The sequence below is a fragment of the Phoenix dactylifera genome, chromosome 13 (assembly GCF_051530095.1).
Source record: "Phoenix dactylifera cultivar Ajwa chromosome 13, Ajwa_hap1_PhDact_Kaust_v1.1, whole genome shotgun sequence".
In the NCBI taxonomy this organism is placed as follows: Eukaryota; Viridiplantae; Streptophyta; class Magnoliopsida; order Arecales; family Arecaceae; genus Phoenix; species Phoenix dactylifera.
In genome coordinates, this window is record NC_143202.1 from 4,148,196 (window position 1) to 4,220,284 (window position 72,089).

Here is a 72,089-nt window from a genome sequence, read left to right on the forward strand (position 1 = left end):
GACCCACAAAAGAGATAGGTGAGCACATAAAAGCCTTGTGTATTGATATGCATATGTTTCTTAGGCTGATCAGATAGATACTTGTGGATAATGGGGTGGTTGTCAATAAAATACTAGCTTTAGTCATCAGGAAGCTTGGCAAAAATGAGGATGATCTATTGGCAATAGATGTGCTAGTTTCTAATTTTTGGAAGACTTTACAAGTCCAAAGGAGTGCTGCTAGTTCATCTAGAGGTATATCCAAGGTTTCCATGATCGCTTTCTTCATTATTGAAGGGTTATGTTCTTATAATGCATTGGTTGGAAGAGATTAAAACTATACCAATTACTGCGTTCAATCCTCTCTGCATCAATTCTTGGCATTATGGAATATGGATGCCAAGGACGAAGTGGAGATTGTCTCTGCTAATAGCAAACCTTTCTTGGTGAATGCTAATATATCCAAGGCATGACTATACTATTTTAAACTCGGCTTGATCGGATTCTTTGGGTAAAATAAGTATGAGAGGCCGACAAGCCTTACAGCCTTAAATGCAATAAGGACAAGCTCTTGGGATTGGCCTACATCCTGAAGATGTCATGGCTGGTGGGAATGGAAAGGCCATACACCCAAAGGGAGATCGATGGATGTGGCTTCAGAGGCAAGATCATAAAAAAACACTTGCAAAGATAGTAACCTATAGGAGTAGAACAACTAAGCTCAAATTCAATTATGTAGCCAAATATATTTATGAAGATGAGAGTTCTAATAAAATTCAGATGAAACAACTTGGCCATGCACCACCTAAATTAGAGGACACTAAGGCCAAAGTGTAGGAACACCTAGTGGAGGTTGACTTGGGCATCGACTGCCAATAATGACCCGTATTCATTAATGGACTAGTAATGTAAAAGATAAAGAGAGAATAGTGGATATGCTCAAAAGGTACCATTATTATCTTATATGGGATTATGCGGAGATGCCTGATATAGATTGAAGATTGGTTGAGCATAGATTGCCAATCAAGGAAGGGTTCAAACCATACAAGTAGCCTAAGAGAAGAAATTGAGAGGTTACTAAAAGTGAAGGAAGAAATTGAGAGGTTATGTAAGGTTAAATTCATAAGAATGGCTAGAAATATTAAATAGTTGACAAACATTGTACCAATCATTTAGAAAAATAGAAAGATTCAAATGTGCATTGACTTTTAGGATTTAAATAAGGCCACTCCAAAAGATGAATATGCAAGATCGATCTTGGATATATTGATCGATGTAACAAGCCAACATGGAGTATTATCATTTATGAATGGCCATTCTAGTTACAACCAAATCTTCATAGCAGAAAAAGATTTATATAATATTATTTTCCAATGCTTAGGGTTAGTTGGGATCTTCGAATGGTTGGCGATAAGTTTCAGCTTAAAAAAATGCTGGAGCTACTTATTAGAGAGCTATGAATGTAGTCTTTTACAACATACTAGGCCGAAATCTATATAAATGATATAGTGGTGAAGTTGCATAGCATGCTTGAGTTGCTGGTTTGTCTAGAAAGGTTATATCAGAGGATAAGGGCCCACTAATTGAAGATGAAATCACCAAAATATGCCTTTGAAGTTACTCCGAGTAACTTCTTAGGATTTTTTGTCCACTAGAGGGGAACCGAAGTAGATAAGAATATAACGAGGGCAATAATCTAAGCTCAGCTACTATGAAATAAGAAATAATTATAGAGGGTACTCAGTTAGATAAATTTTCTATGTTTATATCTAACTCTGCTAGAAAGATTTGGTCCTTTCTATTACTATTGAAGTTATGGGATGAAGACAAATTTAACATCAGTGGGCTTTTGAGGAGATTAGGGGCTCTTTTTTTAATCCTCCTATTTAGTCCATCCAAAGATTTGTCTCATTGAAGTTGTACATCTTTGTGGCCCAAAACTCTATTGAGAGCCTCCTGCCTCAAGATAATAAGTTGGAACATAAATAGGTCGCATATTTCTTAAGCATGATATTAATAAAAACCAAGCGATGATATACACTAGTCGAAAAACTTTATCTAGCTTTATATGATACTTGTACAGAGCTGAGATATTATATGCTTATGGTCCTTGTTCACCTGATTTGTACAACTAATATGATCAAATATATGCTAACTTGACCGATCATACATGGAAGGATCGGCAAATTGATAATAGCTCTATCTGAGTTTGCCTTTTAGTATATTTCTTAGAAGGTTGTGAAGGGACAAAACCTGGCCGAGTTCTTAGCTGATCAACTATGTATTGATGTTGTTGAGCAGATCATTAGTGGAGGAAGATCATAGGGATCACTCTATGTCCTTGGAAGTTATCATTTAATGGCTCAAAGACTAAAGGAGTTGCTGGAGAGGGGATAGTTATTGATTATCTCACTAGAAAAAGGACAATATTTTCATTCCAGTTGGATTTTCCCTGCTTGAATAATCATGCCAAGTATGAAGTGTTGATTATCGGCCTAGAGATATTGCTAGACATAGGAGTTCCAATAGTAAAAGTGGTGGTTGACTCTCAAGTAGTAATTAAGCAACTCTATTGGGAGTATAAGTGCGACGGTGAGGCACTTGTACGATATTACATGAAGGTGATGATGTTGATTGCGATCTTTGTTGAGGTCATTTTAAAGTATTTTCCTCTGATTGAAAACTAGAAAGTTAATGAATTAGCATACATGGCTTCAAAATCAAAATACGTATAGAGAAAAGATATGTTCGAGGAGCAGGCTGATATACAAACACCATGTGAGGTATATGCCCTGAAAGTTGGCTAAGGAGATTGGAGGTGCTTTATCATCTGATTTTTGATAGATCCTTCAGCCAAGAATGAGAGAAAGGTGAAGTCGAGGGCCATCAATTACGTGTTGATGAGTGACGAGCTATACAGGAATCAACTAGATGGACTATTGCTGAGGTGCCTTAGTGAGGAAGTGTTCATGTTAGTGATGGGTGAAGTTCATGAAGGAATTTGTGGAACCCATTTAGTAGGCCTGAAAATATGATGATTGATCACTGGGCATGGATTTTATTGGCTGAAGATGTTGGAAGATTGTATGAAATATGTGACAAATTGTCAAGTTGTTGGAGATATGGACCTATACAAAAGGTCTTAGTAGTGGAATTATACTAGGTTGTCAAACCATGGCCATTCAAGGGTTGGGCCCTCTATCTAATCAGCCAGATTTATCTATCTTTATTCACGGGTCACGAGTTTATTATTGTGGCTATGAATTATTTTACTAAATAGGTGCAAGCAGTGCCTATGAGGTCAGTTAATTAAGATATAATTACTAACTTTATCAGGTACCACATAATTCATAGATTTAGTCTACTAAAAACCATTATAATGGATCAGGGGACCATCATTATTGGTCAAGATACCTTGGTATTTGTGGAGGAGACATGCTTTCGTATCATCTACTCCATACCATATCACACTCAAGGAAACGAACAAGCCGAGCTAATTAATAAAATCCTAGCGGCCAATATCCATAAGTTTGTTAGACATAGGTCAAGAGTGAGGTATGAAGACTTATCAGAGGTATTATGGAGATATAGAACTTCGAAAAGGTCCGACACTAGAGTGACTTCCTATTCCTTAATCTTTGGTCATGATGCAATGTTACTGTTGGAGATGACCGTTAAATCATATAGAGTAATCCATTAATTTGAGTTGACAAGCCAAGATTGCACCCAAGCCATGATGGCTGAGTTGGGGGAATTGGATGAGTTAAGATTAGGAATGTTGGATTGCACAAAAGCTCAAAGTCGCTTGCTCTTAGTTTGGCCAAAGTCTTTTGGCATTACAAGCTTGGTTTGGAAAATACTGCTTTCCATCACACAATGAGATTCAAGATTTGGAAAGTGTTCTCCAAATTGGGAAGGTTCTTACATTGTCCATCAAGTTCAATTGAGAGGAATCTACAAGCTAAAAGGCATCGATTTAGAAATTCATGACTGATCTATCAATGAAAAATACTTAAATAAATATTATTTAACACTTTGGGATTTATGAGAAAATTTATAAAATTAAAGTTTTGCCATTTCATAGTTAAAAGCTTTTGGTTGATCCAATTGTACACAAGAAAGTAAAATATAAAGCCGATTGAACTAGTCATGCTCCTAATACTACATTTGCCTCATCTTTCACCCTACTATTTGGTTGAAATTACTTGTTGATTGTTCTTTAGTGTTGTTCTGAGATATTGTAGGTTACAAATTACCTGGTCGATCGGATATTCTACTTACTATAGTGGCCCATGCTGCATCAATTGCAGTGGTTGTAAGTTTATGTCAGTGGCAAAGAAGCTCAAAATATGAAGGTTTTTCACAGACTCAATCACCAAATATTGAAATGAAAAGGAACATTTGCGAACTGACTTGAGAATGATAAATATGAAGACATCAACTAGCTGATCAAGAAGCCCGAGCTAGTAAGATGGGATGATGCTAATATCCCATCAACGATCTTGCTAGAAGCAAGTTGATCAAAGTGATCAGATTGCTCTGACCAATGCTCAATCTGACTCACCATGGCTTCTAGATCGAAGATGATGTGAGACATGGGTATGGTTAGGCTTAGGAGAAAGTGGTGAAGGATGAACATGAAGAAGGGCATATAGGACTAGTTTGTAGAGGTTGAGTGTGCTATACCAAAAAGTATAGATAAGATCCCTATTAATACCAGGATCTCTTGGAAAGTGCACAAGTTGTCTAATCTATAGGGTTGTTCATTGATAACTTATGGCACTATTGAATTTGAATCAGGAGATCGGAAAAATGCATGGATAGAGCATCCAGGAAAGAATAATGATGTTACCTCGACAAATATGAAGGGAATTAGTGACCAGATCAAGGCCGTAATTGCATGTTTCTAGTAGAAGCTCTAGATGATTGGCAACAACTTATGGGATTGCCTTGGATAGATGCCATATGAATAAACTTGATGGACAAAATAACTTTAGACAGGTTTGTTAGCATCCCTCATATGCCATGAAAATTTCGAAATAATTTTCAGATTGCAGCGGAAAAACATATGCGGGATCCGTTCATCGCATGAACGTGTTTTAAAACCTTTCATTTGTAGATAGATTAGAATTAAATTATTTTAAACCATTTTAAAATCATTAAGAAGATCAGATCTTCACCTTGTGCGGGTAGATGGTCTCCGCAAATCTGATTCACGTGGTATTTGATCAAGGCTCAGTGGAAGCCGCACACGCGTCCGGCCTCTACAGGTATCCACACGAAGTACTGACTCGATCGAAGCCTTTGGATCTCACCGGGATGCTAGCTTCCTTGCAGAGATGACTATGGATGGCTGATATCCTCCCTTTACAATCAACTCTTGAATGCCAAAAGGGAGGAGGTAGAAGAAGGATGGATCAAGGAACAAAAAATAAAGCCCTTGCAGCCTTTTTCTTTTCTCATGCGCTAGACCCAAGGAAGAGGAAGAAGAAGGCGCCACCACCCTTTCTTTTTCTCCCTTTTCTCTTGCGGCTGGAAGGAGGAATGAAGGGAAGAGAGGTGTTGCCAAAATGCCCAAGAAAAACATAAAAAATGCTGGCCGAAATCACCTCTCCCTTTTGAAATGCAAAGGGATAAAGATGAGCTCCTATTTTTTAGGAGCTCATCCTTATCTCTATTTCATGCCACCTAGGAGGGGCGTGCGCCCCTCCTTTTTCTCCCATGCATGGCTCAAAGAGAGGGGCATATTCCCCTCCCTCTTATCCATTTAAATCTGCCACTTAATCAAATTAATGGGTGATTTAATTTGGGTATAATGCATGAGTCCAATCCTAGTCAAAATAGGACTTGTATGAACCCATTTCAATTTCCTTCTTATCCTAATCTAATTAGGATTTAATTGAACCATGACTCTATTGAACTCTTGAATCCTAATCCAATTAGGAGTCATTTAATTAATTAGATTAAAATTAAAATTAATTAGAATTTGAGAAAATCCCAATCTAATCAGGACTTGTTTAAATTTCAGCCCTAAGATAATTAGGACTTTAGAAATCCTATTCCAAGTAGGACTCTAATTTAATTTGAAATCCTAATCCAATTAGGACTTCATGAATTCCATTCCAAGTAGGATTCATAATCAAGTCTATTTAATTAAATCCAATTAATTAAATTAAATTAAATTGCAATCCGATTACAATTATTTCTTTTTCTAACCACTAACTCTTAGCGGGTTAATCATTTATCAATCTAATTGATCACATGTGATTTTTAATCACAATTCAACCATCGAATCGGTCAATACTTCTAATATGTATGACCTCATAGGTTCTATTCTGACTGATAGTGAGAAATATTGCAATCTCTATTACAATATCATTGAAAAGTCCTTTCAATGGGTTGAAACAATTCCAACTCAACTCACTAGGGATTATCGACCATCAAGATGATCCCTGTGAGTCTCACCATCCACCAGTGACACCTAGCAGTATGTAGTAGCCACCCAGCAAAATAGAATGATTAACCTCTAGGTGCAGTTATCGTATGATACAGTCCTTCTATCGTGGATCCCTACAGACCGGAGGTCATGGATAACTCGTCAAACCCCGTCGTCTGTCATATGTCTAGATTTATTCGACTTAAGTTCGAGAGTAGAAAACTCTTTTCCACTATATATTCTGCCATGGCCAAGGTCTTAGAATTCAGTCTAATAAATCACATAGAATCACTCCTCTTCTATCAAGGTCGATAGATTCCATGTAAGTGCATACCCTACTCCTACAGTGAACCTACTGCAGCCAATCTACACAACAAGGACCCATATGACTAGAGACCATGTATATGTGCAGTCAAACTACAATAGCCTCACTGTGAATAACCAAAGCACCGCAGGTCAAAGGACCAGTCACACTACTGCAACATCAAGCAAGTCACTGACGAGTGGATAGACATCCAAGTGACTTTTTGTCTTGGTCACGCTCAGTACTCTTGTTCTCTAACAAGCACCTGCACTATCACTTCAGTGTCCCTACACTATGGACTCGAGTCTCGTCCATCCATAAGAAAAGCGATCTATGCACTGATCGGATCGATCACCGTCCTCGTGATGATCCATTGATCACGAGCATTTAGAAATTAATCACCAATGATACATGGCTCAAATTTTCAACTCTTGAGAATATGTATCATCATCTTATTAATTCCTTGGACGATTCATAGACACATAAACAATATGAATGAAAACATGCCCATTTATTATTCAATAATAATAAAGTTAAGTATAAATTTATGTCCCAGAATTAATAATGTGTCCACCAGATTGGCTTCTAGGGCATACATCTAACAATCTCCCACTTGCACTAAAGCCAATCAGACATATATCTAAGTTCCATCTTCTCAATGTGGGCTTCAGTCTTCTGCTGATTTAACTGCTTAGTGAGCGGGTCCGCCACGTTATCCGTGGAGTCTACTCTCTGCACTTCGACATATTTCTTTTCGAGGTAGTCGCGTATGAGGTGAAAGCGCCGCTCTATGTGCTTGGACTTCTGATGAGACCTAGGCTCCTTAGCAAGAGCTATGGCGCCATTATTATCGCAGTAGAGTGTGATGGCATCTGATGGCATTACATCTAGCTCTGCAATGAATTTCTTGAACCAGAAGGCTTCCTTTGCAGCTTTAGAGGCGGCGATATACTCAGCTTCCATGGTAGAATCAGCAATGATCGGTTGTTTGGAACTCTTCCAATTTACCGTACCACCATTGCACAAGAACACATATCCAGACGTAGACTTTCTATCATCAATATCAGTCATAAAGTCTGAATCTGTGTATCCTTCTATCTTTAACTCTGATGCTCCTCCAACGACCAAGAACAAATCTTTAGTTCTTCTTAAGTATTTAAGAATGTTCTTCACAGCTGTCTAGTGCTCTTCGCCTGGATTCGACTGATATCTGCTAGTGACACTCACAGCAAGGGCTATATTAGGTCGTGTACATAGCATGGCATACATGAGGCTCCCTATTGCAGAAGCATAAGGGATCCTGCTCATGCGTTGAATCTCTTCAGATGTGTTGGGGCACATTTTCTTGGAGAGATGAATCCCATGCCTAAGGGGTAATAGACCCCTTTTGGAGTTTTCCATGCTGAACCTTTTCAGCACCTCCTCTATGTATATCTTCTGTGATAGGCCAAGCAACCTCTTAGATCTATCTCTATAGACCTTAATCTCCAAAATATAGGATGCTTCCCCAAGGTCTTTCATGGAGAACTCTTTTGACAACCAGACCTTGATCGCGGTTAGCATGGGAACATCATTCCCAATCAAGAGGATGTCATCCATGTACAGTACGAGGAACACGACAGCACTCCCACTAACCTTCTTGTAAACATACGGTTCCTCTTCGTTCTTGATGAAATCAAACGATTTGATCGCATCATTGAAACGAGTGTTCCAACTCTGAGATGCTTGCTTTAATCCATAGATGGACCTTTGCAGCTTGCAGACCTTGTGATCACCATCACTGGAAGTGAAACCCAAAGGCTGTTCCATATAAATATCTTCATCAAGATATTCATTCAGGAAAGCAGTTTTTACATCCATCTGCCAAATTTTATAATCATGAAATGCTGCAATGGCAAGCAATGTTCGAATGGATTTTAGCATGGCTACAGGTGAAAAGGTCTCCTGATAGTCAATATCTTCGCGCTGACTATACCCTTTCGCCACTAGCCTTGCCTTATAGGTCTCTACCTTTCCATCCGAACCTATCTTTCTTTTATAGATCCATTTGCATCCAATAGGTACTATACCTTCTGGTGGATCTACTAAAGTCCAGACTTGGTTGGAATACATGGAGTCTATCTCTGACTTCATGGCTTCCAGCCATTTCTCGGAATCGATATCAGATATCGCCTCGTTGTAGGTATTGGGATCCTGTATATGTTCCCTATCTCCCATGAGAAACATTTCCTTGGTGTCCTCTACTAGTATACCTAAGTATCTATCGGGAGGATGGGAGACCCTACTAGATCTACAAGTTGGAGGAGGTACTATGTGTACTGGCTCTGTGTGAATAGGTTCTATAGGATCCATTACTCGTTACTTTTCAGAGACTTTCTCTTCAAGCTCAATTTTCCTCCCACTGCCTCTATCAAGGATAAACTATTTTTCCAGGAAGACGGCATGTCGGCTCCCAAACACATTGTGATCATCTGAGACGTAAAAATTGTATCCTAATGACTCTTTAGGATATCCAATGAAACGAGCACTTATGGTCCTAGGCTCTAACTTATCCGCCTGTTGTCGTTTGACGTGGGCCGGACATCCCCAAATCTTGAGATGACCAAGACTCGGCTTCTTACCATGCCATATCTTATACGGTGTGGTAGGAACGGATTTAGAGGGAACTCTATTCAATAAGTAAATTGCGGATAATAAGGCATCTCCCCAAAGAAACATAGGTAAATCAGTGAAGCTTATCATGGATCGGACCATATCCAATAGAGTCTGATTCCTCCTTTCTGAAACCCCGTTGAGTTGAGATGTACCTGGAGGCGTCCATTGTGAGATTATGCCATTCTCTTTGAGAGTCCCGGAATTCCCCACTAAGGTATTCTCCTCCTCGATCTGATCGAAGAACCTTAAGAATTTTTCGGGTCTGTTTTTCTACTTCATTTCTGAACTTTTTGAACTTTTCAAAAGACTCAGATTTGTATCTCATAAGATACACATACCCATATCGTGAATAGTCATCGGTAAAAGTAATGAAGTACGAATAACGACCCCTGGCTGACACATCAAATGGGCCACACACATCAGTGTGTACCAGGGTAAGTATTTCAGTGGTCCTCTCCCCATGTCCTACAAAGGGCAATCTAGCCATTTTTTCTTGAAGACAAGACTCACAAACTGGATATGACTCGGAAGTCAATGGGCCGAGAAGCCCATCTTTCTCCATTTTGTTCATTCTGTCTTCTCCAATATGGCCAAGCCTGAGGTGCCACAAATACTTCTGGTTTATCTTATCTCTGGATCTTTTAGATCCTATGGCACTCGCTACTTGCTCTGACACATTCACAGACACATTGACATGTAAGCGATAGAGACTGTCAATCATGAAACCACGTGCAACTAATTTATTTCTAAAATAAATAGAACAGCAGTCATTGTCAAAGGTCAAAACATGACCATCCTGTGCTAAACATGAAACAGAAATCAAATTCCTGCTAGCAGCAGGGACATAATAACAGTCTCTAAGCAATAAACTAAATCTAGACGGTAATTGCAGAGGATAGGTGCCCACAGCTACAGCAGCAACTCTTACCCTGTTGCCGACCCGAAGGGTTACTGCACCTTCCGCCAGCCTTCTACTTTCGTTTAGACCCTACATAGTAGTGCACAAATGAGCACTAGAACCAGAATCTATAACCCAACTAAAAGTAGAAGAAACCGTAAGGTTAGTTTCAATTACGAGCAAGTCTAACATACCTTCAGAAGGTGAGTCTGCCTTTTTGTTCTTCAGGCTCTCGAGGTATGAATGGCAGTTTCTTTTCTAATGGCCGTCGACATTGCAGTGAAAACATTTTTCCTTGTCACTAGCCTTTTTCTTATGAACTTCCTTCTTAGGCTTCTTGTCTTTCTTCTGCTTCTTTACAGGCTTCTTTTTCTTCCAAGTAGACTTTTTGTTGAAACCAGAATTTAGCTCAGCAGCTAGAACAGAGCCCCTTGAACCTTTCAAGGCTCCCTCAGCAGTTACCAACATGTTCAACAATTCGGTCTTAGTGCATTCAATCTTATTCAAATGGTAGTTTACAATAAACTGTCCAAATGAATCAGGAAGGGATTGCAGGATCAGATCTATCTGCAGTTCCTTATGCATGGTCATACCGAGCTTCTCAAGCTTCTCTAGATCCTTGATCATAGTCAAACAGTGATCATGGACAGACTGCCCCTCGCGCATCTTTGCCTTGAAGAGTCTCTTGGACACTTCAAAGCGTGCAGTGCGGCTCTGCTCACCATACAACTCTTGTAGGTGTGCCAGTATTTTCCTAGCAGTCTTCATATTCTCATGCTGGCATTGAAGTTCATTAGTCATGGATGCCATAATGTAGCATTTGACCCTAATATCGTCATCTGTCCACTTTTGATGCGTCTCACGCTGATCATTAGTAGGACATGCTGGTAACCTAGGGATATCGTTCTCGAGCACATACCCTAGTTTCTCACAATTCAGAATAATTTTCAGGTTTTTAAGCCAGTCTTTGTAGTTGGTTCCGGTCAGTCGGTTGGTCTCAAGAATACGGATCAAAGGGTTTGAAGCTGACATTGTGATCTGTAGCGAGTAAAGATTCTAGTTAGACTTTGTACTTGAACTCTATTTGTTTTAGGATCTTTTAAAACAAATATGCTCCCACTATTTTCTCGAATCTCTCATACTTTCCTGATAGAGAAACGAAAATCCTACGCGACTAGAATTTCTAGTGGGTACTGCGGTCTCACCGATTTACATGCCGCCTCACTTAACAGTTATTGGTGACATATAAATGGATGAGTGTATAACTCTTGTACAATGCTTCTCAAGCAAATTGCAGTGGTACTTAGTCTCTAAGTTATGAAGACCTCACCTAACAGTTATTGGCCTCATTACTTAGTTAAGTCAGACCCACCGTATAACCGCAGAAATAAAGTCGTCATTGGGTCCTCACCTAATAGTTATTGGTGCCTAACCCCACCTTTACCCCACAACATCTCATGTCTAATAGAGAGGTCCAGTCCTCCGATGTAACTTGCCCACTGTATCCAGCCGAGACAAATCAACACCGAAAAGACCTTAGCAGCTCTACTACGGTGGAAGACCTATTGATTTAATATTGCATAATCAAGTCTTAGTGTTTGCAACTTGAGTTCTTCATAAGAGGTAATCGAACAATTGGCCAGGTAAGCAGGTGGGAGGCTCCCCTTACTCAGAGAGTAAGGTCCTAATTAAGTAACCACCTTTTAGGCTTGCCTAGACACTAATTAGATCAATTAATCTAATATGACTAACTCATGTTGGTTCACCCTCGACTGATTAGGGAGGTTTTGATTTAGGTTTCACTCGATCGCGTTTTCACATCTAATGCAAATATAAATCTACACGCATAAACATAAACATTAAACATCCAGGCATTTATCAAAAATAAAATTAAATGGTGATGATCATGGATCCAGGATGGGGTCATTTTACAAGCACATGCACGTCAATTGGTTTGATCGTCTTCAATTCTTGACTCGATCTTGATCCTCTAGGTCCAATTGTGATCAACTCCTTGATCTATCTTCAATCAACCCTTGATCTCGATCCGCGCATGTTGAGCTTGTTGATGTACATATCGATCAACCATCGACGTGCAACACACATCACAGATTACATCCTAGATTACTTTAAAAATTAAAATAAAAATAAAGAATAAATTACAACCTTTTTCATGAGACACGCAGGTCTCTAATACATGAATTTAAGATGCACACAGACATCTAAAAATTAAAATTACATGCATCACAGAACATCGCAGAACATTTCAGCACATTCAAAGGGTCCATCCATGATCATCACCATACGCATCACATGCATAAAAAATTATTTTCAGATCTATAATTTAATTGATTATTTCATCTCATGACTTGTTGATTATGCAAGATTTGATTCTAAATATTTGTAATCACATTATCAAAGCATTAGAATCATTAATCTAAGCATCCATTCATTAGTATGCAGAAAAATCAGCAAGCTGAAAATTCTGCATACATAAATTTCAGCAAGCATAATCCCTTAAATTTTAGATCTAAAATGCCTTGAAAAATTTAATTCTAATCTTAATCTACATAACCTGGCTCTGATACTACTGTTAGCATCCCTCATATGCCATGAAAATTTCGAAATAATTTTCAGATTGCAGCGGAAAAATATATGCAGTATCCGTTCATCGCATGAACGTATTTTAAAACCTTTCGTTTGTAGATAGATTAGAATTAAATTATTTTAAACTATTTTAAAATCATTAAGAAGATTAGATCTTCACCTTGTGCGGGTAGATGGTCTCCGCAAATCTGATTCAAGTGGTATTTGATCAAGGCTTAGTAGAAGCCGCACACGCGTCCGGCCTCTACAAGTATCCACACGAAGTACTGACTCGATCGAAGCCTTTGGATCTCACCGGGGTGCTAGCTCCCTTGTAGAGATGGCTATGGATGGCTGATATCCTCCCTTTACAATCAACTCTTGAATGCCAAAAGGGAGGAGGTAGAAGAAGGATGGATCAAGGAACAAAAAACAAAGCCCTTGCAGCCTTTTTCTTTTCTCATGCGCTAGACCCAAGGAAGAGGAAGAAGAAGGCGCCACCACCCTTTCTTTTTCTCCCTTTTCTCTTGCGGCTGAAAGGAGGAATGAAGGGAAGAGAGGTGCTGCCGAAATGCCCAAGAAAAACATAAAAAATGCTGGCCGAAATCACCTCTCTCTTTTGAAATGCAAAGGGATAAAGATGAGCTCCTATTTTTTAGGAGCTCATCCTTATCTCTATTTCATGCCACCTAGGAGGGGCGTGCGCCCCTCCTTTTTCTCCCACGCATGGCTCAAAGAGAGGGGCATATTTCCCTCCCTTTTATCCATTTAAATCTGCCACTTAATCAAATTAATGGGTGATTTAATTTGGATATAATGCATGAGTCCAATCCTAGTCAAAATAGGACTTGTATGAACCCATTTCAATTTCCTCCTTATCCTAATCTAATTAGGAATTAGTTGAACCATGACTCTATTGAACTCTTGAATTCTAATCCAATTAAGAGTCATTTAATTAATTAGATTAAAATTAAAATCTAATTAGGACTTGAGAAAATCCCAATCTAATCAGGACTTGTTCAAATTTCAGCCCTAAGACAATTAGGACTTTAGAAATCCTATTCTAAGTAGGACTCTAATTTAATTTGAAATCCTAATCCAATTAGGACTTCAAGAATTCCATTCCAAGTAGGATTCATAATCAAGTCCATTTAATTAAATCCAATTAATTAAATTAAATTAAATTGCAATCCGATTACAATTATTTCTTTTTCTAACCACTAACTCTTAGCGGGTTAATCATTTATCAATCTAATTGATCACATGTGATTTTTAATCACAATTCAACCATCGGATCGGTCAATACTTCTAATATGTATGACCTCATAGGTTCTATTCTGACTGATAGTGAGAAATATTGCAATCTCTATTACAATATCATTGAAAAGTCCTTTCAATGGGTTGAAACAATTCCAACTCAACTCACCAGGGATTATCGACCATCAAGATGATCCCTGTGAGTCTCACCATCCACCAGTGACACCTAGCAGTATGTAGTAGCCACCCAGCAAAATAGAATGATTAACCTCTAGGTGCAGTTATCGTATGATACAGTCCTTCTATCGTGGATCCCTACAGACCGGAGGTCATGGATAACTCGTCAAACCCCGTCGTCTGTCATATGTCTAGATTTATTCGACTTAAGTTCGAGAGTAGAAAACTCTTTTCCACTATATATTCTGCCCTGGCCAAGGTCTTAGAATTCAGTCTAATAAATCACATAGAATCACTCCTCTTCTATCAAGGTCGATAGATTCCATGTAAGTGCATACCCTACTCCTACAGTGAACCTACTGCAGCCAATCTACACAACAAGGACCCATATGACTAGAGACCATGTATATGTGCAGTCAAACTACAATAGCCTCACTGTGAATAGCCGAAGCACCGCAGGTCAAAGGACCAGTCACACTACTGCAACATCAAGCAAGTCACTGACGAGTGGATAGACATCCAAGTGACTTTTTGTCTTGGTCACGCTCAGTACCCTTGTTCTCTAACAAGCACCTGCACTATCACTTCAGTGTCCCTACACTATGGACTCGAGTCTCGTCCATCCATAAGGAAAGCGATCTGTGCACTGATCGGATCGATCACCATCCTCGTGATGATCCATTGATCACGAGCATTTAGAAATTAATCACCAATGATACATGGCTCAAATTCTCAACTCTTGAGAATATGTATCATCATCTTATTAATTCCTTGGACGATTCATAGACACATAAACAATATGAATGAAAACATGCCCATTTATTATTCAATAATAATAAAGTTAAGTACAAATTTATGTTCCATAATTAATAATGTATCTGCCAGATTGACTTATAGGGCATACATCTAACAAGGTTTATATATAATATTGACAGGATGAACAAAGTTTGGTTGAGGTACGATGAACGATCATAGAGGCATAGGGCGAGTGGTGCTAAGACCTCACATCTATGATCAACCCAGTCCAATGACATGGGAGAACTAGGCCTTTGACTTGATGATAGTATTCACTCAACATAGGAAAGGACGTAAGTAGTTGCTGGAATGAGAAAAGTGAAATCATGGAGGAAAACTACAGGAATTGCTAAAGAGATGTGGCGGACATGCGTGGATGGTTATTGGTGATAGGAGCTAATAGTTAGGCCATTTAAGATATATTGTATAAGTAGTAGAATATAATTATAAGAAAATGATCTTTGGCTAATCAAACACCTATAGTTATTTTTATCTTTATCGTTGCATTTATTTTTATTTACCTAGCTTTGTTTATCTTGCTTTACCCTAGTTTATCCATAGCTATTAGCATAAAATTGTAGCCTCATCTACTACGTACATTCTCCTCTTTTGAGTAGGTGATGTCTTGGTGGTGAAAGTCTTTGAAGCCCACGACATTAGGACCCATACTAATAATCCTTCATTTTCTTTTTTGGTTTTTGATACTAGTAGTGCATCTACGCACTTGCATGGTCCGATTAAGAATGCACGAGCCATTCTTTCCCACAAGAAATCTAGCACCAATAGGTTGCAACTAGTATTTTATATTATTGACCCAATCCTTACTATTGAGGTGGCGAGACCATAATTTATCAGAAAAATAGGTTAACTAGTTTATTTGTAAGACCTCCTTTGATACCTTAAATCCTTCAAATCTAATCCTAACCCGCCAAAGCCCATTATTTCCCTATCTCTTTAGCTTATTGGTGGATGTAGGAGAGGAGGAGGTTCCAAACTTCTTATCTAGTTGGTAGTGTCCACAGCACAATTTATACCCTTTAAGCAAATGGAGATGAGAAAGAAGAAGAGGTGAATAACCTATATTTGGCTATCTATCTTTTTTCCCTTATTACCTCAATAGAGATTAAGAAGAATAGATTTGGTTGATGATGATCTCTCTCTCTCTCTCTTGGGGCATAGCAATTAACATTTGAATCTCCAATAACTAGCCTCCTTTCCTAGTAATTGTAATCAGACTCCTAGTATTGCCAGGTACTGGGACATGTTTGAGGATAAACATGCATGCCCTAATCCTCATGACTCAACCTAGATGCTGGTCGCGACATATATACATCCAGGGGTGAGAGTAAATAGAGGGGTAAGTTAGGTTAAAATTCTGGGCTAAGTTTCAGAGTTTTATATGTTTGATCTCACACCAGCCAAATGGATTGTGTACTCAGACACCGCAAGAAGAAGATAAAAAATTTGCCCATGCCAAAACCTGCTACTTGGAATTTTCATTACTGTGGACCAGGCTTAGGCCAGGATCCATTGAACTGGGTCGAGTTCGTTCTGTCTAAGCCTTTTCCAAGCCTTTAAATAGTCCCCGCCAACCCCAGGAGCACGTGCCGGCCCAGCCCATCCCTCGAAATGGCCATGGGAGGAGGGCCGCGGAGGAGCTGCTCGCCCACGGAGGAGGATAGGTTAGGGTTCGACGTGGCGCTGGCCAAGGCCAAGGACGTCGCCTCGTCCGCCCCCGTTGTCGTCTTCAGGTGCGATTCCCCTCTGCCACTTTCTCCCCTCCTTCGAATTCGATGGTTTGCTTCTTCTCCTGTTCAAAATCCTCTTTCGACCATTTCTTGTTTTGTCTTTTGAGCTCTTTGTTTTGATTATCTGGTGATCGATGCTTGGTCTGATGGCTTGTTGAGGATTCGGGGATGGAAAATTAGGTTTGATGCGTTGCAGTGTGACCGACAGAGGGGGTTGGGGGAAGGAGCCGTGAGGTCGAGAAGGGGAAATTTTTTTAGGAGAGGTGTGAATTGTTGGATTGTTGAGTGAAGAATGGTGTAGACCGGTAGTGTGAGTGCGAAGTTTTCCTTTTTATATGTTAGTTTGAGGAGGATGGAAGATTTTATTAACATGATGGAATGACAAAATTTGGGAAGTTGGAAGCCTTGTTTTTAATCGAGAAGATATTTGAAGAAGAAAGGAAAAGAATCACCACGCAAGGCCCCAAAAATACCGTATTAATTGCAAAGTGTTGTCCCTGAGGACTGGGGAGTTGCCTCTAACCTGTGCATTTTTGTACTGCAAAAAGCTGCATTTCTGTTTGATTGATTGTTAATGGCTTCTTTGGTGGATAAGATTCCGAAGCTTAGCCAAATGATGGCTAGAGTGTCAAAAATTCTGTAGGCTTGCTCTTCTAATGGCTTCTTTGGCAGATAAGCTTCCAAACCTTAGTGCTGAATGAAAGATAAAGATGTTAAACATCTTTAGGCTTGCCTTTTTTTCTTTTTCTTTTTTTTTTAAATATTATAAACTATGCCATATGGTTTATGGTGTTATATTCCAAGTTCTAGAACCTTTGTTGAGGGATCTGTGAGTCAGTGCAACATCCACTCCATGACTTTTAGTCGAAGGAAGTAAAAGTTGAATTTGTTGAAGGACATGTCGTGAGAGTGTCCATTTAAAGTCAAAATGAAAAAAAGTGATGGGAAAAATTTTCTATGTTTTTTCAGAAGCAAAATCTTATAAAGCACATTTGTACCCTTATTCTAAGTTTTACAATAATCCTCTTCCAAAAAGCTTCATGATCTAGAATCTAAAAGCACCAGTGTTATTTGAAGATGCCATCATAATTAAAAGCTAAGGGGCTAAATGAGAGTAAATGTATCTATATCACTAGGCTTAACTGTAAAATCAAATGTACTGTAATTATCAAACAGGTTCTAGTCAATAGTTCAGGAAGGTTGGAAGTGAGTTGGATGGCTCCTTGATATTGAACATCTTTTTAGAAGCATGTAGATGATCATACCACGTATAAGTCACAGATCTGGTCAAAGGAGGACATTACTCAGAACTTGGTGGTAGGCAAAGATTATATTTTTGTTGCTTTCACAAAATATGGTATGCAGAATTATGTGATATCGACATTTACTTGTTCCCAGTTTCCTTGTATGAGCCCTAGCCCTGTACCTTGTGTTGAATTTTAATGCCATATAGTTTAATTTTTTTGGCGACCAGCTGTATAATTTTCAAAAATCACCGCGCATAATATCTTCGGTTAAAACTATTTAAAGAATAATCAAAATTCAAATTAAATATTCAATATTCAACTTTATGAAGAGATTATTTTTTGTTGTCCAACTAGCCTTCTTCTATCTATACGGGTTCATTTTTATGGATCAAGGTATGATCCAAAGACCAACTTTTTACCCAATATCAACCTTTGGCTATTTGGTACCCTATTCCTGATCAAGTTATGACAATAGAGGTTTCGTAAACCTATAAATAATAGTCAATGAAGAAGTTGACCTACCAGATTGGAAGGAGGATTTCTTCACAGACAAATTTATCTTTTGAAAAGTAAATATCATGTTTGTCCTTTATTACAAAGTCACTTTCTAATGTGTTTATATAGATATAAATACATTTACACACACACATAGACATACATACATACATGTATATATGTACGTACATATATACATGCAGACATACGAATGTACATATATACATACGATGGCTGACAAGAGATCCTTGATCACCATCAAATTAGATTTTAAATAAGTTTAGAAAAATGGGATGCACTACCTAATTGTTGAAATCTAGATGCAAACTTGAAATTTAGTAAGCTTCCACTTTTATGTACGTTAATTTTTTACAAAATAGGTAAAAATTCTTTTAGGATTGCTTAATTTGGTCAGCCACCAGGTTAGCTTGCTTTTGAACTTCTTGAATATGTTATGGCTAATTATAGATAAAAAAACTAGTTTAAAGATCTTGACTTTCAATTTCTTAGTATTTGAATGTCATGGTGATGATCCATTTAAGCAAGGTAACTATCTTAGCAACCATATTTTCACAACATTGGTCAAATTAGTCCCTATTTGGTATTTGTTTCCCAAGATGACAACGCAAGAGGGTGGGGGGGGGGGGGGTGAGTTGGGCTTTTTGAAATTTTTTACAAACTTCAACAATGATTAAGTAAATTTGATTTAACACAAGTATGCACAACAAAATGAATGATAAATAAGTGCAGAAAATAAGAACAAGCATAAACAAATAAAACACCAAGATTTTATAGTAGTTTGGAGCCAAACTCAGCTGCTAATCTATTCTCCAAGGCTTTCTTTTTGAGAATTTCACTATAATTTATAAGATTATAGCTCAGTTGTTTTTGGGCTCACAACCAAACCTAATTGATTTTTTCTAGCAATAACCAAAATCAAGTTGTTTTGCTGGTATAGCTAAACCAACTCCAAGTTCCAACTCTTAGGAACTCCTTTCTGATTTTGAAGCTCAGCAAAACTTAGTCGATTTTTCAGGACAATTGACCACAATCTAGCTGTTCACGGGTATAGCCAGACTTTACAAAGTTGCTATTTTTTACGGTGTCAGCCACACCAAAATCCCACGCGAGATTCTCCAATCTCGTGCACTAATCAAAGAGAGAAAATACATACACAATAAACTTTACAAATTTTAAGTTTTCTCATTATAGCTTGTGCTTGATTTGCTGTGAATGTTGGGATCTTGAAGAATGAAATTAGCTCTTTCTCTTTTTCTTTCTTGCTTGCTCTATATGTTATGATCAAGGATTGCCAAACCAGTACCGGTAGGCGTACTGGTCGGCCACCAGACTAGTTCGGTACCGGTCTGGAGCGGTTCGAACCGGTACCGAACCGGTACCACTAGTTCAACCTCCAAAAGCCCCAAAAAATTTGGCCTAGCCGGTACGGGCCAGTTTAGGCCGGTACGGGCCAGTACGGGGATCAGTACGGGCCGGTTCAGCATTCCTTGGTTGTGATAGAACTTGAAGCTCTAAGAGTGGTGGTTAACTTTTATTCCTTTTCTTTTACCTTTTTCACTCAACTCTTCTTAACTCCTTTTTTTCTTGTTATTTTCTTTGGGTATTCTCATGCATTTATATCTTCAAAAAATAGTTGGAAGACATTTCTAGCCGTTATAGAGGCTGAAAGAGCCGTTGGAGGTGAATATGTCCATTCTGGTTTTGTGGAAAAACTAGCCGTTACTTCTTCATTGGTCGATTCGTGATTTTCAGGGGTCAATTTCTTTTCTTCAGGGGTTGACTTGAAAAACTACGTATTTTCACTGTGCTTTGTCTTTCGCCTGTGGTCACTGTTGAGGTCGACTCGAGTTTGCCTGAGGCCGACTCATGATCTATAGGGTTGACTCATGAGAAGACCAATTTTCACTGCATTTTGTTTTCTGCCTACGACTATTTTGGGGTCGACTCGTGCTCGACAAGAGTCCACTCATGATCTTCGAAGGTTTACACGTCACTTCAAAATCTTCCAGAATTCTTCAGCAAATTCTTCAACTTTGAGAATTGTTCTTTTATGCTTCTTTAATCTTTCAACCTTATTTACCTTCCTATAAAACAAATTTATCTTTTCTAAAAATAGAAAACAATTAGCATTATACTCAAACATTTTGTACTCATCAAAATCAATCTATTGGGTCAACAATATTTTTTCTTGTTTTCTTTTTTAAAATAGAAACACGGAATCCAATATAGAAAACATGTTCGGTTATTCTGTTTTCGTTTCTTATTTTTTAAATAACTTCTATTTTTTTTTTGAAAAAGGTGGGTAAAAAATTTTTACTTCCACTATTTTAAAAAGATTTTCTGTTTCCAAATTCTTTTAAAAAGAAAAGTAGAAATGATACCAAATGCAGCCTTAATTATATACTTAAATCAATAAGCACTTGTATTAATTAATGTTGTAATTTTGCACTTCCCCTCTTGTGAAATGTGAAGAATGGGGAGGCCATGAGAAAACATGGTGAATTCTTTCCTACTTCCGCAAATTTCAAGCTTGCAGTTTCTTGTTAGCAGAGCTGTAAGTGGGTTGGGTTGGATTGGAATTCGTGCGCCCTGGTTCCAATCCAATCAAAATACGGAACCCAAGCCTAATCCATTTCTATTTGGATTGGATAAGACCGGGTTTAGGATTTATTTATTGAGGTATTGAGCTTTTTAGGTCTAGGGTAAAAAATAATCCAAACGCAAGCCATAAGAAATATCCATAAAAAAATTACTTAATTATATTATAAACATGTTTTGTAAGAAAATAACCATTAATGTGTAAACATTATCAACAATCCACTTCACAAAAGACTTCATTGATGGCCATATATAAGTTATAATCAATAAAAACATGGGGATGAATAACTCCATAAAAAATAGTATTAGAAGTAAAAAAAGATAGATTCAAGAAAGGTTATGAAAATGTGTATATTAGTCTAGGGTAGTTTGGGTTGGTTTGGATACATAGTGATCCAGATCCGATCCATATTTGAAATGCCTCATATTTCTTCAATCCAAGCCTAATCCAATTAATTTCAGCTTGAACTAGGCTGGATTATTTCTGGGTCAGTTCTGGGTCAGAAGTGGGTCAATCCAATCCACTTGCAGCCCTACTTGTAAGTTGTAAGTGACTATATTTAGCTGATGTGGTTTTTCAAATTCTGTCTATGCTGTATCCTAGGTGTGTATATATATATACACACACACACACCCACACATCCTTATCTTACTATGGTAATTTTAGCTGAAAAACCTTTTTTAAAACAAGTTATTTGAAAACTTAAAATTGCAAAGTGAGGTATTGGCTTCACTTCTTAATATTTATTACTTTTATGGTTTCATCAACTTCTGAGCATTGCTTCATTGGGTTTTCGCTTTACTCGGTTTCTGGAACTTGCTCTAAACCCAGTCCTACTTTAGTTGGAAAAAGACAGGCTTGATCTGAAAATTAGATTTGTTACTTTTGGGAGACCTGACGCACAAAATATTAGCTAGATTCTTTTATTCTGAAGTCTTCAACAACACTGAGGGTTGTCATTCATTTAGCGCCAGCACATTCTTTTAACTGTTGATGTTGAATCTTTGTTTTCATTAACATGCAATTCATCCTTTTTACCTTCTGTGGCTCATGAATTTCTAATACAGTTTCTGGTGGTTGCAGCAAGACATACTGTGAATATTGCAAGCAGGTTAAGAAGTTGCTAACACAATTAGGAGCAAGTTATAAAGTGTTTGAATTAGATGTTGAAAGTGAGTACATGTTTCTGGTCAATTTCATTCTGAAAATCTTCAGATTGTGTGCTTGTTACTGTTGCAAAATGTCTTGGATCTCTACTGTTCTTGCTTATCTGTAATAGCCTTCATCATTTTCCTGTGGAATATCTTATGGACAGCAATACATGATTTATCATGCAGCCTGGTTTGATGTTTGTTTAATTTCATTTCTTTGTGGATTATAACCTGAAATTGCTATTAGTGCAAAAGGATGCCTTTCTCATTGAGGCAACAGAACGGATTAAACTACAAGGGTCAATAACTTTAGAAATAAGATATGTCATAGTGATATGTGATTCTTTTGAGTGTTGCCTTAGACTATAATGAAATAGAGTGGATAACTCATTGTGGCACCTGTAGGTTTCTGCACATGAGGTGATGAAGGATTTAAGTGCACCGACATGGCATGTGTTGACACATGCTGTGCTGTGTTGTAACAGAAAGATTCAGAAGAAGGTTGTTGGCTCGATGCCAAGCTGTGCTGAGCCATGTCGATCCATGTCTGCTAAACACTGCTTGATATCTTCCGGCATACTTGGAACTTGGTATGGACCTAGTATTAGGTGCTGATATTGGCCTGGAATGGACTGTTACAACCAACACTAGAAACCACAGTGGTAATTGAACAGGATTTGTATGCATAAGAAATATTTTGGTTCTCTTTGGATGATAGGATTCTTACATCAGGAGTTTGCCTGGAGTTGGATGCTTTAAAACTACAGAACTAAGGGGTATTACTAGTCTTGCTCTAATAATATCTCATTGTGTTATATGCTATTTTCCTTAAATTGCAGGTTGTAGATAAAGATGCAAAGTAGCACCACAGCTTATTGGACTTTGCTTAATTATACTTGATGCCTTTGTAGCATTACTCAAGGATATTAGCAATATTTGAGGTCATTAGATGGGACACATTATTATAGTAATGTAGTTTCTTTTTTCTTTGTGGGCTTAGAATCACCTTCTTTAAATGCAATGAAACAATTTTATCCTCGTATTCAACAAATGATGGAATTGTATTAATTTATGTCCTATGACTTACTGATTCCACCATAGTTATCTTCGAAGACTATACTAGATGGATAAAATTTTTATTCCTTTTTTTTTCTTTTTTTTTTGCTGATTGGTTTAATCTCATTCATGAAGGTGATGGAACAGCACTACAGTCTGCACTAATAGAATGGACTGGACAAAGAACAGTTCCAAATGTTTTTATTGGTGGAAATCATATTGGTAGTTTTGATGGTATGTTCCTGAGCCACCAATCTTTTTACAGATAAATGCTAAAGTGACATTTGATCCATGAATTATTATATTTCCACCCTTTTTTTGATTGAAAAAATTCGAATCTTTGCATGATAGAATTCATTAGTCATTTAGTAGAAAGCTTCTCACATTTGGCTATCCAGTAATGTTACATTGTTAAACAAAAAGGATGTGTCAGTGCACTTTTGAAATTCTTATTATAATGAGGGTTCGCTCGTTACATGAGGTTAACATGCATACCATTTTTTAAATTTAAGATTAATAGGCACCTTTTAGATTTTAAGTAGCAAATAAAATAAATTCACATTGGTTATTACATAATACATATAGAAAATTACTACATAATGTGTGAAACAACAATTTTTTGCCTTCCCCCCCTTCAATTCTTTCTTAGATTTCCATCTCAATCTATTTGGGTTCCCTTCATCTCTCCCGACCCTTTGAATCAAATCGGTACTTTTGCAAGTTTGAAATTTTGGTTTTTGGAGTTTTTGCCAGTTTTAGCAATTTTTATTGGAATTAAGAAAAAAGGCCCAGCTTCACATGCCAAAAAAATAAGTTCCATTTCTTTTGACCTTTGAATGTATTGTTTTGGTGATTCTGGGCTTGAGTTATTTGACACTTTCTTTTGTAATCTAACACTTATTTTTAAAATACAAAAGGGAAAGAAAATCACATGGTACATTATTTTTGAATGTGAGACGGGGCGTACCATAATGTATTGGAAGAATATTGGTGTGAAACACATATTCAAGGCGGTACAAGCTCCATACCTCCCATGTCGAGGCGTACTGTCCCGTATCGACGCGTACCAGTCCATACCGAGACAAAAGTTCAGAAAATGGATGAGAGAGTTATTTCGAAACGGAGATGTACCATACTGTACCCTACCATACCGATAAGGTACTGATACGGTACTTGGTACCAAGATTGCGGACCTTGATATGATCATATCATTCAACAACAATGTAATAGACATAAATCTATTTCTATGATAATCTATCATTTTTTGAAAGTACGATAGAGTAGAAAAATAATGTGGTACATCATTTTTTAGAATATAACATGTGATTTTGTTATCTAATGAAAATGCCATGAATAAGATTATACTTCTATGAGATTTACCCCTATCATAAATAGGCATATGCCAAAACTTTGCCATTCTAATTTCTTTGAAACCCAACATTAACATTGCTTTTAAATCTTCTCAAGATTTATTTCATGAGAAAAAATCTTCCTGAAATTCAAAGAAATGAAAAATGGCATGGTATATTGTTTTGGCTGAAATTTTGTATGTAAGCCTAGTTTTGGTTCTGGATGAAACAGAGATAATTTGGTTTTAATTTCAGATTTCAATCAAAGTTAGAAGCATTTAACCGTTACTCTTACTCGGCCCGATGCTTTCTTCGTTGTGCATGGCTTTGGTTAGACAACTGATTCTCCAAAGATGGCTAAGAAGACAACATTTCCCTATCAGTGATATTGCAACAATTACCATAACAGACAAATTCTTTTAATTACATTTATGGTTTTCATGCATTACAAGGGTGCCATTACTTAAAACTAATGTGTAGTTTATATTGTAGTTCTGCTTTGGTCAGTCAACACCTAATGTTTCCATCCCATCCTATGTTTGCAGGTACAAAATCATTTATCACAAATTTGTTCCAGGCCCTTGAAGATGGTTCAATTGCAATAGCCAATAAAAAGTTGGATGTTATCAAGAAGTTGGAGTTATCACTGTTTCCCACAATGGACACTGTACAGAGGACAAGTTCATCCCCAAAGGAAAAAATTCATTCTTTTTCATCTTCTGAACCAGACAGTGATCCAGAAGATAAAGAACTTAGTGATGATGATGATCGTAATCACAAACATCGTAGGAGGGAGGTCCGGCCACATTCTTTGGACAATGATCTTCATGCACCACCTATAAGAAGGCCTAACAGAAAGCGAAACAAGCCTTTTGAAAATGGGCAACCATATCTGGAAACCGGTCCTCAGTCTAGTGAAATTGAAAAAGAATATAACCCTAGTTTGGAAAGGGATGTCTCTTCAAAGTCAGAGAAACGAGGTGCTGGCTTGACACCACAGATGCGGGCTCCTTCAGATTCAGGCCCTCGGGCTAGACTAAACCAATTCCACACTGATACTGGTTCCCGTTTTGATTCTTCTGCATCCACAGGTCGCCCTTCTATAGGGAGGGGAAGAGGAAGGAATACTGTTCCCTGGAGTCAACATGATTCAAGGTTCAATCATTATGACACTCTTGATTTGGCATCGCAGATAGCTTCACAAGGACCACCTACACATCCTAGTCTATATGCGGGGACAGGTTTACCAAGTGCTGCAAATACACAAAATGCATCTTGGGGTGCATATCGGTTTATTCCTGGAATGAATAACACAATATTGGATCCGCTTCACCCACTTGGTTTGCAAGGGACTCTTCAGCCCCCAATCAGCCCTCTATTAAATATCGGCGCGCTGCGCCAGCGTTGTAGAGACTTTGAGGAGCGAGGTTTTTGCTTGAGAGGGGATATGTGCCTGATGGAACATGGTGTAAATCGAATTGTTGTTGAAGATGTCCAGGTGCATATCTTTTTCTCAATCGAACTTTTTGTATGTTAGCATCAAGATTTTCTACTGCTTAAATATTTTAGAAACATAAACTTTCACCCACGTGTATAACTAAACATGCTTTTAGGAAAACACACGACATAAATTAGAACTTCATGGTCATATGATTCTAGTGTTTCGCACAGGGCATGCCGTACCGGCCCGTACCGGCCGGTACGAATCGGTCCAGACTGGGACTGGTACCAGATCAACGTGGGATCCGGTACCGGAAGCTTTTCATTGGAAAACCGGCCGATACGACTGCCGTACGGGTACAGGACCGGTACGGAACCGGTACGGGATCAGTACGGAATCGGTACGGGATCGGTACGTACCGGTACGGGCCGCCACCGGCACACCGACCGGTATCGGTACGGCGGACCTTGGTTTCGCATTTGATTTTTGGACACTTTATTGCTCATGCAAATTACATGACCAGAAAAACTCATACCTCTAAATTTAATTAGTCCCTGTTGTGAGCATGATATCCATAGTCAATTCTTTGATTCAGGCCTTGCCTGGTTGTCTTACTTTGTTGGGGTTGCCATCCCTAGTGTTATTCTTGTTGTGATTTTATGGAAGCATGAGTTCTTGGTGCAGCCAGACATCACTTGCCAAGTGTGTGACAACCTGTATCTGGTAGTAAGCATCTGCCAGTCACACATATGTGATAAACATGATTGTTTTATTTTGTACTATTTTGTGTATCTTTCATAACTAATTGATTCTTTAGCAATTTGCAGAGTCTGTCTCAATTCAATCTTCCTGTCTCAATTCCAAGTTCACATGCACTGGGAATTCTAGCTGGGGCAGGATCTTTACCACCTGTTAGTGCATTTTTGAGCCTCTTGACAAGCAGTAAAGCTGCATCTATGAAAAATAACAAATCTGGAGTGACAGATGATGCATTGAAACTGAATGGAGTTTCCTCTGCTTCAGGTGTTTCTGAAGCAGATGTCTATGATCCTGATCAGCCTCTGTGGAACAATGAACATCCTGAAACATCCAGTGCACACTTGAGGCTTCCTTCACCAAAAAATAACAGTGTTGCTTTATGGGGTGCTGATTGTTCTGCTCGCCCGGGTCTCAGGTTATCTGATGGCATTGGAAATGAGCACCCTGGCAGAAGCTTTATGGCCAATATTGGCTCTGTTTGGGGCCGGATAGGACCTGGGAATAAGTCGGAAACAGGAAGGAAGGCTAATAGTCATATGACTGTGACAAGTCATATTGGGAATGAAATGAAGGAAGATCATGAGGAAACAATGGCCTATAATCATTCTGCCACTGAAGGAACGCGTGCTGTTGGTAAGGCGATGGGTCCAAAAGCAACAGCTGTTCAACCTCTACCAAGACTGCGTGCAGATTCTGGACGTAATGGTGGTAAAGCATCTCAGAGAGCTTCTTGTACTCTCTATGTAAATGGTATTCCTCAAAAAATCAACAGAAGGGAAGCTCTTCTTTCACACTTCCAGAAGTTTGGCGAGGTCATTGACGTTTATATTCCGCTGAACAGTGAAAAGGCTTTTGTCCAATTTTCTATGAGGGAGGAGGCAGAAGCTGCACTGAAGGCACCTGATGCTGTAATGGGTAACCGTTTTATAAAATTATGGTGGGCCAACCGAGATACAATTTCTGATGAGGGAGATGGCGGTGTCCATAATAAGTCTATGCAATTTCCTGGTGTGGCAGCTCCCTTTGTTGCATCTCAGTTGTCCATTGGTGACAGAGGTAAAGAAAATCTCCCATCTGCAGCTCCAAAGGGAAGCAGTGTGCTTGGGGCTGAAGCATCAGTGCCTGCTGGTGGACCTCCACAAAGTTTATCAGCAAATTGTCTAAAAGCAGCACCTCCTGTGCAAAAGAAGCTGGAGGGTTTGGAGATTTTGAAAGAGGAACTTCATAAAAAGCAGGAAATTTTGGACAAAAAACGTGATGAATTCTGGCGCCAATTGCATAAATTAGAGAAACAAGTAATCTCTTCTTTTTTGTTTATGTATAACAATCTTTTAGGCTAGGATTGGCAATTGTGTTGGAAATATGCACGCCGTTTTCCGGAATTAAACTTTGTAAAAATGTCAAAGATAGCTATCAGTTATCTGCAACATGAACGTATTGGTTTTCTCAACCATTTTTTTAATTCTTAGAAGAATCTTTTTCCCCTTAAAATGCAATCTTCTTTGAATTTTTCTACATGTTTTGGATTTTTGAATTTTAAAGGAAGGACTAGAAGATTTCTAAATTTACATGTAGTTGATTTGATTTTCCATAATATAATTTCTTACTTGGTTTTTGATTTAAAAGCATTAAAATAAAAATGATAACTTCTGAATAACAATAATCGCCTTTAAGATTGGGGATCTAAATTTAGGGTATTTAAAGCCTTTGATATTTCGACTGCAGGCAATTTCAAGCAAAAAGAAGGAAGTAGCCTCTGAACAGGCAGGTAAGAGGCATAAAGTGGACATGGCAAATGAAGCTGTAGCAGCGAGAGCAGCTGTAGCCCCGAGGTCCACTAATCTTTGTACAACAGGGGCACATCTAGAAGCTGAAAGGACACTGGAAAAGAGAAATTCTGGGGAGATTCTTGTTCCACACTCTTCAAAAGAAAATTCAAGTGCTCTGCAGCAATCTCCTGGGAATATTAAACAGACAAGTCATCTGCCAGGACCGGTGCTGGATAGATTTAAGCAGGAAAACTCTCCTACTTCATTTAGAGTTGTTCGTCCTCTACCAGCTGAGTTGGCAAATGTATCTCTCTCTCTCTCTCTCTCTCTCTCTCTCTCTCTCTCTCTCTCGTACGCGCACGCATGCGCATGGGCACTTGCTGGTTAACATACAAACGTGGCATGCTTCAGCAACAGAAAATTTACCTTGGTCTTTCATATGAAGACATCAACGTTAATTGATTTGGAAGATAGCCTACTACTATATATGAAGATACAAAATCACCAATTTTCATTTTCCGGCTAGATGCAAAGTAAAGAGGGAATGAATCATGAGGAGTTTGGGATATATACCCTGCAAACTTTGGGATATTTCAGTAAACAGTTTTAGGATTTTTTATATTTGCAAATATAAAGTGTTAATATCTATAGTGAATCTATGATTTTCATTCCTTGTTGTAGAGTGTTGTTGAATGAATTTGTAAGTCCCGCCCTCAACCAGATTTCGGCTAGGATTTCTCCCATCCTTGTTCTCAAAGGAAAGAATGTTCTGTGAAAGAAACAAAGTTAGCCGAACCGGTACCTGTCCGTTACTGTTTTGGTACAGTACTATACCCCATACTGTATCATGCCCTCATTTATTACTGAAGCATGAAATTCTTTTGGTCATTGTTTCCAAACAATTTAAGATTATCACCCTCTATGTACAATATAACTGTGATCCTATTATATTTTTGTGAATGTTATTTTAGCTCATGGCATGTTTGTGGACTTTTTATCGGCTGACATTTGTGTAAACCATTGGTTTTATCTCTGACTCATAAGGATTCTGCATGTCCGAGTATCATGGGCTGACAGTATGACAATGAAAAGTTCACACTTACTGGCTTCCTTTTTTCTGTTTGCGATGCTGAAAATTCTTGTTCTTTGCCTGCTTCACTATAATATACAGTATTTCCTCTAAGCTACTTGTTTACTAGTAACTGTGCCCTCAACTTTTCTAGAGTCTGAAGAATCTGATTTCTTGCACTGTGCCAGACATTGTCTCTGATAGAAACATCAATATATTTAATATCTTAAGAAACTAAAAATTTAAAGTTCTAATGCGAATCTAGTATGAATCTCATATATCTTTGACTTCAAACAACATGCATAATGAATGTTGGAGGGCATATGCCTTTTGACATGTTGTCACGGATGAAAGATTTATTCTCTCTCATTTTTTACTTGTCTTCTGGTTGTAGTTTGTATGATCTTTCATTATTTGTTTCTTTTTAAAATTTCCATGAAAAAACAAAAGAAAACTGTGCTGGTATCAGCATGTCACCCAATTATTTTTTTACTATTGATGCAATATCTTTTTGTTCATTACAGGTTGTTGCTTTGAAGGATCATTTTTCATATTTTGGTGATCTCTCTTCTGTTGTGCTCGAAGAGCCAGAAGATCATACCAAGAATGAAAGCTTAAAGCCATCTCAAAATTGCTCTGCTTGTATATCTTTTACCACCCGTCATTCTGCCATGAATGCATTTCTTAATGGTAAACATTGGCAGGGTCACAATTTGTGGTTTACGTGGCTAACAGCCTTCCCCAATTATAACAGTGATCATAGCATCCAAGAAACTTCAACTCCTATGGGGGCTTTAAGTCCTGATGTCCAAGCTGAGGTAGTGACATCATCTTCATCAAATGCAGGAAAGCCAGCATGCAATGTCATGTCACAGGTAGCTGCTATTAGAAATGGAGGGTCTCTTAAGGATGCTGAAAGCACAAATTGTGCTCTCATTACCAAGCCCAAGGCTCTGGTACAGACCTCTCATTCCAGTACCATATCATGTGAGGAGCATCCCCCAATGTCTGATGTTCCGATGGTTGGAGCTGCCATCAATGTAGGTTTTTCACAGTAAGGTATGATTGATTTTGGTCATAAACACTTTTATCTGCTGAGCAAACATGAAATTGCTTTGTTGTAGACTTGTTCTTTTCCACGTGAGATTTTATTTGCAAATTGCTGGTAAATATATAAGCAGTTGATTGCTTTTATTTTGTGAAGTGATTGCTCCTGGCCATTCAGATTGAATGCTAGATTTGATAGAAGCATGGAATGCCGTACCGGTCCGGTCCTAGACCGGTACCGGAACCACAAGAAAACCGGTATCTCCGGTTTTCTTGTGCGTACCGGCCGGTACGGAGCCCGTACCGGTCGGTACCGGAACCGGTACAAATTTTTTTTTTTATATGAACCACAGCACGAGGCGCTGTGTTTTTTGGCTCGCGGTACCGGCCGGTACTGTACCGATACCGGCCGGTACGTACCGGACCGGACCGGTACCGTACCGGTCCGGCCCGCCACCGGTACGCCGACCGGTACCGGTACGGCGGACCTTGGATAGAAGAATGATATCATTTTGGGATTAGTAAAAACTAAAAGTTCTTTAAGAAAGAAAAATGGGAACTAAAAGCTGGGGCAGATATTTGTGGAATACTTATTTAACACTGGAGGATCTTTGCTAAGTGGCAGATGGGACTAAGCTGCTGATAAATTTCTAAGGTCCAATAGGCAAGCAATAAAAAGATCATAAAGATCATATTTCCAGGAATGTTGTAACATGATAGACAACTTGGAAGAATATTAAAAACCTAAGGATGCAAGGAAGGCCAGCGTAGACTACATCTGTGGTGTACAATAGACAGCAGTTGTTTTAATATCTATTTCAAAGGAAAGTCTTGCTTGTATCTTTGGGGATTTAGCCTGCAACCAGGCATCAAAACTAGACCTTATTACAGCTAATTTAAGATGAAAATGTTTGATTCATCACTAATAATGGTTATATATGGAGTTTTTGTTATATCCTGAAGTGAGACACGAAATGAATATTCTGGCAAAATTTCAGCAAGTGGACTAGAAGAACTTATAATTCGCCACCTGATTATGATCTGTTTATGCTAGTTTTTGGCCTAGACACAATGGTTTGAGCAAAACAGATTGTATCCTAAGCTGCTAGAAATTGGAGCTTTAATCTTGTTATATTGTATTTCTGAGAATTTTTGGTTGGCAACAAGCTTCGTTCTCCCAATATAGGTAACAATTAGGATCCAGTTAGAAAGGTAGATTATAGACGGAGGTTTCAATAGTCACAGCAATCACATTTGAGAGTTGTCAATCGAAAAAAAGCAATAGGATTGGGAAGGTTGGCTTGGTTTCTTAGTAAAACTGTAAAAATCATATGAAATAACTTATTTCTCTTCGATTACTAGGAAAATTGCTTGTCAAATTTATTGTTCTTGAAAACTCTAGTATTTCATTGTTTTGTTTCAATAGAAAATTGTCAAATTTGGATATATTGCTGGAAAATATTTTCTTTTCTTGGGAAACTTTTACATTTCTCCTTCCTTTTCCATAGCTCTCCTTGCAACTAGAAGACCCTCAATGCTTTGATATGACGTAACTTGGTTGTTTGCTTAGGTCCTATTTTAAAATGATCAAAGGATCACCAATTGCAATCCTTAAATTCACGGAGTAAGAATAAAACCTTTATGATTTAATAGACTAATAAAATACCCAAAATGCGAACCTACAAATCTAAAAACTAACATTTCCACCTTCTAGAATGCTCTAAGAATGTGAATTTGAAAATATCGTGACTTGCTGATATATTCAAATAGTTCAGAGATGGACATCTGTCACTGCCCAAATCTTGGGGGTATAAGGTCTGCTACAGTTAATGTTCCATGCTAGTGAACATGCCAATTCACATGCCTATTGCCTGTGATAGTATGTGTGCTTTAATTAAATTATAACCATGGGGTCGAGTGCCTATGAGTCACTAACTCCCATTGTATAATCCTTGGAAGTTTACTTGGATGTTGTTTTGGTCATTCTTGAAGTTGATCTGATCTGTGAGACTAAACTGATAGGTAGATCCAGATTTAAATTGCTGTATAATTGCCATCATTGTTCAGACCAGCATGCGACATGGACATCATACTTGATAGATGTAAATGAAATGAAGGGATTATTTTCAAAAAAATGAGGAACGTGGCCTCATGCGAAATATTAAGAAAAGTGCATGGAGCTGCAGGGTAAATCTCCATGATGGGCCTTCTAATGAGTCACAAATGCTCAAGATCAAAGCCTGTCGAGCCAGCTTGAACTGGGCTATCCAGGGCAGTACAGAACCAAATCGGCTAGGAGCCAGGTTAGTTCGACCATCCAAAATGAAAGAGGATTAGGGTTAGAATTGGTCTGAATTCTCAAATTTTGATAGTTCTAACCCAGTTTGCTTGGATTGAACGAAGCTCTTTTATAAAATCCTTATCTTTTGCATTTGACCTTTCTTGCTCCTGTTTGAAACCCTAGCTGTCGCCATCTCTTTCTGCCAATCCTTGTCTCACCCTCCTAATGCACTCATTGTCTTGTGACAATGCCATGGAGACCTTGCTGATGGCTCTAGCGCTGATTGACCCTGCCCCCCAATTGACAACCTCCTGCCTCAATCGGTGACTTTGGTCTGTGATTGACGAGTTTCAGCCTTGATTGAACCTTCAATTGATGTGCTTCAGCCCCAGATCCGCCTCTCTAGTAGGTCCTTCCATTCTCATTTCGCCTTTTTCTTCTCTCTTTCTGCTTGTTCACTTTCATTCGTACCTGATTGGCACCGACATGCATACGGTGTGTCGGTACGATATAGTATCGTATTGTACTGACTTAGTTCATGACTAGTATGGGTTACAGTACTGATTTTGTGAACCTTGCTCAAAATAGAATTGGAAAAAGCAAGTAAAAAGGAGCTTGGAGTGAAGTTGAAATTTGGGGTGGAATTGCATGTGATAAGAGACATGGATGGCTGTGATGAAGTGGGTGCCATATATACAATTTAATTGATTTGTATCGCCTCCAGTTGAGATCTACGAAATCTCCTTGGGACATCTCAATTTGAAATTGGACAACAGATTATCTTTACCATATCTTCCCATTGTTGCAACTTGCAAGTTACATCTAAAACCCAATGGGTTCGGGACTTTAATCCCACCTGACCATAATAGGGTAAATGAGTCCCATCATAATAATAGAGATAAAGTTTGAAACCTAGACATGATGTTCATAGAAAATCATAATATTGTTTAGCTCGGGGTCCGTATTCTTTGAGGTTTAATTAATATTGTTTAGCAAGGTCCGCCGAACTACCTGATTCGGCCCGTATCGAGCTAACTCGGTGGGGGATCGGGTCAGTTCACTTGTTTTATTCGGGATTGGTTCTGAACCGGCTAGAGCGGGCCAAAATCGGTCTCAAATTGTCCAGACTTGTTCTGAACTGGCCGGTTCCGTATGGAACTAGTGCGGACCGTCCGGTTCGCACCGAGTCGGGCTGGTTCCAAACTGGCCCCTCTCCTCTTTTGTTTTAAAGAGTGGTTGGGAAGACTTGAGAAGTGTCTCAGGCCTTCCCAACTTATTCGAATACCTCTTTTTCCATGGCAAAAAATATGTTGATTCAGCACAATTGAAGGATGATCCAACCCTAAATAAGGTATGCTTTTTCTCCCCTATCTCTATTTCTTTCTTTTTTTGGACGCCAAAAAATACCTTGAAACTTGCAAAATAAGAGATCATGTTATTTTTTTAATTTTGGCTTGATTTTATGCTATGTTGTAGATCTATGGATGATCTACACGATGATATAAAATTTTTTAATTTTCAAATTATATATAATTTTTAAAATTAAAAATATATTTTTAGATTTAAAAATAAAATAAATAAAATAATATTAAAAAATATAAAATTAGAAGCATATTTAGGGATATGCAAGCTACTCTCTAGCTAAATTTGATGTTCATTTATTTAAGTTTTGATGCGATCATGCGCATAGTAGCTTAGGCCTAAATTTGAAAAGAATTGAGAAATAAGTAGTCTTTCATGCATGGCCATGGTCCTAAAAAATATATATTGTATCTATTATAGTGTTCTACATAGATCTGAGCTCAAATTTATTTTTTAAAATATTTATATTTAAAAATTATTTTTAAATTTAAATAATGATTAAAAATATATAATTAATGCCAAATTATAAAAAATTAGCAGTACGTAATACATATTTCAAAAGTATTTTTTGAAGTAAAAAATATTTTTTTTTAAATTTATGGTATTTAAATATCTTTTTAATTGAAAAGTTATTAAACATATATCAATAAATAAAAAAATATGAAAAATTAGTACTATGTATTAGATAAATCGATTTATTTTTTAAAATAAAAAATATTATCTTTATCATAATGAAATTTTGCTATTTTTAAATAATTGATAAACTGACGTATTTGATAAACTTGCAGAAATAAAACCGTTAGAGAAAAAAAAGCTAGAGTGTGGCATTGGTTGGAATCATGGGTAAATGCTCTCGAATCGACACCATTGGAAGTGCAACTAGTGCAACACAGACTTTAAAAAAGGGGTATTCAGATTGAAACAACATTTAGCTGATGGTTATTCTGACGTATCTATATGCCGAAAATATTCACAGGAGGTTTGGCAGCTGATAAAGACTTTCGGTCTCGGTGTAGATTCTTCAGGATCAAAGAACATTTACGGTAAGCTTCTTGACAATAATAAGGAGCTAGAGAAATGGATTGCCTCATACAAAAGCAAGTGACTCACATATGGATAGACGGTGATGTGTGATGGTTGGACCGTTCCTACTAGACGGAGTGTTATCAACTTCTTGACATATTGTGTTACAAAGACTTTCTTCCATAAGTCGACTGATGCTTTCGATTAGGTATACGATGCCATGTACATCTTCAGATTGATGGAGGAGGTGATTGATTAGGTAGGATAGAAGAATATCATGTAGGTCATCACTAATAATGGGCCACAATATAAGGCCATCGGGGAGATCTTGATGAAGCAACGGTCATATATTTTTTGGACTCCATGTACTGCACATTGTATTGACCTCATGTTGATGGACATTGCGAAGATTCATATGGTGCAGCAAACAGTGGAGACAATCCAAACCAGCATCAGATATATTTACAACCATACATTAGTCCTATAATTGATGAGGAGGTATGCAGGGGGAGTGATATGGTTTGCTACCAACTGCGTTGCACTTGATAGCCTTCTTGAGAGGAAAGCAGCCCTACGTCAGATATTTGTCAGTTCTGAGTGGCAGAAAAGTAGATTTGCAAGGGTCAACATTGAAGGAAACACTATCGAGGACTTGGTAACGAGGCAGACATTCTAGCAGCAGGCCGAGAACATAGTGAAGGCTATCAAACTATTGTACGAAGTGCTTCGGGCCCTGGACAGCGAGAGCTACCCCCAGATGGGCTTCTTATGACATATTATGGAGAGGAATAAGATTCAGATCAAGGAAGCAAATCTGACATATGTCTAAGAGTACATCGACATATTGGGCGGCGGCGGGACTACCAGATGGATAGGGACTTGTATCTCGCAAGTAAGCAAGAATATTGAAAATTAGACTGCTCCTATATTTATATAATTTTATTAAGACAATTATGAATGCAATCTGCAGCATATTACCTAAACCCAAGGTTTCGGTACACTGTACCATGAATCGATTGGATGACGAACTTTTGGCTGCTCAACGTAGTGTGATTTATAGGATGGAGTCTAATCTAGAAGTTGCGGCTCTATATCTAGAAAAGGTAAATTTAATTTAAGTGACATGTGTAAGTTAACTGGTATCTTTAATTATTAACATCTTACAACATAATTTTTTTCGTAGACCAAAATATTTAGAGAGAGCACTAACAGCTTTGGAGTCTCGACAATTGTCGTAAGAAAAATATAAATTCAGGTATATTATACATTAGGAGGATATTTATCTAGTGTTAGATGGTTAATAATATGATACTATCTTATATGTAATTTTTTTCAATATTTTTGTAGCTGAATTGTGAATTCATTTTGGTTTATCCGCGAGAAATCTTAAGTGATTAGCTATCCGGATCCTCTTCCTTCAAACGATCTCCTCGAGTGGTTGTTAGCATAATTGGTCCATCTTTGCCCTCATCCACAGCAAGCAGAGGAACTGTCTGACACAAAAGTGCCTCAACAATCTTGTATATGTTTACTACAATCTGAGGTTGAGGCTGAAGTGCATTCAGGAGGAAGTAGGGCTAAAGTATACAGATCCGATTCATAATGCTTTCATTGACGATAAGGATGATCCTATGATCGGATGGCTTGTGGGCCAGCAGCAGGAGTTGGAGCTTAATTAGCGAGGATCACCTCCACAACATGCCAGTTTTGTAGCTAGCGAGGTTAGGATCGATGCAAGACAATGGGCAGATTGAATATTCTACGCATCCTTTCAGCTAATCAGCCACAACTACATGGGTCATTGGGGAGCCAATCATCATGACTCCTTGTCCAAAACATCCTCTCAGATATATGATCGAGAGATGGTTAGGCGAGGCCACTATACTATTCGGTCAACTCGGTTAGGAGGGCGGTATCTATCCTCCTAGCATAGCCAGGCAGTGAGGGGCACGAAGGGTAAGCAAGCAAAGAGGGGCACAAAGGGTAAGTAGACAGCTGCGCAGCACTCCTAAAAAAGAAAAAAAAAGGCACCTACAATTCTTATGGTGAGTGGAGTCAATTCACTTAGATTCAGAGACCAGGAGCAGCAGCGATGACAGTTCTACTGGTCATGGATTTGTTGGTCAAGAATAGAGTGGAGAATATGAGACCACCGTTTATGAGACAGTCGCAGGGTAGTTTTCGATTCACTAGTGAATCCCAATTTATGCATGTTATAAAGGATAGGGACTATGGTATACGATCTGATAGAGCCCATAAGGATATGATTGCATATAGGAGACGAGCTTATCGAGGTCATTCAGGAGGACACGATGCAGCTGCAAATGACCTCGTACGTGGAGTAGGATCCATAGATATATTAGGTTTTAAGTCGTATACTGGATCCTATTACACAGCCACATGCAAGCTGATCCATACGAATATGGATATGGTGTATCTGAGGCATCATCTTTCGGTAGTTACTACCCTACACAGCAGTTTAGAACATCTTACAAGTGAAATTTTGCTGGTGGCATATTCGGATGAGCCCCTCTACAGTCGTATTATCTACCAGAGGACACCTCTCAGAGCTAAAGCTTCAGTGAGAAATACGAGAGTGCTTATAACCCTAAGCGCATTTTTTATGAAAAGAACGTACAAGACTACAACGCCGCTTGGTTAGAGGGGTAAGTTGATGTGTCTTCTGACTATGTTAATGATTCGGATATCTATAAGAGGCATCACTACTTGACGAGATTTTAGATATCGATATGTATGTTGTACTTTAAATATATTGTATTATTTTATATTTTTCATCTTATTAATTAATTTTAGGATATTTTATGTTACTTCTTATAGCATGCAACATCTCACTAATCATTTTATATTTTGTATTACTTTAAAATAACATGCATCATTTAGATTAAATTGGGACCATAGAAACATCAAAAAATATCAAATTATACTTAAAATCATTGAAAAAGTTAAAAAAATTGATTACTAATTACTCATTGAATCAGCACACCCAAGTATACCTTATGTCGATATGATATCGAACTGGTATTATACTGACTTGCCTGTCGACTGGGTCTGCCGTACCGGTCTGTACCGGCCGGTACGGGCCAGTCCGTACCGGTCCGGCCTGGAACCGGTACCGGATCAGCGTGGAATCCGGTACCGGTAGTTTATTGTTGAAGAACCGGTACGGGACCGGTACGCCACCGGTTCGGACCGGTACGGGACCGGTACGCCGACCGGTACCGGTACGGCGGACCTTGGGTATGGATCTTGGTACTGATTTGGCGGACCTTGTTGTTTAGCTTAGGGTTGGTATTTTTAAAATTTGGGGATTCTAGATTTTGCTTTTGATAAAATATTATTATTATTATTTATTATTTTAAATATTGTTAGATAGATTCCAAAGACTAGATAAGATTGGGAGATTGAAGGTGGGCCCATAACCCACAGGTCCTAGGATCGAAACCTAGCTCTGATACCATTTGTATCAACTCAAGACCTTACCCAAAATAGCTAGCCGGAAGGTATTATTTTGGTTCCTTAATCCTATATAAGTACTCAAGATCTATCTATTGAATAACCGATGTGGGACTAAACACATACCCATACGGGTTCTCACATACTTCTCCCGTTTAAGCTTTAACATCCTCATTAGGCTAAAGGTTCAAATCCATTCAAATTTAATCATAAGTACCACGATTGGCCCGTGGTCAACCTCAATGGATTTGTGTTGCAGTGTCCCCTAGTCCACATAGGTTATGGGTCGGATCTGCTCTAATACCATGTTACAATAACATATAACCTCACCCCAAAAAGCTAGCTGGAAGGTATTATTTGGGTTCCTTGATTCTATATAAGTAATCAAGATCTACCCAGTGAATAACTGATGAGGGCTAAACATACGCCTGCACGGTCCTCACGTGAGGGTGGAGTGGCAATCCAAAAGTTTGCTTTAGTTGAGATATAAAGCAGCTTAGGGATTTTGTACTCTTGAGTCTCACTCTCCAAATAAGTTATTGTTTTTAATCATTGGGTAGACTCCAATGGCTACAAAAGATTGGGTGATGTTAAGGTGGTGTTGAACTTGAGGTGGACTCACATCCCATATTTCACTTTATAATAGTAGAGATTTAGAGTAAGGAAGAGATGTAGAGCTGAACACCAAGTCCTCCAAAAGAAAATATTTTTTTATACCAGATCAAAAGAGAGTTTTGAATTTTTGGAATGTTCTCATAATATATTGTCTATATTTGTTCCCACAGTACCCTCACCTCATTATACTAATCTCATACCTACCATTATCTCCTTAGTCTTAATGATTTAGTTGATGTATTGTCAACTTTGCTTATTCTCTCTTTGGTCAATTGATTGGAGTGTGATTTACACTACCACACATCCTCTCTCTCTCTCTCTCTCTCTCTCTCTCTTCCCCCCCTCTCACTAAATGTGAATGGAGAGCCATAGGTCCATGAAAATTTTCAATCTTATGCCGTCTTTCTTTCTTAAACAGTCTCGGTAAGAAAAACATTAATTTAATCTCTCATGTTTTTTCAAATTACTCCATATATAAATCCACTCCTCTTCAACTCTAATTGTCCTTTCTCCACCCTTCTCTTAAGATTTGAAAGGTGGCTGCATATTCATGTGCTTCTTTTTGCCTATTAATGTATCACATTAAAATGAATAATAGAAAAGGGTAGAATAATTAAAAGGCATAAATAGAAACAAATTTCCTTTCTCTTTCCATGATGGAAAGTTATTATTGTACTAAAACTTGTGTCTATATCAAGTGCCAATTAATGCTTATTATATCAGATGCTTTTACTTGATTTCAATCCTTTGCGGGTACTAGGCTACAACTGATGCTTGAAAGTTTAAAGTAAGGACATGAATGATTGGACATTCTGTTTTATTGCTTCAAAAATCATTTAATATGTAAGAAGTATATTTAATTTCTATAGTATATGTAATTATTTCAGTTTGCTAGATACATAAACGCATATTAAAACTGATACAAATTTTGATTGGTCATTTAGTTGATGATCAACGCTACATTTAAATATATTACTATTCGGTTTTATTTCTTTTTTATGGATTTTTGGTACATTATGAATACTAATTAGCTCCACATGCAGTTCATGTGCCTATATACTATCTGAATCCAATAATCTATCTTCAAAAGAAATATAGAATTTGGATTCACCTTAATCCCACGTTAGAACACCTGATGGCATTAAATCTCAATCATAACTATAAAAACTTTTCTATCTGACCTGTTTGCCCTAGTTGCTAATTAGGGCATTTTGATAGGGTTCTGCTTAAAACTTTTTGAACAACACAGATCCATTAAAATTGAATTTCAAATCAAGCTAGATATGATTTTCCTGATTAGAATTATGTTCCTCAAAATTTTTAATATCGTCAGAATTTTTCTATCTAAATCCCGTCTGTGTCAGTTCTTGATGACTTATTTTGTTTGCAAAGTATTCGATGGTAGTTTTTAGTGACATGTAATTGATCTTTTCTGAGGAGCAGTCTGATATAAGTTGTTTCGGAATAAATGTATTCAAGATGGGTTTTAAACTTGTTTAAAACCTTGTTTTATTCAAATCCTTTGAAACTTGCATTGGATAGACTTGCTTCTCAAAACTCTTCATCTGAAGTTTACCACGTGCAATCACCAGTGGAACTTTCTACCCTTATTGGCGAAAGAGGGTATGTGTTCAATAATTATGCCAAGTTTGGGAATTGGAATCTTTACAAAAAATAAATGCATAACCTTGGGGAATGCATCAATGTAGACAAAATGTTAGGAAAAAATCAATTAATTGGAGCGTAGAGAGCTTGTTAAGATCAGAAATTAAAGAAAATATTGATGTATTTTAAAGATGCATCTTGTCTACTTTTTGGGGAAAAAAATTCATGCAGGTGGTAATGTAAATAATGGTGGTTCTCTTCTGGGTAGTCGAGATTTATATGATTTATCTTGTTGTTATCTTCCCGGCTTAGTAGTCCATGAAATTTCCTTATTTAATAAGATTTTAAAGACAAGAAGAGGGCAAAGGAAAAAGGGAGTTTTTTGTATGAAATTTATCTTTTATGTCATCTCCTACATGCTGCCAAAAAACTGTGCTCATAAATTCTCATCTTCTGTCCCAAACAACATAACTGACCATTTTGAAATTGCAATACCATCCTATAATGACTCTCATGTGTTCCATTCCACCAGCATTACTACAAACAGTGAATCCAAAAATAACCATCTGCCTTGTGCACTATTTAGGTACCATGACATCAATCGAAAGGCCCCCCATGTGTATCAAAATTTTATCCCTGATCTTGGACATGAATAACTCTTGCCTCTTGTGTTGCATTATCTCAAAGATGTTCTCACTCCTAGATGCTTCCAAGTCTTTGTGACCATCAGTCTGCCATATTTATTTAATTTAATATGATGCAACGATTTTAGTTTATTATGTTTATCCCATTTGAATTGATTAGATCTGCTATGAGCCTATGATACACAACTTGGTGCTCTAATTCATGTCATTCTAGTGTTTAAAATCCAATATCTTTAGATGTTTGGAACCAAGCTATGATAGATTCCATTAATTCAAGTATGTAACCCCTTAAGAATCTTTATACAATCTTTTGATGATTGAATATCACTTAGTCCTTGTTTTGCTAGTCATTTAGTATTTTTGTAAGAGGGCTATATTTTCTTTCCTCCCCACTCCTAATTAAACCTTTAATAAAGTCAGCATCCAAACCTGATTTATGAGAGGAGAGAATAAGAGTCTTGTTCTCTGTGGTAATGGTGGACGATATTGTAAAGTAAATAGAAAGGTCTTGCTGGTGATGGAGGATTTTTATAGAAATAATTGATCCAGATATTGATGGTGAAAAAGGATTGGAAAGAAGAAAGAACAGAACCTGTGCAGGGGAGTAGGGTCTCAATGGCAATAATGGAGTAGGAGGAGCCTTTTGGTGATATAGTTGTGATGTTTTTAATGTAAACCAGTAGTTTCAAGACTCCGAAATGTTCAGCACAAAAATTGCAGACTTGATCTTGTTTTATATCCATTTCAAAAATGAATTTCTTAGATTACGTGATTTCCAGGAGAGGGTGAGCCTTGGCACAAGGGAAAGGTTGCTCCATTATAATATGGAGGTCATAGGTTCGAAACATAGAAATAGCCTCTCCGCATATGGGGGTAAGGCAGCATACATCTGACCCTTCCTAGACCCCACAACAGAGGGAGCCTTGCGCATTGGGCCGCCTTTTTAGTTGGTTCAAGGTCAAGGTGCCAAACTACTCCTAGTGTATGTCACATCTATTGCATGTAATAATGTAGGGCTCAATTGCATTTTTTTTCATGTGGTGCTCTACCGAAGTGTCATACATGTGTCCATAAGGGTCTGGGTTGCATTGCTTAAAGCAACCATTCAGGTAGACATTCCTCAATTGCTCTCTAGACATTATAAATATAAGTCATCAACATATGTATATGCCACTCGCCCTCTTGGAACCATCTTGAAGCCCTTAATTAATTCCACAAATTTTTCCTTTTCATATTATATGATTGTCTAGAGTTAGAATGACAAACAAAAGCAAGGGCACTTGCATATAAGATGACCTATTAGAGCTGAGAATAAGGTCCGCAATCTCAGTACCGAATGCCATATAGGTACATTCTGGTTTGATATGATATAGTCGGTATGGTACGTTATGCATCCTGTGTCAAGATAGTTCCCAACCTCTTTTTCTCACTGTTTATCATGATACTGCCTGAAACTAGGTGGGACATGTCGGTATGGTATAGGATGCCTCTGGTTTTATATGGTACCAAGTGGCATGGTATGGTTTAGCTTGGTTTGAGTCAGTATGGATTGGTAGGGCTGATTGGGAGCCTGCACTTACCCGAATGGTGCTTTCATGCTGATTCTGATCTGGTACGGGTTGGTATGCCTTGAATCGGGTGATTCGGGACAGTACGATAAACATTGATTGAGAATGTTTAAGCAGGTGTATGGATATTCTGACGAGATGTTATGAACATCTACAGCATAGACTATAAACATTGGCTTGAAGAGGAACTTCGGTCTTTATTGATGAATCAAGAAGGAAGAAGTCTTGAAGAAAATCATGATGAAGACTTAGGGCAGGCCAGCACCCTTACCCAAGCTGCCAGCCATAATACTTTCTTAAAGACATGGCTTGATTTTTCAAAAATGTTCTACAAGAAGACAATTTGGCCAATATTTTCTTCATAAAAATAGTTAGCCCTCTCTTTCTCACTTTTAAGTAGACACGGAACCCAACTAAATTACCATTACAATTTAAGAGTGGTGGCTGAGTTTGACTACATGGTCTATTAGTTTTACATCCTACATAAGCCTCTAGTATAAAATGGACCTCTCTTAACTTCTCATGATGCCAGAAAATTAATACACCAACTTAAAGCAATATCTAGATGAAAAATATATGCTAATTTGATGTCTTAGCTAACAAGTAATCACACCAGGTCATTTAATGATTGAGCATGATGATATACTTGTCACTCTAGACCATATCATAAATCCACCAATGGTTGTTAAAGCAATAATACATAAATGGTAAAGATGAGTGTAGATCTATGTGTTGTAACTGAGCATGAAATGTGTAGAAAAGCCAAATAGCAGAGCAGTGTAGTCTCATGTTCCATGCTTTTTTTAATACATGTCAATTATGTATGATAGTTTAGCCTCTCTCTCTCTCTCGGCAATTTTTACTGGAAAAGGTGAGTATTTTAACTGCGAAAGAACTCAACATTAAACAAGCATCATGACATCCATCTATCTATTCCTTTGACTTACACCAGTCTGCTTGTGCCATGTGGCATGAAGAACTTTTTCATGTGCACAAAACGTGCCACCCCACCCACCCAAGTAAAATTTTCTGAGTTACAGTAGGAGCAAGGGGAGATAGAGAGAGTTATCTATAGGGCCACAACAGAGCCAAAATAGTTAGCTATTTGACAGGACCATGACCTGTAAAAAATTTCAACCAGTCATGATAAAGATGCGATGATTCCAAACTTGTTAGTCATTATAATTTAGCTCCTATTATTGCTGATTTCTGGATGATATTGATTTGGGGGTAACAATGAGGGGATCGATTTCATTAGCTTTCTATAATTAGTTTATTTGACTTACTCTCAGGGGAGCATAATAGCAGACTATGTGAATCTTATATCGATGCCATTATTTATGTTTATGAATGATGCTTTTATGTAACAAATGTTCTTTTTTCCTTGCAAATAACTTAGCAAATTTTGTTCATGATCCTCAAAGTCCTATAATTTAGCTGAAAAGTGACGTATAGAATGTTTTGGGTAAGGTGTCACCTCTTCAGCATTTTATAGAATCATTATTACCATAGCATGCAGAAACTGAGCATCACTTTTGTTTCTTATGATTGTAAATCATCATCCAGTAACTTTGTTTTTATGCAGGCACTCTGGATCAGATTTTGGTGTTCCGTGAGGCTTCAGCATATATAATTAACCCTTGCTCCCTTAGAGTTCTTGTACCCAACAGAAAGGTGTTTTTCCGCCTTATTGAGTGGAGAAAAGAACTTCCAATGACATTTGCAGCATTAAAGGAACCTCCAATTTTTTTTCTTTCCTTGCTTTTTTTTTTATTGCACTTAACACAGATGTTTCTGTTAATCGAAAGTTGAGGGATGTTCTGGCCTGCCTAAACAAACTGATATGCTGTCTGCACATTGTTACCTGCCAGCCATTGGTGACTGGATGAAAGTGTGTTCTCATTAAACAGTTATATTGGAAAAAAGGAAAGAAGATTTCAGAAAAAAGAACAAAAAAAAGGAAAAGAAGAGTTGTGATACTGGATCAATTCAATGAAAGAAATAAATGAAGAGTGGTATGAATGGATGAGGGGAAAAAAACAATGGATTGGAAAATAACTTGGATAAAATGGAAAAAATGGAAAAATAAGAAAGATGAAGTTTGTAGGAGAGGGAAAAGTAGAATTGATCAAAGGAAAAAGAAAGAAGAATGAAGGTGGGTGATGATGCAACCTGAAGTCCTGGACTTGTATTCATCAGTCATCTGTATTTTTTTCTCTATTTGTTTTCAGCCTTCATTGATGAGGACACTCATCCCTAATGTTATGTAGATCTTTCAATTTGACAAAAAAAAATTGGTTTGACTTGGTATGTTGTTAATTGAGATGCTGTTGATATTGTTTATGGTATCTATTTTGACAGGCTAGCTAGTTAAAAGAAATTAACTAATGTTAGAAAATTTAGTTATTGTTCTAGCAATGTTTTTAACACGTAGATTGGATCGGTCGATTGGTTGAATGGAGAAGTGATTGCCTGTTCGGTCTGGTTTCAAGGAAAATGTAAAAATCTGATTGGCTGGTATAGTCTGGTTTGACATTGTTTTGAACTTAAAATTTTTAAGATTGGGCCTGGACCAAATTTAACTGGACAAACTCATTCTCTTCATTTTTTTTCTTCTCCAGGTAAAACCCTAAGCAGTTCTCCCTCTATTTTCTTCTTCTCTTTATTCTCTGGTTTCCCATGGTCCTCCCTCTCTGATTGTCTTCTCTTTGACAGCTAATGACGACGGAGGTAGCGGATGCGGGTGGAGGTGAGGCCAGTCAGTAATATTTTTTCTCTCTCTTCTCTCTTTCTTTTTTCTTTCTCTCCCTCCTTACTATAACCATAGGGCGCCTCTATGTCAGTGCTCTGGAGCGAGGTGGTAGTTGATGGGGGTGCGCTATGCACCAGTCATAATGGTGTTGAGAGAGGGGGTGAGGAGGTGCTTCCGGCTCCGATCGGATTCTTATCCTCCTCTCCTCATCAGGAATTTTGTTTACTTTTTCCCTTTTAGTGGGTTTTAGCCTTTCAAGTGAATTTTTTGGGGGTATTATTTGGTCTTATTTGAGGGGATTTTTGGGTTGATTTTTTTCATTTGGGGCTGAGAAGATGATGGTAGGGACGGAGATATCGAATATAGCTGGGAATTTGATGGAGTTGATCTTTTCTGATGTTTATGGAAATGCCTCCTTGACGCCGGTCTGTATGAAGTGCATTCGTCAATGTTACATCCAATTACATTAGAGGTCTCTATGCCTTACTCTATCGAAAAGTTTCAATAAGTTTTTTTCTATATGAGGTCTCTATCTGCTCCATGGATTTGTTCTCCTATTCATACGAGTTTTTTTTCTTCTAATTTATGTTTAATTGTATTTGTTTCTTTCTTTCTGCCAAAAGTGTCTTCCATTAGATAATCTTCTTTTGTTTTATGATGTATATCCAGTTCTTTTAAGTTACACTACCATGGTTCGGTTGATCTTTCTTCCCTTTTTCTTTGCCTTTGTTTTGTTTTGTTTTCTTTTGTTTTATGATGGATGTCCGGTTCTTTAGAATTATAGGAGAATTTTTCTTTTTTTCTTTTTTTTCTCAGAATTTTTAAAATATAAAAATATAATTATGATATTATAATGATGGTTTGCTGGTATCTTACTGATTGGCATATTGAACTAGTTTTTTTCTTTCCTTTCCTTTTTTTTGATTGCACTTAACACAAATACTTCTGTTAATTGAAAATTGGGGGATGCTCCTAAGCTGATATGCTGTTTGCACATTTTTACCTGCCAGCCATTGGTGACCGGACGAAGGTATGTTCTTGTTAAACAATTATATGGGAAAAAAAAGAAAGAAACTTGCAGAAAAAACAGAAAAGGAAAAAAAAGAGTTGTGATAGTGGATCAATTCAACGAAAGAAATAAATGTAGACTGGTAAGAAAGGATGAGAGGAAAAACAATGGACTGAAATGGAAGATAAGTTGGATAAAAATGGAAAATAAGAATGATGAAGTTTGTTGGAGGAGGTAAAGAAGAACCTATGGAGAGCAGATAAATGCTAGTAAATATTTTGTATTCCCAAAATTGAACATGTCGGCATATATGAAGTCGCTTGGCAATAGAATCATAACAACGATAATCTTTATGTTCAATACTATAATCAAGAAAATAGCAGAGACGTGAGCGTGGTTCAAATTTAGTATGCTCATATGAAGGAAGCAAAACAAAACAAGCACAACAAAAAAATTTTAGAAAAGAGTAATCAGGAACCTTCTCATAAAGAACCTCATATAGTGATTTATTTAAGATCATAAGAGAAGGTACCCGATTGATGGTATAAACTGTTGTAAGAGTAACCTCTCCTTAGAAAGACTCAGGTAAGGCAGCAGAAAGAAGAAGGGACCTGATAGTGTCCAAGATGTGTCGATGTTTTCGTTCGGCACGACCATTATGCTGAGAGGTGTAAGGGCAAGAACGATGAGATATTGTTCCATCTTGTTTAAGTACTTTCAAGAATGAGGTAGAGGTATATTCCATGGCGTTGTCACCACGAAAAACTTTTATGGGTCGACCAAACTGAGTTTTGACCATCTGCTGAAAATCACGAAAGGTGTCAATTAACTCAAAGCGATCACATAAAAGATAAAGCCATGTATACCATGAGTAGTCATCAATTAGCAACATAAAGTATCGTGATCCTCCCTTAGTCGCAACAGGAGCAGGTCCCCAAATATCAGAGTGTATCAAATCAAAAGGTGCGGTAGAGAAAGAAACGCTTTTATTAAAGGGCAGAGCATTTTGTTTACCTAATTGACAAGAGACACAATCAAATTGAAAGTTAACTTCTCCCAAACAACTGCTCGAAGTTAAAGACTGGATACGAGACAAAAAAGTATGCCCCAAAAGAGAATGCCAAAGACTCGAGGAGACAGCAGCAACTGATGGCATAGGACTAGAGCTAAATACAAATAATGATGTGAGCTCAAACAAGTGACCAACTTTATACCCGGTCCCAACGAGCTGACCCATCTTCTGATCTTGAACATCACAACCTTTGCCAGTAAAAGTTACCTTAAGGCCATGTTCCATAAGTTGACCAACAAACAGCAAGTTAAAAGATAATTTCAGAACAAGATATGTATTTGGTAAAGAAAAGTAGAAGTAGAGATAGAACCTACGTGGCTAATAGTATAAAAAATGGAAGCATGATTCAAGTTAGTTTTCAAGAAAACTAAAGAGGGATCAGAGGTCATGTTATTACAACATGCGGAGTCAAGGAACCAGAAGGAAGGTTTACTTGAGGTGGTAGAGAGGGTAGTGCGAGATAGAACCTAATAAACTATTGCCTCAATATCTACTGTAATAATAGATGAAGTGGGTATAGAAGAATAAGATGCAGATGCTGACGAACTAGTAAAAGTAACAGCCGCAGTCCGATGTGATGAGGCCATCTGGACTTTCTGAGCTACTTTTTTCTCAGCTTGTTTCTTCCTATACTTTGAGATCTTATGACCTATTTTGCCCCAATGGAACCACCATCCCTGAAATTTACTAGACTTTCCTTTAGAAGGAATAAAGAAACACTACCAAAAAACAAGCATATAGTGACAGAAAACTAGTGACGGCCCGTTATCAATCACTATTTATGACGGATTAGTGACAGACAGAAATTTGGTCACCGTGGTGTGAACTTAATGATAGATTAGTGACAAATTGGTCACAGACTACGCGGATAGGATGGGCGCCAAAACTTAGTAACTACCGTAGTGACGGGGTATCTGACACAAAACTAATAACCAAAATTGCAACCAGATAGTGATAAATTTAGCCGTCACAAAAATCGTAACCCAAGTATTTATAAATTTTTAAAAGATTTTCTTTGGCAGTGACGGATTTTTGACAGAAATTTCCATCACCAAATTTAATTTCTAATTCCAAAAATATTAAAAATATTATTTTTGAGTAATTATAAATTAGAAAAGGTAAAAAGAGGAAAATTCAAAATGAAACTAAGTGTGCCCGCCGCCCCGCCCAAATCTCCCCTAGCCCGGCACCAACACCAAAATAAGAAAAGATAAATTTTAATCCCTCTAAACCCTAAACCCTGCAGCCGCCCCCCACCCCCCATCCCTAACCCCTGCAACCGCACCTCAACACCCCCCCCCCCCGGGGATCCCTAACCCCTCCTCCTCCTCCCTATCCCAAATCCAACAAATCCCTAACCGGAAGGCCGTCCATGGCAGGGATGACCATCCAGATTCCCTAACCCCTTCTCCTCCTCCTTATGCCGACAAGAGCTACCTGATCTCCTTCGAGTCTCCTCGAATACAGATTTCCGTTTCGAGAGCTCACGTCCGAAGCCAGCATCGCGGGATTTCGTTCTGTATCTCTCTTGAAATGTTCGAGATCGGGGCGGTCTTTCTGATAAGATCTCTTCGCCTCGGATTTTTGATGAAATGCTTGTAATATTGCTTGAGGTACCCGTGCTTGTCCCTTTGTTACTATTTTTATATTTTTTCTAGGTGAATTCGGTGTTTGGTTCATGTAAAATGGTGGAACATAAGCTTAATTTATTGGGTTTTTTTTTCCTGTGATGCGATTTGTGGATATACAGCAAAGATTTGTATGATTCTGTGATTTTTGATGTATGATTCTGTCTTCAATAACCCCACTGTTGATCTCTTCTCTGACACCTTTTTGGTTGCAGGTGATGGGAGCTCATCAGGCAATCTCTCACGACCGACTCCACTAGGTCTGGACTATCCACTGAACCGATTGTCACAACCGGATCATCCGAGCCCATCCTCAGTACTACCCTTCGCGCTCTAGTAGGGTAAAATCTATCCCATCTCATCTTAGTGATTACCACTATTTTTTTGCTCTTACTACTCTCTATGAGCCTCGCAATTATCGCGAGGCCAGCTCTAATCCTCTATGGCAGAAAGCCATAACTTATGAACTCCAAGCCCTTCAAGATACTCACACATGGGATTTGATTGACTTGCCTCATGGAAAGACTGCAGTAGGATGCAAGTGGGTGTATAAGATTAAGACTCATGCTGATGGTTCAGTAAAATGCTACAAGGCTCAACTTGTGGCTTGAGAATTCACACAGGAGTATAGTATTGATTATGAGGAGATCTTTGCTCCAGTAGCACGTCTTACCATATTTCATTCTTTGCTTACAGTTGCAGCCGTTAAGAGATGGAAGATGTATCAGATGGATGTTAAAAATTCTTTTCTCCAATGGTGATTTAGCTGAGAAAGTATATCTACAGCCTTCTCCAGATTTTGCTCATCTGTCTGGAAAGGTCGGTCATCTTCGTAAGGCACTCCATGGCCTTAAACAGTCTTCTCGAGCTTGGTTTTCCAAGTTCAGTTCAGTCCTGACTCAACAGAGCTTCACTCCTAGTGCATATTGTGGAGTGATTGATCATAACCCTATTTGATTTTGATGAGCTCAAAGCATCTGAGTATATCTCTTGTTTACTAATGAATTCAATTGAGTGTTTCAGTGAAAATCTTGTCTAAAGTGTTTCTAGACTTGGTTCATAATATTTTGGATAAGTTAAGAAGTCAGTTTGAACCAAAGTCTGAGACTCGAGTCGACTCCAGAGTATTACGAGTCGACTCCAAGCGTATCAGAATCACTGGCACGGGCTCGAGTCGACTCCGGATCATTACGAGTCGACTCCGACTGAGAACAGACAGACGAGCAGAAAGCATCAACTCAAAACCTGTCAGCGAGTCCTCCTGAAGTGCGCGAGTCGACTCCGATGTTTACCGAGTCGACTCCGGAGTAGTATGAGTCGACTCCAAGGAGTTACAGACAGAAAAGTCAGAGAGCGAATTTCGACCCTGAGATTCGAGTCGACTCCTGTGGAACGCGAGTCGACTCCGATGGTTGGTAGGTCGACTCCAAAGAAAGCGAGAGTCGACTCTCAGTGGTTCACAAGGCAAAAGTCAGAGAGCAGTTTTCGGACTCTGAGATTTGAGTCGACTCCCGCAATGCGCGAGTCGACTCCGAGACAGCGCGACCCCAAAAAGACAGAAGACCGAATTATTGTCTCTGAGAGCCGAGTCGACTCCCAGACAGCTCGAGTCGACCCCAAGGCAGCGCTACACCAAAAAGGCAGAAGGCCATGTTTCGGAAACTGAGAGCCGAGTCGACTCCAGAACAGTCCGAGTCGACTCCAAGACTGGACGAGCCAAAAGACAGAAGATCGGGAGTTCGGGCTCTGAGCGCCGAGTCGACTCCCAGGATTGTCGAGTCGACTCGAGTGGGCCAAGTTGAAAATTAGCTCCGTGGACTTCATGGGATGAGCCGACTCCGAAAATACCAAGTCAGCTCCAGAAGTTGGCGAGTCGACTCCGGGTCAAGTCGAGTCGACTCCCAGTCGAAGAGGCTACTTTAATTCAAATCCGGAACAGTTGCCGAGTCGACTCCAGAAAAGTATGAGTCGACTCCCGCTACAGCCGAGTCGACTCCTGATCGCGCGAGTCGACTCCGACCCCCAACGGACATATTGTCAGGTTGTGCAGAGTGTGCAGAACGGGCAGAAAAAGGTGTCTAACGGCTAGTTTCCGTGGGGGATGGCTTAAATAGCCACAGAGGACTGTAGCAAGGCAGAGAAGCACCATTCCATTCAAAGAAATCAAGCATTCATTCTCTGCATACTTGTCTTCAACGAAAAGAAGGAAGAGCGCCATTAACTCCATCCAACTTCCTCTTCCCAGCATTTAAAGAAGCCTCCTCCTGCATTCAAGTCGACCAGACATTCCAGAGGAGACTCAAAGTTCAAGAAGCCCTACTCTACTCCAACTCAAAAGTGTTTGAGGGCTCTTAACTTCTCTCTAGTTTATATTGTAGCAAATCTGCTTTTTAAGAAGCTCAGTTTTTCTGTTTGTTTCTTATTCTTTCCATATTGTCTTTGCTTGGTTCAATCGGGGGATTGAATCAAGGGTGTAGAGGTTGGTTGGTGAGCCGAGTGTAAAACCAACGTGTAAGGGTTCGATTGTGATCCCGGAAAAACAATCGGGGTGGTTCTAGTCGGTGAGCCAGGGAAAACCGACCGAGTTCGTTGTGAGCTCGTAAAACAACAAGTTTGGTTGTGAGCTTGTAAAACAACCGGCTGTAATCCAAGGGGTTATAGTGAATTTCCAAGTGAGACTTGGGGAGTGGACGTAGGAGCAAGGGTTAGCTCCGAACCACTATAAAAGCCTTGTGTTTGTGATTGTTTGTCTCTTTCTTTTACTCTCATTTCATTCACAGCACATAGCAATTAATTAATCATCTTGGTAACGCATTAATTAGTCATCCATAACGTTTTAATTGCAAAATTATTTTAAAAGCCAATTCACCCCCCCCTCTTGGGTTGTCTATCTGGGCAACAAGTGGTATCAGAGCCTAAACTCTTCTACCCTAAGAGTAAAAGATCGAAATGACAACCCCATTTGGATCTTCCTACATTGAGGGTCAGTCCACCCAAAGACCCTCATTCTTTAATGGATCCGACTACTCATATTGGAAGGCTAGGATGAGAATATTCATCCAAGCCCAAGACTATGAGATGTGGACCATTGTAGTAAATGGACCATACATCCCATCCATTTATGTAGAGGGTGTCACGGTACCCAAACTCGAAAAGGATTGGGATGACCATGACATGAGAAAGGCACAACTCAATTCCAAAGCAATGAATGTGCTTTACTGTGCATTAGATAGGAATGAATTCAATAGAGTCTCTACTTGCAATTCTGCAAAAGAGATTTGGGACAGACTTGAAGTGACCCATGAGGGCACGAATCAAGTCAAAGAATTCAAAATAAATATATTAGTTCATAAGTATGAACTATTTAAGATGGATTCTAATGAGACAATCACTAGCATGTTCACTAGGTTTACTGACATTGTCAATGGCCTAAAAAGCCTTGGCAAAAACTATACTAACAGTGATCTTGTCAGGAAAATTCTTCGCTGTCTACCAAGGTCATGGGAAGCTAAGGTGACGGCAATCCAAGAAGCTAAGGACTTGAACAAGCTTCCACTTGAAGAGCTCCTTGGATCCCTAATGACTCACGAGCTAACAATGAAGCAGCACAGCGAAGAAGAGTCCTCCCATAAGAAAAAGGTAATAGCTCTTAAATCTACATCAACTAACAAAGACTTGTCTTGCAGTAGCAGCAGTGAAGAAGAAGATCATGAGGGAGATGATGATGAGGCTCTTCTCGTGCGCAAGTTCAGAAAATTCATCAACCACAAGAAGTCCTATCATCAAAGGAGAGGCCCCTCAAATTCCTATCGAAAGGATAAAGGTAAGGAAAGAAAAAATAAGGGGATTGGATGTTATGAGTGCAAAAAGCCGGGGCACATAAGAGCTGAGTGTCCTCTACTAAAGAAGGGGGGCAAGTACAAGAAGAAGAAAGCCCTTGTCACCACCTTATCGGACTCCGACGCATCATCGTCATCATCGGATGAAGAACAAGAAGCAAAGGCCAATTTCTGCTTCATGGCCAATGAAAATGAGGTAACATCCGAAACACATCTTGATTTTACTTTTGATGAACTGTATGATGCATTTAATGAACTAATGATTGAATATAAGGCTATAAACATTAAGAATAAAGAGCTAAAACTAGCTAATCAATCTTACCTACATAAATGCGATAAATTAGTTAAGGATAAGGACTATATCACCAAAGAAAATCTAGAACTTAAGACAAGTAACCAACTCTTAACTCAAAAGACTAATACCTTGAGCAAAGATAATGAAAAACTAACTAAGGAAATTTCAGAACTTAAAAACAATAAACCAATCTTAAACGAGAATCTCATAAAAGACTTAAACATTCTAAAAACCGAAAAACAAACTCTAACTAAAGAACTTGAAAAATACAAACCTTTGGTTGAAAAATTTACATATAGTTCTGAAAAATTGAATATGATACTTAACAGTCAACGAGCGGTATTCAATAGAGCGGGTTTAGGGTATAAACCTAAAAATAAGCAAAAACTTCTTAGTAACTTCTTTGTTAAAGCAGGAGAAAGTAAAACTAAGAAAATAACCTATTTTTGTTGTGGAACTGTAGGACATAAAGCAAATGTGTGCAATTATAGAAAAGAAAAAACAAAAAGAAAAGTTAAAAGGGTATGGGTTCCAAAAGGAACCAACATGACTAACCATGAAGGACCCAAGAAAACTTAGGTACCTAAGATTACATGATTTGCTTGTGTAGGAGTGTCTTGCAGCCAAGGTCAACAAAAATTGCTGGTACTTGGATAGTGGCTGCTCAAGAGACATGACGGGTGACAAGGATCAATTCTTCACCCTTGAAGCTAAGAAGGGAGGTGCTGTGACTTTTGGAGACAACAACCAAGGTCACATCATTGGTATAGGTAAAGTACAAATTATCCCTTCTACTTTTATAGATAATGTTCGATATGTTGATGGTCTTAAGCATAATTTATTAAGCATTAGTCAATTATGTGATAGAGGCTATAATGTTATGTTTAAACCATCACTATGCATCATAACAAACCCAAATGACAATAGTTTAGTTTTTAAAGGAATAAGACGTGGAAATGTGTATGTTGTAGACCTTGAGGATCTTGCCAAACACAACCCATGTTTAGTTGTTAATGAAACTAAGGATAATGATGCTAGTTGGTTATGGCACCGTAAGTTAGGTCATGCAAGCATGGACACAATATCTAAACTAGTTAAAAGAGATTCTGTGATAGGTTTGCCAAAATTAAAATTTAAAAAGAATAAAATATGTGAAGCATGTCAATTTGGCAAACAATCAAGGAACTCCTTTAAATCTATAAATTGTGTCTCTACCTCTAGACCTCTAGAACTACTACACATGGACCTCTTCGGACTAACTAGAACCACAAGTCTAGGAGGAAATAAATATGGTCTAGTTATCGTAGATGATTACTCTAGATTCACTTGGGTTATGTTCTTAGCACATAAAGATCAAACTTTTTCAGTCTTTAAAAAGTTTCATAAGAAAGTAACAAATGCTAGAGATTCTTCAGTCATAGCCATTAGAAGTGACCATGGAACCGAATTTGAAAATCAGTTATTCGATGAGTTTTGTAGTAAAAAGGGGATAACTCATAATTTTTCTGCACCTAGGACACCACAACAAAATGGAGTTGTGGAGAGGAAAAATAGAACTTTAGAGGAAATGGCTAGAACTATGTTATGTGAAAGTAACCTCCCTAAGTACTTTTGGGGAGAAGCCATTAATACTTCTTGTCATATATTAAATAGAGTTCTATTAAGACCCATTATAAAGAAAACACCTTATGAACTTTGGAAAAACAGAAAACCAAAGGTAAACTATTTTCATATCTTTGGATGTAGGTATTTTGTTCATAATAATGGGAAAGATAATCTAGGAAAATTTGACTCTAAATCTGATGAGGGCATATTCTTAGGGTACTCTACAACTAGTAAAGCATATAGAGTCTTTAATAAAAGAACCCTAGTCATAGAAGAATCTATACATGTTGTTTTTGATGACTCGAGTGATATCTCCTCTAGTAAGAGAGTTAATTTTGATGATGATACGGAAATTCTTGAAGAAAAGATTGATGAGATGACATTATAAGATAACAATCAAAAATTAATTGAAGATGCATCATCAAGCCAAGAGACTATAGTAGATCATGGGCTAACTAAAGCTTGGAGGTATGCACACGGGCATCCTAAGGAATTAATTCTAGATGATCCGTCTCAACCTATTAGGACTAGAGCATCCCTTAGGAACTTGAATAATCATCTAGCCTTTGTTTCACATTTTGAGCCCAAACACATAGAAGAAGCTGAAAAAGATGTAAATTGGATAAATGCAATGCAAGAAGAATTAAATCAATTTACTAGAAACAAGGTATGGAATCTAGTTGAAAGACCTTCTGAATATCCAATTATAGGTACCAAATGGATTTATAAAAATAAACTTGATGAAAATGGAATCGTAATAAGGAATAAGGCTAGACTAGTAGCAAAGGGCTATAATCAAGAAGAAGGTATAGATTTTGATGAAACCTTTGCTCCTGTAGCTAGACTTGAGGCTATTAGATTATTATTAGCATATGCATGCTCTAAGGACTTCAAACTGTTTCAAATGGACGTAAAAAGTGCATTTTTAAATGGGTATATTAATGAGGAGGTATATGTAGAACAACCTCCTGGTTTTGAAAATCATCAATACCCTAATCATGTATATAAATTGAACAAAGCACTTTATGGTTTGAAACAAGCACCTAGAGCATGGTATGAGAGGCTTAGCAAATTCCTATTAGAACATGAGTTTTCTAGGGAAAATGTAGATACAACATTGTTTTTAAGGAAGAAAAACAAAGATATGTTGTTAGTGCAGATTTATGTTGATGATATCATTTTCGGTGCTACTAACAATCGCCTCTGCGAAGAATTTGCTGATTTGATGCAGAGTGAATTTGAAATGAGCATGATGGGAGAGCTGAATTACTTCCTTGGACTTCAAATCAAACAATCTGAAGAAGGCATCTTCATCAATCAAACCAAATACATCAAGGAGATGCTCAAGAAGTTTGATATGGAGGGAAACAAGTCAATCAGCACCCCCATGAGCTCATCATGCAAATTAGACCAAGATGAATCAGGTAAATCTGTAGATCAGAAACTATATAGAGGTATGATAGGATCTTTATTGTATCTTACTGCAAGTAGACCTGATATCATGTTTAGTGTTTGCATGTGTGCTAGATATCAGTCTAATCCTAAAGAATCTCATCTAATTGCAGTCAAAAGAATCTTTAAATACCTAATAGGAACAAAGAATATAGGTTTATGGTATTCTAAAGAATCTAGCCTAAACTTAATAGGATACACAGATTCAGACTTTGCTGGATGTAAACTTGATAGAAAAAGCACCAGCGGGTCATGTCAATTTCTAGGAGAAAACTTAATCTCATGGTTTAGCAAGAAACAAATTTCGGTTGCATTATCTACTGCTGAAGCTGAATATGTTGCAGCCGGGAGTTGTTGTGCTCAAATCTTGTGGATCAAACAACAATTGGAAGATTATGGCATTAAACAAGATAAAATACTCATTAATTGTGATAATACAAGTGCCATTAATCTAACTAAAAATCCAATTCAGCATTCAAGAACTAAACATATTGAGATAAGACATCACTTCATAAGAGATCATGTACTGAATGGTGATGTGACACTACAATTTGTTTGCACGGATGATCAATTAGCTGACATTTTTACAAAACCCTTAAGTGAAGAGAGATTTAGTGTGCTTAGGAGGGGTTTAGGAGTGATTGATCCATCCTAGTGGTGTTTTCCACTAGTTCATTGATTTTGATGATTAGATTGTGGTTAATTTAGAGTTTCTTTATAATGATCATCAAATCAGATCATAACTTAGTGATTTTTCCTCATTCGGCACGAACATAGCATGATTTTTAGGTGCGTGCCAGAGTTCGAGACGACTCGAGTAAGTTTCAGAGTCGGCTCGTAAGGGGGAGTCGACTCGCACATTTACGGGAGTCGACTCGAAAACAATGGCAGCAGAGGGGGAGTCGACTCGCATACAGTCGGGAGTCGACTCGAGGTAAACAGGCGCATAAGGAGAGTCGACTCGCGCATATTTTGGAGTCGACTCGAGGTCGAGTCGACTCGCGACTCAGTGGAGTCGACTCGCAGTCGGGATCCGACTTTTTAACCCTAACTCCATCGTTTAGAAAACACATCTTTTCACCGCCGCCACTGTTCAAAACCCTAGAGCCGACTCCTAGATCGTCTCCGGCCGTCCCTAAGCCTTTTCCCGTCGACCTTTCACCGTCCATTAGCGTTTTACTCCATTCTAGGTCGACCATGCCTCGTAAAACCGTTGTCCCAAGCCGGAAGAGGCCCCAACCCGCAACCGGCACCGAGCGACGTTCCAAGGCTCGGAACGATCCCGCGAGGCCACAACCTCCGGCTCGTTCCCCGCCGAGGGCGGTTCCCTCGAGGCCGTGCGCCGGGAAGGCGGTCTCCACCGGGAGATACGTCGATTTCGACTATCTCTCCCGGGAGGGCTTTACGATAGGAGAGAGACTTAGGGCCCAGGGCTTAGAGTATTTCCTCACCTTAGATCTCCCCACATACCCTGGACTAGTTAGGGAGTTCTACGGTACCGTCCACAGGGGTGATGGGGGTATAGAGGGCACGGTAGCCGGTGTCCCATTATTCATTTCGGAGGATATCATTGCTCAGGTCCTCCATCTTCCCCAAGTTGGGGTGGCACCCGCACACCCTGAGGATAGGACTGAGGCCCTTACGGCCATTCTAGGGCATCCACCCCAGTTCCCCTTGGATGAGGTATCCGCTAGCTCACTTCCAGTTGAGGTGCGGATCCTCCTGAGCATCCTGTCTAGGTCCCTCTTCCCGAAGACTGGGCGCTTCGACTTTGTTTCTGAGAGGGACCTCGCCCTTATGTTCTATATTCTCCAGGACACCCCAGTCAACTTCCCAAAACTTATTTATAGATATCTATGTGAGCCACTAGATAGACCTATGCTCACCCTCCCCTACGGCATGATGTTCACCCTTTTGTTTAGGGAGGCCGAGATTTCCATTCCTGAGGGGGAACCCTCTCGCGCATTGCGATGGACAGATCGCATGCGTCCGGGGACCCTACACAGGATGGGGTTTCGGAAGGTAGAGGGGACCTGGGTTAGGAAGTCTTCCACCTCTACACATACCACCAGACATTCCCCTAGTCCTGAGCCAGACTCAGATTATCCTGACTTTCCCTCCACTTCTGCTCCTACCACCTCAGCCGGACCCTCCTCCTCAGCTCCTCAGGTCATGGAGGTCCGGATCGCTCCTGAGCAGCTCCGGGAGTTGCGGCAGGAGATTGTCCGAGATCTGCGAGATGATCTACTTCGGGAGCTCCGGGGTTCAGTGCCTGCTCCCACTCCTGCACCTTCGTCAGCGTTGGTCCCTTCCTTCACAGCCGTGACTGAGATGACGACCCATGTGCGGGAAGAGATTTACAACGTCCGGAGCCTGATCCAAGCTCAATTCTCCAGTATGAGTGAGGTCACGAGCACCACTCGGAAGATGCGCGATGACATAGGACATGACATGCGCACCACTACTCAGGGGGCAGAGCGCTTGGCGAATGTACTGATCGCCAAGCTGGACACTGATGACCCAAAGATTGATTCATAGATTGATTTTGATGATCACAAAACCTTGAAGTATAGATACTAATGTTTATGTTGCAAGGAGAAAGATATTTATTTTGCAAGGAACATAGCAAGTTGGGAGAACACAAGAAGGCCTCCAAAGCTCTCAAGTTGGAAGAAAGCTACAATTTATTGGCCCAAGCTTAAAGTTCAAAGGATTCAAATTGGAGGAGTAAAATCAAAGGAAAAAAATTCAAAAGAATAGTCTTCGAGTCGACTCCTGAGGAATTCGAGTCGACTCCAATGTTTACCGAGTCGACTCCGGGGAAGTATGAGTCGACTCCTAGGAGTCACAGGCAAAAATGTCAGAGAGCAGTTTTCGGGTCTGAGATTCGAGTCGACTCCAGTGGAACGCGAGTCGACTCCGATGGTTGGTAGGTCGACTCCAAAGAAAGCAAGAGTCGACTCTCAGCGGAACACGAAGAAAAAGTCAGAGAGCATTTTTGGGACTCTGAGATTCGAGTTGACTCCCGCATTGCACGAGTCGACTCCGAGACTCCGCGACCATCAACAGACAGAAAAACCAAGTTACTGCCTCTGAGATTCGAGTCGACTCCCAGACAGCTCGAGTCGACTCCAAGGCAGCGCTACACCAAGATGGCAGAAGGCTGTGTTTCGCAAACTGAGAGCCGAGTCGACTCCAAGGAAGTTCGAGTCGACTCCAAGACTGGACGAGCCAAAAGACAGAGGATCGGAAGTTCGGGCTCTGAGATTCGAGTCGACTCCCAGGACAGTCGAGTCGACTCGAGAGGACAAAATTCAAAATTGGATCCACGGACTTCAGTGGATGAGCCGACTCCGAAATTGCCAAGTCAGCTCCAGAAGTTGGCGAGTCGACTCCAGGTTAAGACGAGTCGACTCCCAGTCAAGGCAAGCACATTAATTCAAATTTGGAACAGTGGCCGAGTCGTCTCCGGTAAAACACGAGCCGACTCCTGCAACAGGCGAGCCGACTCCTGATCGCGCGAGTCGACTCCGATCCCAACGGTAACATTGTCAGGAAATGCAGACTGTGTCCAACGACTCTTTTTCTTGTCTCTAACGGCTATATTCTTGTTTCCACGCCATCTAAAGCTATAAAAACAAGAAGAGAGCTAGGGGAGAACTCATGAAAGTGGGAGAAAACATTTAGGGAAGAGATTCCAAGGGAAATCTCCCATAAGCACAATAAGGGCCATTCAAAGTGAAATAGAGAGAAGAAGAGCTTCCAAGTGTATCCCAAAGCTTCCTCTCCATCCGTGTGCTGCCGCGGTGATTCTCTACTTCGTGCCAAATCAGAAGAGGGTCAAGTAAAGAAGAAGTCGAGCTCCTCCATCTTCAAAACTCGTTTGAGGGCTTCTTTTTACTCTATTTGTTTATATTGTTATATTTGCTTGTTTAAGAAGCTTTGATTTATCTTAAACTTTGTTATAATATCTTGTAACTTGATTCAATCACGGGATTGAATCAAGGGGTAAAGGTTTGTTGGTGAGCCAAAGGGAAAACCAACGGTGTAAGGTTTGTTGGTGAGCCAAAGGGAAAACCAACGGGGTTTAGGTTTGTTGGTGAGCCGAGGATAAAACCAACGTGTAAGGGTTTGATTGTGAGCCCGGGAAAACAATCGGAGTGGTTCTAGTCGGTGAGCCTGGGAAAACCGACCGAGTTCGTTGTGCGCTCGTAAAACAACAAGTTGGGTTGTGAGCTTGTAAAACAACCGGCTGTAATCGGTAGGATTATAGTGAAATTTCCAAGAGGTCTTGGGGAGTGGATGTAGGTGCTGGGGTGCACCGAACCACTATATGTCCTTTGTGTTTGTAATGCCTCTAGTTATTGTCTAACTAACACACTTACTTACTTAGATAAATTGCTTGCTTAATTCTTATCCGCACATCTTTTAGTTGCAAGCATATTTAATCAAGTCGAAGTCTATACATCAAAACCTTGCTAAGTTTAACTTTCACTGTGTATCTATACAACTTAGCATAGTTAATCAAAAAGTTTTAGAAGTAGCATAAAAGTTTTAAAAGACCCAATTCACCCCCCCTCTTGGGTTGTATCTACTGGGCAACAAGTGGTATCAGAGCAGGTGCTCAAATATTATTTGTAGTCTTAACCGACTAGAGCCAAAGATCATGACAACTCAAATAGATAGTTTTCTAGGAGAAGGACAGTTAATTAATAGGCCACCACTATTTAATGGCATAAACTATACACATTGGAAAATACGCATGCGCATCTTTATTCAATCACAAAACTATTATTTATGGAAAATCATAATAAATGATCTTCACACACTCTCTCAAACTTTTAATGAAAAGGATTTAGCACAATTGAATGCTGATGCCATGAACCTTTTATATTGTGCATTAGATAGGAATGAGTTTAATTGCATATCTTCTTGCATGACTGCTAAAGAAATATGGAATATGCTTGAAGACAAATATGAATGCACTAACAAATCTGAAACATCATGTGTAGAAGGAGAGCAGTATCATATTGAAAATCCATGCCTGGTGGCACAAGAGGTACATGCTGAAACTGAAAGCAATTTTACATTTGATGAACTCCATGATGCCTTTTCTGATTTGTATTTAGAATATAAGAAACTTATTTGTAAGAACAAAAACTTGAAGATTGAAAATCAAATTCTAATAGATGAAAAACTGAAACTAACCAGTAAAACTGAAATCTTAATTAAAGAAAATCAAGAACTAAATCAAAGAGATCAACTTCTCACTGAAAGTCATGATAAACTTAAGAAAAACAATGAGTTACTTTCAGAAGATAACAGAAGATTAACTAAAGAAGTTGACAGATTAAAACCTGTTGTTGAAAGATTTACCCTCAGCTCTGAAAAATTGAACCTAATGATAAATGATCAAGGAGCTGAATTTGATAAAGTTACATTAGGATATCAACCTTGGTACACCCAAAAACTTTTTAAGAATATGTTTGTTAAAACAGTTTTTAATTACTCTAAAACAGATTCTCATAAACAAAAGCTAAGTAAAATCTCTTCTGTTGTTCCTAAATCTATACATTACAAATTTGATGAACCAAAAAGGGAGAAACAGAAAATTAAAAGTTTTCCTACTACTCATGTTCGATCTAAGTTTGTTAAATTCAACAAGAGGATACAGAAATACATCCCTTGTAATCCTAAAATCTGTAAATTCATGGACAAAATAGCTATTAAGAGAATATGGGTTCCAAAAGGAACAATTATAGCTAACCTACAAGGACCCAAAAGAGCTTGGGTTCCTAAGTTGAAAATATGATTATTCTTTCAGCAAGCATGTCTAGCTATCCAAGGTTCTAATGAAAGATGTTATCTAAACAATGGGTGCTCTAGACATGTGTTAAAGAATTGAATTTAAAATGTAATTAAAAAGAATGATTTAAATGAAAGAAAGGATGAAATAAGTAATTCTTACATCTTCTCGTATTGAAATTACTTTATTAGTTGATTAAAACATAACTTGAAAGTATTAATCATTTTTGTGATATAAGTGATATTTGTCTTTTTGGGTGTGAAAAGAAAATATATTCAAATCACTTCTTTTTTTTTGTATGCTCCACTCACTATTGGATAAGTTGCTAAATGATTAATTAATTTATTAAGAATAACTCTATGAATTCTCTATATACTTGATTGATAGTTATTATCCATGGCATTATTGTTTATTGATCATAGATATGATAATGTGTACTTGGTATGCTTTTGAATATATGCACTATGAATACCAAGAAATCATCCTTGGCATATAAAATCAACTCATGCTAGTATGTACTTAATCTCAAAAGACCTTGCCATAGGCTTACTTAGATTATCTACTTAAAGGTCAAAGTTTTGCTATGCATGCTAACTAAGGAAACAAACAAAAATCATTTCTAAATCTAAAGATGTTGTTTCCATCTCCAAGTTTTTCAAAAGCTTACATTGGATTTATTCTTGAAAAATAAAACTGAAGTATTTTTCTGTATTTACTAAATCTTGTAAAAGTGGTTCAAATGATAAAGGTTTCCAAACTATGAAGATAAAGAGTATCATGGCACAGTGTTGAAAACCAAAATCCTGATAAAGGTTATACAGAAAATAATATTAAATCCAATGATTTCAGCACCAAGGACACCATAAGCAAAATAGGATTAATAGAATTCTTGAAGAAATGAAAAAGACAATTATGTATGATAGTCATCTACTTAAATAATTTTTAAAAGACTATCATCACTGCTTGTCATACATATGATTTCTATTTTTGATGAAAATTTTGATCTTCTGAAAAATGGAAAATGAACCATTGCATATCTTTCATATTTTTCAGTCGTACATGTTATTATGAAAATAATGCCAAATCTGATAGAGATATGTCTATCCTTGGATATCATTCATCAAGCAATGCATATAGAACATTCATGAAAAATTCTAGTTGTAGAAGTATCAATTCATTTTATTCTTTATGAGACTAATGATTTATTATCAAAATACTAAAATCAAATTATATGATTAATCTTTTACATATGCACTTAATGAAGAAAAATTGATGACTACTAAAAGACTAAATCAAGAAAAGAGAAAATAGATCTTGATAAAGATTCTTGCATGATTAGAAGTAAAGATCATCATTATCATGTGCTTGCTTCATGAGCTTTATATTCTGTCAAATGAATGTGTAGAAGTCACTCCTATGTGGTTACTTCATTAAAAAGGAGATCTATGAAAAATAACCACCATATTTAAAAATACACATTACATATATGATAAAGCAATATGTGATTTAGAACAAGCATCAAAAGCATGATATATAAAAGCTTAAGCAACCTTTTTGATAGAAAGTAATAGTGATAAATCTATGCATCAAAAAGATGAATTTGTGATATCTTATTTGCTCAAAGTATGCATTGATGACATCATTTTTGGTTATACTAATGAAGAGTTATATTGCAAAGTGAGTTTGAAATATGATGAATGAATTAACATCTTCTCTCAAACTCCAAATTAAGACAAACAGGAAAGGGGATCTTCATTGACCAACGTTAGTCCACAAGAAAACTCTTATAGAAGATTGGCATGAAGAAGGTATATCTATGACCCCATCTTGTAGAATTTGAAAAGGATGAGCAAAGTAGATCTATTGTGTTAAAGCTGTATTGAAGCATGATAGAATAATTATTTTATCATACAGCTAGTAGACCAGATTGTATGCTCATTATGTGACCTTGTGCAAGACTTCAATCTAACTTTAATTAATCATATTTTATTGATAACAAATAAATCATAATCTGAATTTTGATAGAAACAAATGTTAAAGATAAATTGATTAAAACATAGTTAACATATCTTATTGATAATTATCTTAAGCAAATAGAATCTAAACTAAATTGACTTAAACTATCTTGGTTAGTGAATCTATCTCTTTAGTTCAAATGATATGTGCTTGCTTATATTTAGGCAATCTCTTGAGTAAAGTGACTCAACATGCAACTATTGTCATATCTTATATTGAGTCATCTAGTTAAAAAATATATATATATTGGATGAATGCTTTGTATCTTAAAGAAACTAATGACCTTCCTTCAAGAAAGAAAAATGAGAAATTTCAACTTGAAGGATATCTTCATGTAAGATACACTAAACATTCACATGCAAACAAGAGAGAGGATCTTCTTCAGCCAAAAGTTCACACATAAGAAATCTAGTTTGGCTTGAAGAACATATAATGAATAGGTAATTTAGATACCTTTCTCACAAATTAGTTGAGCAAAGTCAGTAACTTAAATCTTATTATGGCATGATTAAATTCTTTAATTATTAATTTTTGATATCATGTCTATATGTGTATTGACTGACTTATACTTTTAGAAATTATTTCATGGTTTGCCCAAACTAAAATATATCTTTGCCTATATCATAACCATGAAATACACAAGTATATGCTTAAAATATTGATGTAAAATAACTTGTGAGAAGTTATGAATCCTTGAGCATAATGAAAATGTTGTTTGCATGATATACATATATATGATACGTAAGATTAATTCTCTATTCTGCTCTCTCATGAAAATTACTTGAGAATAACAAAAAGGGAGAGAGATAAAGAAAAGAAAATGGATATTACTCAAGAGATGAAAAATCTAAGCAAAAGCAAGTACTCCAATCTTAAGGAAAAGCAAAACAAGCATAATATATTCGGCATATTTGGAAGTGATAAAATCCATAATTAATTACACTTAAACAGGAAGAGTTTGAAGTGAACATTTTAACCTTTCTATATTGCTCATCATAGGGATGGTGCCAATGGGGAGGCTAGTGGTAGTACCCGGCACTATTTGACCCAACTATTCGGTGTAGGGCATATTAGGGACGGCACAAGAGGGAGGCTAGTGGTAGTACCTCGTGCCCCTTTCCAACTCCACCGGATAGGGAGCAAATAGAGTATAGAGCATAAGAAAGTTATAAATGAAAAACAAAGTAAATGAAAGTAGAATTAAGTCAAATTTTTAATCACTTGAAAACACACTTTAAGGATGAAATCATTGCAAGATTATATTTAAATAGGGGGAGTTTATTTGAAAAGAATTGATTTTGATCCTTGACATTCTTGTTCTTAGTATTTTAATGCATGACTTAACACATGGTATATTTTGCATATGGTATGATGTCTTGATTTATGGGTTCTCAATATTTTGTAACGTTTCATACTTGAACAATTTGATTGAATGTTTGAATTGCTACATAACATCTTTTATTTAGTTTTATTGAAAAAAAATTTCAGATTTGTCATTCACAATCATTGTTAAAATCTGAAAGCTAAATAAAATTGTAGAAAGGAGAAGAGAAGAACATCTCTATTTAGGGAAAATAAATTGATATTGATCTATCTTTCTACTTGCCTAACTTTGATACATAATGTCCTAATACTTGTTAAAATATCCTTTATTTTGTATCGAAACTCAAAATTAAACACAAAGATTCTGAAAGTGCTTTAATGTTATTGAAATATGTATTTTTCAATCGTAACAATTTAAGATGAGCTACATTGTGAAAGATACATATCTCATATTATGACTTAGAAAGCTTTTATTGAAAATCCTATGTAATTCAGAATCCGATTTTGTATAAAAGTTTAAACTCCATATGATTACTAAATAAAATGTTAATGTAAGAAAAACAGAATTTATTTTGATTGCTCCGATACGCATCCGAAACATATCATTTCTTACCTTCAAAGTATACTAATTTTGATTCAAATGATGTGTCTTACGATGATCTTGATTGCAAGTAAATATTTTTTAAATATATGATTTTATTTTGATATTAAAAATATTTATTGTGCTTCATGTATACATTGCTGAAAAACTATGATTAAGAAATTGAGTTCTATAAATATATATATTTCAATGATCATCTATATGTTTTTCTCTACTACATTATTAAAGACAGAATAGAGTGAATGATCTTAAAGCAAGAAATATTTCAGCTCACTCGAATGATTCTAAAAGAAAGAAAATGTAAATGCCTTTGAAAGAAATTGAGCTTCAATTGAATCATTTTCTGATTAATACTTTTATACATTTTCTCTAAGATTAGGAGAAAGCATAACTTGTTCTTAAAGGATTAGAAAGAGTGATTACCATAAATTCTGAATAATTCTAGATCACTCTACATTCTTGATATTACAGAATTTCAGTGTTATTCACGTTTATCACTAAAATCTGAAATTCAACAATTTAAAATGATTAAAGAAGAATGCATCTTTTGAGGGGGAGCTTTAGATATTTAGTATCTTATCCTAAAGAAACTTTAATTTGATGCATACCTTGAATTTTATGGATTGATTTTGATGAACCTCCTTATATTGCAAGACATGCTTTAATTACCTTGAGATGAGTTCTATAAAGGCTGTCTTATCTCAAACCTTGAGTCTTATGAAAATGAGCTGAAACTTATAGAAAATATATTTTTGAGATTGACAATTTTATTGAACATTATCTTCAATTTCTAAACTCTTAAATGGAATGATCAATAGAGGGAGAGAAAGAACATTTCAGAAGGAGAGGTCTCACGGAACTTAATCGCGTATATCTATAACTAAAGGAGAGAGGAAGAATACAAAATGAAAAATGATCCTAATACTCTCCAATATGTATCATCTGAAATTTAAATCTGAAAATCTTTATGATACACCTTGAGGCGTGTTATTTGGTTAGTATATCTCATGCATCACTCTTGAACCAAATTGCAAATCTTAAGAGCCTCTAATTTAATGAAAAAGGGGGAGAATAACGTGTAAAATTTTCTTGAGCATCTTTTAGAAAACCTATTTTGATATTCACTAATGAGTCCTAATTGACTTGATCTTTAGAACTTAAATTGTGTGCCAATTCATATTTTTATGTATCAAATTGTGCTTACTTTCTAAAGAAATAAAAGAAAGTCTTTAAAAGGAAGATTCCACTCATGTCTTGAATTAACCTAAGGAAGATTCCACCTACACTTGATTAGAAAACTATCTGTGGTATCAAATTAGAAAACCTCTTGAATTCACACTCGATGTGTTCTGCTCTGATCTTTGTGCTTAATGTTTCACTATCTTTTTGATGTTGTCAAAAAGGGGGAGAAATATCTAAGTATATGCTATATATACTCATAATGCTTTATTACTTTGAATTGAATACAAATCAGCTTAAAATTTAAATATGTTAATTGTGTTAAGCTGATTAAATCTAAAGCATTATCATGAAGTATGTTTTTACATATATATGTTTTCTACTTCATGCAACTTAGCTATGTATTACTTCTAGAAATCAATATCTTTTATATTGCATATACTCCAAGTTTTGTCATCATCAAAAAGGGGGAGATTGATGACCCAAAGATTGATTCATAGATTGATTTTGATGATCACAAAACCTTGAAGTATAGATACGAATGTTTATGTTGCAAGGAGAAAGATATTTATTTTGCAAGGAACATAGCAAGTTGGGAGAACACAAGAAGGCCTCCAAAGCTCTCAAGTTGGAAGAAAGCTACAATTTATTGGCCCAAGCTTAAAGTTCAAAGGATTCAAATTGGAGGAGTAAAATCAAAGGAAAAAAATTCAAAAGAATAGTCTTCGAGTCGACTCCTGAGGAATTCGAGTCGACTCCAATGTTTACCGAGTCGACTCCGGGGAAGTATGAGTCGACTCCTAGGAGTCACAGGCAAAAATGTCAGAGAGCAGTTTTCGGGTCTGAGATTCGAGTCGACTCCAGTGGAACGCGAGTCGACTCCGATGGTTGGTAGGTCGACTCCAAAGAAAGCAAGAGTCGACTCTCAGCGGAACACGAAGAAAAAGTCAGAGAGCATTTTTGGGACTCTGAGATTCGAGTCGACTCCCGCATTGCACGAGTCGACTCCGAGACTCCGCGACCATCAACAGACAGAAAAACCAAGTTACTGCCTCTGAGATTCGAGTCGACTCCCAGACAGCTCGAGTCGACTCCAAGGCAGCGCTACACCAAGATGGCAGAAGGCTGTGTTTCGCAAACTGAGAGCCGAGTCGACTCCAAGGAAGTTCGAGTCGACTCCAAGACTGGACGAGCCAAAAGACAGAGGATCGGGAGTTCGGGCTCTGAGATTCGAGTCGACTCCCAGGACAGTCGAGTCGACTCGAGAGGACAAAATTCAAAATTGGATCCACGGACTTCAGTGGATGAGCCGACTCCGAAATTGCCAAGTCAGCTCCAGAAGTTGGCGAGTCGACTCCAGGTTAAGACGAGTCGACTCCCAGTCGAGGCAAGCATATTAATTCAAATTTGGAACAGTGGCCGAGTCGTCTCCGGTAAAACACGAGCCGACTCCTGCAACAGGCGAGCCGACTCCTGATCGCGCGAGTCGACTCCGATCCCAACGGTAACATTGTCAGGAAATGCAGACTGTGTCCAACGGTTCTTTTTCTTGTCTCTAACGGCTATATTCTTGTTTCCACGCTATCTAAAGCTATAAAAACAAGAAGAGAGCTAGGGGAGAACTCATGGAAGTGGGAGAAAACATTTAGGGAAGAGATTCCAAGGGAAATCTCCCATAAGCACAATAAGGGCCATTCAAAGTGAAATAGAGAGAAGAAGAGCTTCCAAGTGTATCCCAAAGCTTCCTCTCCATCCGTGTGCTGCCGCGGTGATCCTCTACTTCGTGCCAAATCAGAAGAGGGTCAAGTAAAGAAGAAGTCGAGCTCCTCCATCTTCAAAACTCGTTTGAGGGCTTCTCTTTACTCTATTTATTTATATTGTTATATTTGCTTGTTTAAGAAGCTTTGATTTATCTTAAACTTTGTTATAATATCTTGTAACTTGATTCAATCACGGGATTGAATCAAGGGGTAAAGGTTTATTGGTGAGCCAAAGGAAAAACCAACGGTGTAAGGTTTGTTGGTGAGCCAAAGGGAAAACCAACGGGGTTTAGGTTTGTTGGTGAGCCGAGGGTAAAACCAACGTGTAAGGGTTTGATTGTGAGCCCGGAAAAACAATCGGAGTGGTTCTAGTCGGTGAGCCTGGGAAAACCGACCGAGTTCGTTGTGCGCTCGTAAAACAACAAGTTGGGTTGTGAGCTTGTAAAACAACCGGCTGTAATCGGTAGGATTATAGTGAAATTTCCAAGAGGTCTTGGGGAGTGGATGTAGGTGCTGGGGTGCACCGAACCACTATATGTCCTTTGTGTTTGTAATGCCTCTAGTTATTGTCTAACTAACACACTTACTTACTTAGATAAATTGCTTGCTTAATTCTTATCCGCACATCTTTTAGTTGCAAGCATATTTAATCAAGTCGAAGTCTATACATCAAAACCTTGCTAAGTTTAACTTTCACTGTGTATCTATACAACTTAGCATAGTTAATCAAAAAGTTTTAGAAGTAGCATAAAAGTTTTAAAAGACCCAATTCACCCCCCCTCTTGGGTTGTATCTACTGGGCAACAGACACACTGCAGGAGACCCTGACTGAGCTCTCCACTACACATAGCAGGGCCACCTCATCCATTATCTCTCAGCTCGAGCATGTTACAGATGTGGTCACTCTCCTCATGGAGCAGAACAGATTGAGAGGAGGAGCCACATCCTCGAGAGGAGGAGCCACATCCTCGAGGAGACCTTAGCTGCTTTTTGCTTTATTTTGACATGTATTCCTTTTAGCTTTACTTATTGTATTCTCAAATATATTTACATACAAATCAATACAATGAGTAGACGTATTCTCTTCAATTGTGTGCAATTTGATCTCTAATTGATTGTTTGTTCTGCTTACCTCCTTTTTGATAGGATGACAAAAAGGGGGAGAAATATTTAGTAGATATGTAAATGGAATCAACATAAAAGAACTCAAAATGAGAATAAAAAATTAAAACATAATTTGTTCTTAGTGGATTTAGTACCTCGAGGCTCATTATCTCTCTGTTGGGGCTCCTAATGGAGTAATCTCCAGAATCTATTCAAGGGATATTCGGAGATTAGCTGAATCCTACTCAAGAACAAATTGACAGATTTTTCCTCTAAAAATCAAAAATTTCAGTTCAAAAACTTCAATGCATTAAAAGGAAATTCAGAGAATCAAAACAAAGTTGAATGCATATGTTGAGGGGGAGAATCTGAATTTTTAAGAAAGCTAAATCATTAAATATATATAAGCCAAGCAATTGATTGCATGATATGAAGGCTTATATAATTCCAAATGAAAGGGGGAGCTTTAATTCCAAAATTTATTGTTTCATACCTTTCAAGCTTGGATAAATTAAATAACCAGACACTTGAATTCATTTATGGATTTTATTTCCTTGTTTATTGAGCAATTCACTTTACATATACTCAATGTTTTGTCATCATCAAAAAGGGGGAGATTGTGGAGTGATTGATCATAACCCTATTTGATTTTGATGAGCTCAAAGCATCTGAGTATATCTCTTGTTTACTAATGAATTCAATTGAGTGTTTCAGTGAAAATCTTGTCTAAAGTGTTTCTAGACTTGGTTCATAATGTTGCTGGTGGTCCAAACCGAGAACGATTGGCACAGCGGTGTGAACGGGGTTCCCTTGGAGTTGGGTTGGTTGCGCTCCACCTTCCACCGGAAAACCTGCAAGCAAGCCTCGCACCACCACTGGGGTAGTGGGGGCCCTCCGACGATCAAGTCAGAGAGGATTGAAGGAGAAGGAGAGATAGCAGTAGCAGGTAAGAGAATGCTCTGGAAAACTTTTTTCTTACCTCCCCCCTTCTCCCCCCAGCCGCATATATACCAGGCTGGGGGGTCCTTCTGGGGGGTTGGTCATCGTGTAGCACGATGGAGCTGCCACTGACATGGCCGTTACAGGGCGTCGTGGGGCAGCGCTGGGTACGGCCATGACAGGGCGTAGTGGAGCTCCGCTTTGTACGGCTGTTACAGGGGATCGTGGAGCAGCGCCGGATACGACCGTTGCAGAGAGTAGTGGAGCAGAGGGCCGCGGCGCGCTTCAGGGGAACAGCC

The 72,089-nt window shown here is 38.1% G+C and overlaps 1 protein-coding gene across 5 annotated transcripts; it reads left to right on the forward strand.

Annotated features, from left to right (window-relative positions):
- The first annotated feature begins 16,679 nt into the window (after positions 1–16,679).
- Positions 16,680–45,729, forward strand: LOC103696501 (zinc finger CCCH domain-containing protein 27-like). 5 transcript variants are annotated; one of them, XM_026800920.4, is made up of 9 exons: positions 16,702–16,838; positions 22,265–22,369; positions 22,754–23,124; positions 23,540–23,638; positions 25,299–26,251; positions 27,022–28,248; positions 28,679–29,026; positions 30,316–30,850; positions 44,996–45,729. In XM_026800920.4, the coding sequence occupies exons 5-8, from the start codon at positions 25,412–25,414 to the stop codon at positions 30,847–30,849; spliced, it is 2,949 nt and encodes a 982-aa protein (XP_026656721.4). In that variant the 5' UTR covers positions 16,702–16,838; positions 22,265–22,369; positions 22,754–23,124; positions 23,540–23,638; positions 25,299–25,411; the 3' UTR covers position 30,850; positions 44,996–45,729. The 5 variants fall into 5 exon arrangements, 4 of the variants coding, with proteins under 4 accessions (XP_008776381.4, XP_088566243.2, XP_088566244.2 ...); XR_016398262.1 differs by lacking the exons at positions 22,754–23,124; positions 44,996–45,729 and adding an exon at positions 29,404–29,542 and having other exon boundaries at positions 16,680–16,838; positions 22,281–22,369; positions 30,316–30,451; XM_008778159.5 differs by lacking the exon at positions 22,754–23,124 and having other exon boundaries at positions 16,680–16,838; positions 22,281–22,369.
- Positions 45,730–72,089: the final 26,360 nt, after the last annotated feature.

Excerpts from the sequence above, each read along its gene's own strand:
- LOC103696501 (XM_008778159.5), top strand. The coding sequence starts at position 16,717 with ATGGCCATGGGAGGAGGGCCGCGGAGGAGCTGCTCGCCCACGGAGGAG. Across the intron at positions 16,839-22,280 it reads GCCCCCGTTGTCGTCTTCAG|CAAGACATACTGTGAATATT; the intron begins GTGCGATTCCCC and ends TGGTGGTTGCAG. Across the intron at positions 28,249-28,678 it reads TGCATAAATTAGAGAAACAA|GCAATTTCAAGCAAAAAGAA; the intron begins GTAATCTCTTCT and ends TTTCGACTGCAG.